Raw genomic sequence first — 72,089 nt, forward strand, 5'->3', positions numbered from 1 at the left:
TCAGGTGCTGCCAGGCAGGAGGGGGCAGACCCCCCTCCCTCCCCAGTTTTAAATTCATTGGTGGCCAGTGCGGCCCCCCCTCCCTCCCCTGTATTACTGTACATTCATTGGTGGCCAGTGGCCCCCCCCCCTCCCTCCCCTGTATTACTGTACATTCATTGGTGGCCAGTGGGCCCCCCCTCCCTCCCCTGTATTACTGTACATATATTGGTGGCCAGTGGGCCCCCCCTCCCTCCCCTGTATTACTGTACATTTATTGGTGGCCAGTGCGGCCCCCCCTCCCTCCCCCTACTAATTAAAATCCCCCCCCTATCATTGGTGGCAGCGGAGAGTTCCGATCAGAGTCCCAGTTTAATCGCTGGGGCTCCGATCGGTAACCATGGCAACCAGGACGCTAGTGCAGTATTTTTAGAAGCATTATACTTACCTGCGGTGTCTGTGACCGGTCGGACGCTCCTCCTACTGGTAAGTGACAGGTCTGTGCTATAAGCAATGCGCCGCACAGACCTTTCACTTACCAGTAGGAGGAGAGCCCGGCTGGTCACAGGCAGCGAAGGTAAGTATAATGCTTCTAAAAATTGCTAAGTTACCGATCGGAGTCCCAGCGATTAAACTGGGACTCCGATCGGAACTCTCCGCTGCCACCATTGATGGGGGGGGGGGGGGATTTTAATTAGGAGGGGGAGGGAGGGGGGGGCCCACTGGCCACCAATTAATGTACAGTAATACAGGGGAGGGAGGGGGGGCCGGACTGGCCACCAATGAATGTACAGTAATACAGGGGAGGGAGGGGGGGGGCCGCACTGGCCACCAATGAATGTACAGTAATACAGGGGAGGGAGGGGGGCCGCACTGGCCACCAATGAATGTAATACAAGGGAGGGAGGGAGGGGGGCACACTGGCCACTAATGAATGTACAGTAATACAGGGGAGGGATGGGGGCCGCACTGGCCACCAATGAATGTAATACAGGGGAGGGAGGGGGGGCACACTGGCCACCAATGAATTTAAAACTGGGGAGGGAGGGGGGTCTGCCCCCTCCTGCCTGGCAGCACCTGATCTCTTACAGGGGCCTATGATACACACAATTAACCCCTTAGGTGCGGCACCTGAGGGGTTAATTGTGCGTATCATAGCCCCCTGTAAGAGATCGGGTGCTGCCAGGCAGCAGGGGGCAGTCATGTACACAGTTCTTAGTATATTCTAACTTGAAGCGTCCCCATCACTATGGTTACGCCTCTGTGTTAGAATATACTGTCGGATATGAGTTTTCACGATCTAACTCAAATCCGATGGTATATTCTAACATAGAGGTGTTCCCATGGTGATGGGGACGCTTCAAGTTAAAATATACCATCGGATTGGAGAAAACTCCGATCCGATGGTATAAAGGGACTCCTGACTTTACATTGAAAGTCAATGGGGGACGGATCCGTTTGCAATTGCACCATATTGTGTCAACGTCAAACGGATCCGTCCCTATTGACTTGCATTGTAAATCAGGACAGATCCGTTTGGCTCCACACGGCCAGGCGGACACCAAAACGACTTTTTCCTTCATGCATTTTGCGGAACGGAATTGCGGACCCATTCCCAGAATTCTGGACGCAGATCCGGAATTGCGGATCCACACTTCCGGGTGCGCAATTCCGATCCCGAAAAAAATAGAACATGTCCTATTGTCCGCAATCGCGGACAAGAATAGGCATTTTCTATTAAGTTCCGGCGATATGTGGTCCGCAAAATGCGGAACACACATTGCCGATGTCCGTGTTTTGCGGATCCACGGATCCTTGGATCCGCAAAACACACATGGACGTGTGAATGGACCCTTAAAGAGAACCTTTCACCTGTATAAACTATATGAACCGAGTATGCTGCCATATAGAGCGGCGCCGGGGATCTCACTGCACTTACTATTATCCCCGGGCGCCGCTCCGTTCTCCCGTTATAGGCTCCGGTACCTTTGCTTTTTAAGTTATAGTAGGCGGGTCTTCCCTTGTCCTGTGGGCGTCTCCTTCTCCTAGGCTGCAGCGCTGGCCAATCGCAGCGCACAGATCACAGCCTGGGAGGTTTTTTCTCCCAGGGATAATAGTAAGTGCAGTGAGATCCCCGTGCGCCGCTCTATATGGCAGCATACTATAGTTTATACAGGTGAAAGGTCCTCTTTAAGCCTCATTCACACATTTGTGTTTATGCTCAAATCCATGAGCAGGTGGTCAGTGATGCATCCGTGAAGCTGTCCGTGAAGGATCCGTGTTGGGTCCATGTGTCCGTTTTTTGCTGTCCGTGTTGCATCCGTGTTTCACTGACACTGAACAGCTGAAAAATAATTTTCAAAGCATCTTTTCTTAATGATCCGTGAAACACAGATGCAACACGGATGGCATCCGTGTTGCATCCGTGGTTTTCACGGACCCATAGACTATAATGGACGTGATGGATCCGTGACCATGGACAAAATAGAGCATGCTTCCGTGCTAAAAATGCTGACCCACGGACCGTGCTAAAACACTGATGTCTGACTACACACATTAGAATGAATGGGGGACGTGTGCTGTCCGTAGAGAACATGAACGTGAAACACTGACGTGTGAATGAGCCTTTAAAGTTTAAACCAAGGTGCAAATTAAAGACAAGTGTTGCCAATACACCTGTTTGTTTTTTTACTCAAAAAAAAAAAAGGTAAGCTTGATAAATGTGCCCCAGCATGCATTAAAAAGTAAAAAAACGGGGTGTTTTTTTTTTTACCCTAGTTTTGTGTTGACCCCCAGTGAGTCCTGTAGCTGTATATACACATTAGGAAGCAGCAACGCAGCCATTTCCTGCTCCTGGAAGGAATAATGCGAATTAGGGCTCATGCACACAAGCGTAAGGGCCCCGTGCTGTAGACCGCAAATAGAGATCCGCAATGCACAGGCATTGGCCTTCTGCACTCCATTTGCAGATGTGGACCCATTGACTTTAATGGGTCTGCGATCTGCAAGATACGGCCAAAAATAGAACATGTTCTATCTTTTTGCGTTGCAGAGGCACAGACCCTAAAGCCCACGGAAGCGCTTCAAAGGGCTTCCGTGGTCTGCCGATCCATGCCTCAGCTCCGAAAAACATAGGCGACGTCCTGTCTTCACTAGTTGTATCTTGCAGATTGTGGACCCATTTAAGTCAATGGGTCCGCATCCGCACCATGCCGTGCACAGTGACACGGCCAATGCCTGTATTTTGCGGACTGGTCGTTTACGGTCCTCAGCAGGGGCACGGGGTCCTTACGCTTGTGTCCATACATACTAAATGGTAAAACACTGGGTAACCCTGAAATGGAAAAGGATTTAGGAATTTTAGTGGACAGCAAACTAAACTGTAGAAACCAGTGTCAGGCAGCTGCTGCCAAGGCCAATAAGATAATGGGTTACATCAAAAGGGGCATAGATGAGGGTTATTCAGTTTAGAAAAAAGACGACTGAGGGGAGATCTAATTACTATGTATAAATATATCAGGGGTCAGTACAGAGATCTCTCCCATCATCTATTTATCCCCAGGACTGTGACTGTGACGAGGGGACATCCTCTGCGTCTGGAGGAAAGAAGGTTTGTACACAAACATAGAAGAGGATTCTTTACGGTAAGAGCAGTGAGACTATGGAACTCTCTGCCTGAGGAGGTGGTGATGGTGAAGTCACTAAAAGAGTTCAAGAGGGGCCTGGATGCTTCATCTGAAGTCGATTCGCATAAAATTTTGTTAGAATACTGTACAGAGCGAGCGCTCCGTACAGTATTAGAATGTATTGGCTCCGATGAGCTGAAGTTATTACTTCGCAATGTCTCGCAAGACTTCGGGTAATAACATTGTAAATTAATTTGTACTGTAAAAAACCTTTGTACCAAACTCAGGTTCGGTTCCAAGGTACCACCTGGAACCGAACCCAAGTTCGGTACAAAGGTTTTTTACAGTAGAAATAAATTTACAAAGTTACTACCTGAAATAATAACTTCGGCTCATCAGAGGCAATACATTCTAAGGGCTCGTTCACACAAATTGCTGTAAAAAACGGACGTAAAAAAATAGAACATGTTATATCTTGTCCGTTTTTCACTGACAGACTTCCCCCATACAATTGAATGGGTCCATTTTTAATGTCTGTTTCTCAGAAAGGCATCAGTGGAATTAACCTCCGTTAAAAATGTCTGTTGCATGAGGCCTAAAGCTATGGCTACATGACAATATTTGTTGTAGTAATGACACATGACATATTTTTTAATGCTAGTCTATGGTGTTGCACTGCAACTGTCGCAAAAAAATATCCAAGATGACACATGTTGCAGTGTAGTTGTACAATATATGTCGCACAATACATTTCGCCATGTAGCTCTAGCCTAACAGGCTGAACTGGATGTATGGATGTCTTTTTTCAGCCTTACAAATTATCTTGCTATGATCTTAGTGATCTTGCGATTGCTGATGGCTGGGTATCTGCACAAGCTGCTGGGTCCTGGCAGACCCAGATCAGCTCCGCAGTGAGGCTTCAGGCAAGGGTTACATGGCGACACCTGTGGCAGCCATGATCACCCAGCAGAGGTGATCCCATAGAAATGAATGGGATCGCCACAGCAGTCGCAAGAAATCCAGCCATTTTGGCGATCCCATTGATTTCTATGGGACCATGGCTGCAACCAGTGTCGCCGTGTAGCCCTTGCCTTAGGGTGCCTTCACATGCTGCAGATTTTATTGCAGAAATTTCTGTAACTGAAAATCGATTCTATTCACCTGAATGGAGCTTGTAAAAATCCACGTGCTTCCTGCCAAAGCAACCCCAGATGAACGGAACTGATTTTCAGGGCCCTTGCACACGACCGTATGCCCTCCGAGACATACGGTCCTTGAGCGGGCCATATGTCCTGGAGCAGCATTGATCGTGCGCACGGGAGCACACAGCATCATAGATTACAATGATGCTGTGCACGTCGGGCCGCCTGCGGTGCTATTGTCCTGCACTCATAAGATCATACGAGTGCGGGACAATAGTCCCGTGGGCGGCCTGACGTGCACAGCATCATTGTAATCTATGATGCTGTGCGCTCCCGTGTGCATGATCGATGCCGCTCCGGGACATATGGCCCACTCACGGAGTGTATGTCTCGGAGGGCATACGGCCGTGTGCAAGGGCCCTCAGTCACAGAAATTTCTGCAACAAAATCTGCCGTATATGAAGGCACCTTTACAGCATTGTAACGGCCTGTTCAGACGGCGGATTGTGCCTCCGGAATTTGGGCTTGGACACTGTGCCAAAACCCTACCGGCGGCCACATAGTGTGCCTCCCATTGTTGTCGATGGGAGGTAGCGCTGAATTTAACTGGCCAGCAGTTTAACCCCTTCAAGACCAAGCCAGTTTTTACCTTCAGGACCAAGCCACATTTTGCAAATCTGACATGGTTTCACTTTATGTGGTAATAACTTTGGAACACTTTTACTTATCCAAGCCATTCTGAGATTGTTTTCTCGTGACACATTGTACTTTATGTTAGTGATAAATTAGAGTCAATATGTTTTACCTTTATTTATAAAAAAATAAAAAATGTACAGAAATTTTAGAAAAATTAGCAATTTTCTAAATTAGAATTTCTCTGGTTTTCTGACAGATAGTAGTACCTCACAAAATATTTATTACTTTACATTTACCATATGTCTACTTCATGTTTGCATAATTTTGTAAATGTTATTTAACCTTTTTAGGATGTTAGGTTTATTTTAGGAAGCAAATTTTCAAATGTTTCTGAACATTTCCAAAACCCACTTTTTAAGGACCAGTTCAGGTCTGAAGTCACTTTGTGAGGCTTTTATAATAGAAACCACCCAAAAATGACCCTATTTTAGAAACTACACCCCTCAAGGTATTCAAAACTTATTTTACAAACGTTGTTAACCCTTTAAGGCCTGTAATGGATCACCTGGCACCCCGACTGAGTACCTCCATTGATGGATGCTCCTAGCGTTTCCTGAGGTTTCCAAGCACTCTGGCAGACACCATAATCACCGAACCGAAGAAGCATATAAATCCTCTCAAGCATATGAATGCTGTAGACAGTTGAATAGGAAACCATACGAATAGGTTTACGCTCCAAGCAGTCAAACTGGAACAGCATACCATAAATCCTCCCCCAAGAATGAGACGACACTTCACTTTGAGGGTTAAAACAGGAAATCTTTATTGAGGGCTACCCGCCCGTATTTATGCAGGTCCCCATCTGGTGTACACGCCCCTAGGGGACCAGAAGGAAGACTGTGACACAGGACAGATACGTAGCAACTCAGGATACACAGACACAACACATCCCCACAATGCATCATGGTTTCCTCCTCTCTGCCCTGGAGACACCCGAGGAGCAATTCAATTATCTCTCAGGACAAAGGGAAATCGCCAATACACATGTGGAGACAACAGGACAGAAATCACCAGTTAAACATACAATGTCACAACCCTTACAGTAAACACAGACATTTAACATATCCCCAGATAGCTCAAGTCTGAGTGCATATCATTAGGTGAATGGCACTCAGAATACACGAATACAATAAAATTAGCTATCTGGGTACCCTCACATAACATACAACAAAATTCCAAAGACAGAAAAATACATGAACTTATATAACTATGCCCAAATATTGCATTCAAACGTACAAATTTACCAGGGGCCATAGTCAGCAGGTAGGAGGCGGGTAGCCAGGCCTCTCCAATGCCCAGTGGCGAGGCGGGTTCCGCCACATTTCTCCCCTTTCCCATTGAGACTATCCAGACTCCAGACCTCCAGTCGGTCTGGGGCTCTGATAGTCAGCCGGCCTTTCTCCAAGGGTGTAGTTGTCCCTATGGCCCCCTGCCACTTGTGCCCAGTTGTAGATCCATGGCTTGGGGGGAAGGTAACCAGGGTGCCCTCTCCCCTGGTTGAACAAAGCTGTTGCTGGGGGGAAGGGGTAACAGGCTCCTCTCTCTGCGACACCCTCCCTTGTTGTAGGGGAAAACAGACTGCCTCTCCTTCCAATACATTGTCCTGTTGTTATGGACCAGGACAGACTGTCCATATCTCCAGTGGTGCAGGTACAGAGACTACGGTCCCATCTGCACTGTTGTGGGGCTTACTGTCTCCCCTTGCTGTGCTAGGCTGCCGCTGGGGAGAAGGGGTAACAAACTCCTCTCCCTTACACACTTTCAGCCGCTGGGGAGAGGGGGTAACAGGCTCCTCTCCCTGCGACACCCTCTCTTGTTGTAGGGGAAAAACGACTGTCTCCCCTTCCAATACTTTGTCTTGCTGTTGAGGACCAGGACAGACTTTCCCTATCCCCAGTGGTGTAGGTGCAGAGACTACGGTCCCATCTGTACTGTTGTGGGGCTTACTGTCTCCCCTTGGTGGGCTAGGCTGCCGCTGGGGAGGGGGAACGAGATTCTTCCCTCCCGGTGAAATATTCTGCCGCTGGGGATCTGGGCCAACTGCCCAGCATCCCTGTAGGGCTGGTAGAGAGACCGCAGTCCCATCTACACCTGCCATCTGTGGGTCTTCCCCGGACCAGTCGATAAGGTCCCTCATTTCTGGGGCTGGTTGGGGAGTAGGAGGTACCGAATGCAGGTCTCCTGATGACGGGCTTAGTTGTTGGGGAGGGGGAACGAAACTCAACGCTCCCAATGGTGTACAGTCCATAAGCCCCATCAGGTTAGAGACAGGCGGTGTCACTTGATCATATAAGTCTGCATAAGTCTGTTCGATCTCCCACTGCTCTAGTGGTACTTGCAGGGTATAGGGTGACTGACTGGAGCTGAACAGGTGCTGGTAATCCTGCTCCAGTTCCCATTCCTGGACAGCCAGTTCAATCAGGTCTGGCCTTAGGTCTTCGGCCATATGGAGATCCAGCACGGCCTCTATGTAGTCAAATATGTCCCAAAGCCGTGACTCTGCCGCACTCCCAAATTCTGGTTCTGCAAAGGTCCCCCATAATAAGCCAGGGCCATTATAATCCTTGCCCTCGGGTTTGTCAAATTTGGCCATTCCGGGAACCCGCTGAACCGCGTACCAACGTAGCGCTTGGTATGCATCATCGAGACCCAGTTCCCTCCATGCCAGTGAATTAAGTTGCATCACCAATTCCTCCTGGGCCTGTTCTCCCAGCATAGGTATCCGTAGGGCCACTCTGGCTTGTAATCGCTGCTCCTTGTTGGGAAGACGCTCACCTCGCCAACGCTGGACACCTTCTAAGGTTTCTTCCCACATCTCTTGTCGGGCACTCCGTCTGCAGTCCAACCTGGTTGCCTCTGCTATTGGCTTGACCAGTGGTGCCCAGAGGTTCTGTAACCTCCGGTTAAATTAATTTTCTACCTCGAGCGTTGTCCAGGGACTCGCTGGTTCTATGCCGCTCCATAATAATTCCTGTGTCTCCAGGGTGTTGTTCCTCTCACACCAGGACGCCATCCCACTGCTTACCACCAATGTAACGGATCACCTGGCACCCCGACTGAGTACCTCCGTTGATGGATGCTCCTAGCGTTTCCTGAGGTTTCCAAGCACTCTGGCAGACACCACAATCACCGAACCGAAGAAGCATATAAATCCACTCAAGCATATTGTCACGAGGGTATCAAGAGCCACGTCTGACTCCGTTATACCCGGGGTCAGGAAGTCGCAGCCGGTGGCTGCGCGCTCTATATCTGCAGAGACCTATTCCCGTATTCGCTATAGATTCTGCTCCTCTGTCTCAGAGAAACCTCACCCACATTGTTCGTAATTTACACCTTCGGGTAGGGGACCACCATAATGAGTGTCTTTCATGTTACGTTCTGGAGGGCCTTCCCTCTCCGGTGGTATTGGGTCTTCCCTGGTTGGTAGTGCACAATCCAGTGGTGGATTGGCAGGCCAGGGAGATATTGGAGTGGAGTGAGCATTGCAGAGAGAATTGCTTAAAAAACAATTGCTTAATCGCCTCCATAGCTTCCCTACCTACATTTATTTCGGACTTTGAGGACGTTTTTTCTGAAAAGGGTTGTCAGAAACTACCACCTCATCGTCCTTATGATTGCCCGGTTAACCTGATTCCCGGGGCAAAATTACCCAAGTCCAGGTTGTATAATCTTTCGGGTCCCGAGAGACAAGCCATGAAAGATTATATCTCCGAGAGTCTGGCTAAGGGACACATCAGACCCTCTTCTTCACCCGTGGCTGCAGGGTTTTTCTTTGTTAAAAAGAAAGATGGGGGCCTGCGTCCTTGCTTAGATTTCCGTGAGTTAAACCAGATAACCATCCGTGACCCATACCCTCTTCCTCTCATTCCTGACCTTTTTAATCAGATTGCGGGTGCTAAGTGGTTCTCCAAACTTGATCTTAGGGGGGCCTACAATCTGATTCGTATCAGGGAAGGGGATGAGTGGAAGACAGCTTTTAACACCCCTGAGGGGCATTATGAAAATCTAGTTATGCCTTTCGGTCTGACCAATGCCCCTGCTGTCTTCCAACATTTCGTTAATGATATTTTTAGTCATCTCATCGGCAGGTTTGTAGTCATATACCTAGATGATATCTTAATTTATTCGGCTGATCTGAAAACACATGAGGTGCATGTCAGGCAAGTACTGCAGGTCCTACGGACGAATAAATTATATGCGAAAATTGAAAAATGTGTCTTCGCTGTTCAGGAATTACAGTTCCTGGGATATCTATTATCTGCTTCAGGTTTCCGCATGGATCCTGGGAAGGTCCAGGCAATTTTAGATTGGGATCTTCCTGAGAACCTTAAAGCCCTACAACGGTTTTTGGGTTTCGCTAATTTCTATAGAAAGTTCATTAAAAATTATTCAGTGATCGTTAAACCCCTTACCGACATGACTAGGAAGGGGATGGATTTTTCCAAATGGTCTGACGCCGCTAAAGATGCATTTTCCTCTCTAAAGGAGAGGTTTACCTTGGCACCTGTTCTAATTCAACCTGATGTCTCCCAGCCTTTTATTGTCGAGGTAGATGCGTCAGAGGTGGGAGTGGGAGCTGTATTGTCTCAGGGTCCGTCTCCTGGCAAATGGCGTCCTTGCACTTTCTTTTCCAAAAAATTATCTTCTGCGGAGAAGAATTATGATATTGGAAATAGGGAACTGTTGGCGATTAAACTGGCGCTTGAAGAGTGGCGTCACTTCTTAGAGGGAGCAATCCACCCCGTCACGGTGATTACGGATCACAAGAACCTTCTGTACCTAGAATCGGCTAAGCGTCTCACCCCTAGACAAGCTAGGTGGTCGCTATTCTTTACCAGATTTAACTTTGTAATCACCTATCGTCCTGGGGCAAAAAATACCAAGGCAGACGCATTATCTCGTAGTTTCCCTGGAGGGGGTAATGTTTGTGATCCGGTACCTATTTTACAAAGAGGAGTGGTTGTCTCTGCTGTACACTCTGTTCTAGAGGGAAAGGTGTTAGAGGCTCAGGGGGACGCCCCGGCCTCTTGCCCCTCAGAGAAATTGTTTGTACCGTTAAACCTGCGTCTTGAATTATTAAAAGAACATCATAATTCGGCACTTGCTGGACACCCGGGTAGTAAAGCAACCTTGGAGCTTTTATCTCGTCGTTTTTGGTGGCCAAGGTTGCGTCAGGATGTAATGGATTTCGTGTCTACTTGTTCTACTTGTGCACGCGCGAAAGTCTCTCATACACGTCCAGCAGGGTCTTTATTGCCACTTTTCATCCCCAATAGGCCATGGACACATCTGTCAATGGATTTCAACACTGACTTACCGTTGTCGGCGGGTAAAACAGTTATCTTGGTAGTAGTAGACAGGTTTAGCAAAATGGTACACTTTATTGCGCTACCCGCACTTCCTAATGCTAAAACTCTCGCTCAGGTGTTTATCAGTGAAATCGTGAAGCTTCACGGGGTCCCTTCCGATGTGGTTTCGGATCGGGGAACCCAGTTTATTTCTAAGTTTTGGAAAGCTTTTTGTTCCCGTTTGGGGGTTCACTTGTCCTTTTCCTCAGCTTTCCATCCTCAGTCGAATGGACAGACTTAGCGTACCAACCAAAACCTAGAAACATATTTAAGGTGTTTTGTGTCTGAAAACCAAGAGTTGTGGTCATCATATTTACCGTTAGCTGAGTTTGCCATAAATAATCATTATTAGGAGTCCACTGGCAAGTCACCATTCCTTGGTGCATACGGTTTTCATCCCCAATTTTGTACTTTCAAAGAGGGGGGGTCTTCTGGGGTTCCCGAAGAGGAAAGGTTTTCTTCATCTCTTTCATCGGTATGGCAGAAGGTGCAAGTTAACTTGAAAAAGATGAGTGGTAAATATAAATGCATGGCCGATAAGAAACGGTCGCCAGGTCCGGACCTAGGAGTGAATGACTATGTGTGGTTGTCTACTAGGAATATTAAGTTGAAGGTTCCTTCTTGGAAACTGGGTCCTAGGTTCATTGGTCCCTATAAAATAGTAGCCGTCATTAACTCTGTGGCTTTTCGCCTGGAGCTACCTCAGACTTTTAAGATCCATAACGTCTTCCATAAATCGTTACTCAAGAAGTATGTTCCACCTCTAGAACCATCGCCGCTGCCACCTCCTCCTGTTATTGTGGATGGTAATCTGGAGTTTCAAATAGCCAGAATTGTTGATTCTCGTCGGGTCCGCCGCTCTCTTCAGTATCTGGTGCATTGGATGGGTTACGGTCCCGAGGAAAGAATGTGGGTTCCAGCGTCAGAGGTAAACGCCAACAGGTTAATTCAGACTTTCCATGCCTCTCATCCGGAGAGACCTGGTCCTGAGTGTCCGGAGGCCCCTCGTGAAAGGGGGGGTACTGTCACGAGGGTATCAAGAGCCACGTCTGACTCCGTTATACCCGGGGTCAGGAAGTCGCAGCGGGTGGCTGCGCGCTCTATATCTAAAGATCACGGTGTTTCTTAATGATTGTTTTCTGTGTTTGCCTTGCTATCCTTTTTGTCTCTCTCAGGGATCCGTAGCTTCTCCTCCTCAGCTGTTTCTTGTCTGCCACTCCCTACCTCCTTATATTCTCCCCTCACACTTCTCTAGTTGCCAGTTATAGAGCTTCCTGCCTGGACATCTATACTGACCCACTGGAGTGGTTAATCCTGGTTGTCGTTCCTGTGTGCTACCCTCCGGATCCCTGTTTGGCTTATTGTTGTCTCCTGTTGTCGCCCACCTGGGAATATATGTTAAGTCTGTGTTGTCTGTCCTCCCCTTGGTGTTTTCCCTTAGAGTTAGTGGTGCGGACTAGTGTTCCCATCGCCCTGTTCACTACCTAGGGCTCAGCTCAGGGAAAGCCAGGGCTTTAGGCACGTGATTGGCGTACGGGTGAGGAACCCGTCTAGGGACGTCAGGGCAGCCAGGTGCCAGCCGCCAGGTGAGTCAGGGGTCACCATCTTCCCTCTCACTTGGGCAGGGCCTTCCTCGTTCCCTCCCTCTGTGTCACGTATGTGATAGCCACGCCGACCGTGATACATATGAATGCTATAGACAGTTGAATAGGAAACCATACGAATAGGTTTATGCTCCTAGCAGTCAAACTGGAACAGCATACCATAAATCCTCCCCCAAGAATGAGACGACACTTCACTTTGAGGGTTAAAACAGGAAATCTTTATTGAGGGCTACCCGCCCGTATTTATGCAGGTCCCCATCTGGTGAACACGCCCCTAGGGGACCAGAAGGAAGACTGTAACACAGGACAGATACGTAGCAACTCAGGATACACAGACACAACACATCCCCACAATGCATCATGGTTTCCTCCTCTCTGCCCTGGAGACACCCGAGGAGCAATTCAATTATCTCTCAGGACAAAGGGAAATCGCCAATACACATGTGGGGACAACAGGACAGAAATCACCAGTTAAACATACAATGTCACAACCCTTACAGTAAACACAGACATTTAACATATCCCCAGATAGCTCAAGTCTGAGTGCATATCATTAGGTGTATGGCACTCAGAATACACGAATACAATAAAATTAGCTATCTGGGTACCCTCACATAACAAAATACAATTCCAAAGACAGAAAAATACATGAACTTATATAACTATGCCCAAATATTGCATTCAAACATACAAATTTACCAGGGGCCATAGTCAGCAGGTAGGAGGCAGGTAGCCAGGCCTCTCCAATGGCCAGTGGCGAGCCGGGTTCCGCCACAAGGCCCCTTTCACACGGGCGAGTATTCCGCGCGGATGCGATGCGTGAGGTGAACGCATTGCACCCGCACTGAATACCGACCCATTCATTTCTATGGGGCTGTTCACATGAGCGGTGATTTTCACGCATCACTTGTGCGTTGCGTGAAAATCTCAGCATGCTCTATATTCTGCGTTTTTCACGCAACGCAGGCCCCATAGAAGTGAATGGGGTTGCGTGAAAATCGCAAGCATCCGCAAGCAAGTGCGGATGCGGTGCGATTTTCACGCACGGTTGCTAGGAGACGATCGGGATGGAGACCCGATCATTATTATTTTCCCTTATAACATGGTTATAAGGGAAAATAATAGCATTCTGAATACAGAATGCATAGTAAAATAGCGCTGGAGGGGTTAAAAAAAATAAATATATAATTTAACTCACCTTAGTCCACTTGATCGCGATGCCTGGCATCTCCTTCTGTCTCCTTTACTGAACAGGACCTGTGGTGAGCATTCATTACAGGTCAAGGACCTGTGGTGAGGTCACTCCGGTCATCACATGATCCATCACATGATCTTTTACCATGGTGATGGATCATGTGATGACCGGAGTGACGTCACCACAGGTCCTTGACCTGTAATGAATGCTCACCACAGGTCCTGTTCAGTAAAGGAGACAGAAGGAGATGCCGGGCATCGCGATCAAGTGGACTAAGGTGAGTTAAATTATTATTATTTTTTTTTTAACCCCTCCAGCGCTATTTTACTATGCATTCTGTATTCAGAATGCTATTATTTTCCCTTATAACTATGTTATAAGAGGAAATAATACAATCTACAGAACACCGATCCCAAGCTGGTTTGGGTACCAAACATGCGCGATTTTTCTCACGCGAGTGCAAAACACATTACAATGTTTTGTAACACCCGCACATTTTCCCGCAACGCCCGTCTGAAAGAGGCCTAAGTGTTCCACCAGAATTAATAGAAAATGGAGGTGAATTTTTAAAATGTTGCTTTTTTTGCCAATTTTTCCATTTAGATCCATTTTTTCTGCAACCCAGCATGGGTTAACAGCAAAATAAACCTCAATATTTGTTACCCTGATTCTTAAGTTTACAGAAACACCCCATATGTGGTCATAAAGTGCTATATGGGTGCACAGCGGGGCTCAGAATGAGAGGAACACCGTGTGGCTTTTGGAAGGCAGATTTCAGTAGAATAATTTTCAGGCACCATGTCACATTTGAAGACACCCTGAGGCACCCCGACAGTGAAAACCACAAAAACGAGGCTCTAGGGGTGCCAGAAGATAAAAGGAAATTGAAGAACTGCCTTATTTAATAAAATGACACCTTTCAATGTATTCATCTAGGAGTATAATGGGAATTTTTAAGGTTTTTATTAAATTTTTTTGGGGGAGCTATTATTGGATTGCCAAATGGCAAAATGCTGAACTGAAAATGTCTTCCCATGGATTATTTAACAAATTAATGAAATGGACTTAATGGATATCAGTGGAGGTGTGATAAACTTGAAAGCACTCTCCAATGCAGAGGCCCGGTTTAGAGGGGCAGGTCTGACAGAAGTGAGTGGTGTCTTTCCTAATCCCTTTAACCGAGCAAACTCGACACCTTTTTTGGGGTCGCCTTTTTTTTTCTGTGGGGGGAAGTACTCCAGGTATATGCTGTCCATGTATTATTCTTGAGACCCCAGAAGCACTGCTGGCTGAAAAACTGCCCTCTCCTTCCTGAACGCCAAAAATCATTTTTTAAAAAAATACTTTCACAGGCCTTATACAACTTTACGCCATACCTAGCCCTTTTATTGGGCAGGTACTGGCGGAAATGTAATCGGCCTTTGAAGTGGACCAATGATTCATTCACTGAGAGGCATTTTTGGTGGGTATATACTTGACCAAATTTGGAATTGTAGTGGTCAACCACTGGCCTAATTTTAAAGAGTCTGTCATAACTGGGGTCGCTTAGGGGTGGGCATTTATTATTATTGCTGAAGTGTAGAAATCTTAGAAGAGCTTCGAAACGGGCCCGGGGCAGGCAAGACAGTGAAGAGGGGTGTGATAAAAAATGCCCATGCTTAGGAGAAGTCCCCAAAACCTTTGCATTTCAGTCGTGTTAGTAGGGGTCCATTTGCGGGGCCTTGAGAGATAACTGTCTGGATGGGAGGCAAAACATTGCTCTGCATATATATTTGTTTGTTCCACCATCAAGTTAATTAGGTCATTAGTGAAGAATAATTGGAAAAAATTAATTTCACTGAAACCTGTGGTATCTACATTGATGCCTGGAGTGGCTGTAAATTCAGGCACCTGGGGCACATAGTTATCTGCGGGGATCCATGAAGAGTCACTTGTACGGGGCTGCGACTGCGCACTACCCCTAGGACGCCTACGAGGGGGTTCATCATTAGATGAATCATCTGAGGAAGATGAAACAAAAAATTTCACTTCATCTCCACTGTTCACCGCTCAAAAAGCATGGCATTTGCCTCTTCGGCAGTGAAAAGCCATTTAGTCATTTTAAACTGTAAACTAACGTAGATTTTTTTTAATCTTTTTTTTTTTTAAATAGAACAGCAAACTAAAATACTGTATATTCTTTAGGATAGGATAAAAACTTCCGAGTCACTTGGCAGTTATTGACAGGTGTCACAGGTAGCACAGATGGCTGGCGATGAGCCAGGGGTCTAGTATGGGGCACAGAGTAGTGCCAGTATCCTTACTGGGGCAGAAAAGGGGTTAATTAATGTATTATTTTACAGTTATAGGTGTCACAAATCCACATGGGGCATAAGAGACTTATATTTTACAGAATGGTGCCACTCAAGCACAGGACACGAGTATGTACACACAGGAGGATGGCACACATAGTGACAGGGTTATTTTTTTATGTAATGTGTGTGACGGGAGTCTTGACGGACGGACAGGCTAGTGTGACAGGTGACTTGACGGATGGACAGGATAGTGTAACAGGTGACTTGATGGACGGACAGACAAGTGTCTTGACGGACGGACAGGCTGGAGTGACAGGTGTCTTGACGGACGGACAGGCTGGACTGACAGGTGTTTTGATGGACGGACAGGCTGGTGTGACAGGTGACTTGACAGACAGGCTGCTGTGACAGGTGACTTGACAGACAGGCTGCTGTGACAGGTGACTTGACAGACAGGCTGCTGTGACAGGTGACTTGACGGACGGACAGGATAGTGTAACAGGTGACTTGATGGACGGACAGACTAGAGTGACAAGTGTCTTGACGGACAGGCAAGTGTCTTGACGGACGGACAGGCTGGAGTGACAGGTGCCTTGATGGACGGACGGGCTGGAGTGACAGGTGTCTTGATGGACAGACAGACTGGAGTCACAGGTGTCTTGATGGACGGACAGACTGGAGTCACAGGTTTCTTGATGGACGGACAGACTGAACTGACAGGTGTCTTTATGGACGGACAGGTGTCTTGACGGACAGACAGGCTTGAATGACAGGTGTCTTGACAGACGGACAGGCTGGAATGACAGGTGTCTTGATGGATGGACAAGCTGGAGTGACAGGTGTCTTGACGGATGGACAGGCTGGAGTGACAAGTGTCTTGACGGAAGGACAGGTGTTTTGACGGACGGACAGTTGTCTTGATGGAGGGACATGTGGAAGTGACAGGTGTCTTGACCGACGGACAGGTGGAAGTGACAGATGTCTTGACGGACAAACAGGCTGTAGTGACAGGTGTCTGGATGAGGTGATGATGACAGGACTGGACAGGACAGATCTGTCACTGACTGGGGCAAATCAGGCACAGAAGAATGGCAAATCGGCACTGAAGGGGTTAATTAGGGGTTAATTATGTACGAGGCTGTTGATGAGGTACAGAACTGATCTGTGTCCCTGATTGGGGCACAGACGCAGCTTTTCGGCACACAAGGGGTTAATTCTCTCTGGTAAGTAATACTACTGCAGCGTTTCACACTCTCTCCTTCTCCGGTTCCCTGACAGGAATTGGGACGATCAGAGAAGGAGAAGCACATAGTCCCTCCCTAACCCCCCCTTACCTGCCCCGATGCGCTGCGATTGGTCCTTCTGCAGTAATGGACCAATCACAGCGATCGCAGGCAGGTCAGCGCTCCAATTACGTTCCCGCCAGCGTCACTGGTTGCCTAGCAACCCCAGCACGCCGGCTTCACTGAACTGTCAGCACATCGCTCCGTGCGCTGACAGTGAAACCCGCTCACGTACATGTACGTGATATTGCCGGAAGGGGTAAAAGCCAAGACCGTGTCAGACCGATCCCTTCTTGGTGCGGTGTGTGGACATACAATGGAGCTAAGCTGCGAGAGGGTTAAATAAACCGCGGCAGAAACCGCTGCGGTATACGTAGCAGATTTTCACAACCTGCAAATCTACTGATTGAATGGGCCCTAAAGCCTCTGGGGGCTGAATCCCCCCCGGGGCTAATATGTCAGCCCCAACTACAGGAGAAATTACCAATGTAAGAAAACGTAGGGGGTGATTTATTATCCAGAACTATGCCTATATTAGGGCGGGTTCACACTAGCGTTAGGGATTCCGTTATGGCTTTCTGTTATAACATGGTTATAACGGAAAATAACGGAATACCCAGACAGAATGCAAAACGGAAGCCTTTAAAAGGCATTCTGTTTGCTTTCCGTCCTAATAGAAATCTATGGGAAAGCATAACGGATCCGTCTGGGTCCCGTTATGCAAGACGGAAAACAAAGTCCTTTCGACAGGACTTTGTTTTCCGTCTTCCATAACAGGACCCAGACGGATCCGTTTTGATTCCCATAGACTTCTATTAGGACGGAAAGCAAACAGAATGCCTTTTTAAGGCTTCCGTTTTGCATTCCGTCATAATACAAGTCTATAGGCAGAAGAACGGATTCTGTTATTTTCCGTTATATCCCTGTTATAACGGAAAGCCATAATGGAATCCCTAACGCTAGTGTGAACCCACCCTTAATAGCGGTAAAAAATTGTGAGAAGGTGGCGGTCCAGCCTAAGGCCCCTTAGTGACCACCATAAAAAGGTGCATGGGTGGTCACTAAGGGGTTAACCAATCTAAAAAAAACGGCAACAGACATAATAGACAAATAGAATCACATGATAAACTGAAGAAAATGATACTTGCTAACGATAGAAAAACAGGCGCACAATTAGGCCTATTGCACACGACCGTATGGCTTTTTCAGTATTTTGCGGTCCACAAAAAACAGATGCACAAAAAATACGGATGACGTCCGTGTGCATTCTGTATTTTGCGGAACGGAACAGCTGGCCCCTGATAGAACAGTCCTATCCTTGTCCGTAATGCAGACAATAATAGGACATGTTCTATTTTTTTCCGGAACGGACATGCGGACATACGGAAATGAAATGCACACGGAGGACCTTTATGGTTTTGCATACAGTCTGCAAAAAAAACTAAAAAACGGAACGGACACAGAAAGAAAATACATTGCACTGTGGAAAAAAGAAGCGTCCCCTCCATTGTTGACGTGGAATCTGCATCCAGAATTCCACTGAAAATGGGCAGGAATGAAGATTCTCACTGAAACTGTAGAGTTCATAAAAAAAAATTAGGGGAAAACCCCCCACATGGATTCTGCATCAGGTTTTTTTTCAATGTGAACGTAGCCTGACAGAAGCAGGAAGCCGGAGCCCTCCTCCGGGTGACCGCCGATCAGCCCCGCAGGCCCCGCCCCCACGCTCCAGCTGTGCTGGGATGGATTGGGCGGGGTATAAGAGCAGCGGCACGTGCAGGAGGCGGGATTCTAACCTGCGCACAGGAGGCCTGGTGGGTGACATAGCCACCTGTAGCTGGTTACTGCCTCTGCTCAGGTCAGTGGGCGCGCTGCACGGTGTGTTCCTCAGATTGTATGGCATAGTGATGGGGGGGCACTCTGCTCGGTGGTCACGTGCGGTAGGTCAGGGCTCTAGACCCGCGCTGGGAGGTATAGTTTGTGAGGCTCCTGTCATGTGACCCCAAAGACTGTAGGCGGGAAGCTAGGACGCGGAGGCCCCGCCCCCACGTGCTGCTGCAGTATAAATGTGAGCCGCCAGGTGACTTGTGGGTTCTGTGAGCGGCGTGTGGAGGATGTGGTCACTCACAGCTGTAAGCTCCACCATATTGGTGCCCTGTACACAAACCTACTGGTGGTTCTTGTCTGAGATGGTGGTCATGCAAGGTCCTCCAGTATGCTAGGTGCAGGGGCTGAGCTGTGTGGTGCTGTATGTAGTGTCCAGTCATGTAGCTGCCATGTCTCGGCCTGCACCTTCTATACTCCCTTAGATGTTCCTTCATGAGGCACCTCCATAGAAAGTGACTACAGCTGAAGTGCTAGGATAGTGTCGGCTGTTCTGTGTGGGGTTTGTGAACTTCTCCATCACCTTATTTTTCAGATCAACCCTTAGTCTCGTCCCACTTTCCCTCCCACAATGAGGCACATGCAGATTGCCCCCCGGGCCGCGGGAACTGGCGGCAGCGTGGTGAAGCAAGGCATTGTGAGGGGACCGCAGTACGCCAGGGTTGTTGGAGCGCGCAAGACGCGAATCCCTGAGAGAGAGGCTGCAGTAACCAGATCTAAGGTGGCAAGTGCGCTTCATCTCCAACCTCAAGAGCGCCAGGCCTTCTACAGGCTCCTAGGTAAGAACCGCCTCTGGACTGGGTTCAGTGCTGGTGGAGAGCCCTAAAAATGGAGGCAGACATGGGATTACGTACACTGTGGGGAGCAGATCTTAGAGTGCTCTAAAGCTGGCCGCATGTACCCCGCCTCTGCTATACACATGCATGCTTGGATTGGCCGGGCATGTAAGTTTATCCTGGAGGCCACTTATCTGAAAAAGGGGCCCTTACCGTATTAGATCTGCTACCCTTATCTGACTTATGCCTATTTTAACCACCTCAGCCCCCAGTGCTTAAACACCCTGAAAGACCAGGCCACTTTTTACACTTCTGACCTACACTACTTTCACCGTTTATTGCTCGGTCATGCAACTTACCACCCAAATGAATTTTACCTCCTTTTCTTCTCACTAATAGAGCTTTCATTTGGTGGTATTTCTTTGCTGCTGACATTTTTACTTTTTTTGTTATTAATCGAAATTTAACGATTTTTTTTGCAAAAAAAATGACATTTTTCACTTTCAGTTGTCAAATTTTGCAAAAAAAACTACATCCATATATAAATTTTGCTCTAAATTTATTGTTCTACATGTCTTTGATAAAAAAAAAATGTTTGGGTAAAAAAAAATGGTTTGGGTAAAAGTTATAGCGTTTACAAACTATGGTACAAAAATGTGAATTTCCGCTTTTTGAAGCAGCTCTGACTTTCTGAGCACCTGTCATGTTTCCTGAGGTTCTGCAATGGCTAGACAGTACAAACACCCCACAAATGACCCCATTTCGGAAAGTACACACCCTAAGGTATTCGCTGATGGGCATAGTGAGTTCATAGAACTTTTTCTTTTTTGTCACAAGTTAGCGGAAAATGATTTTTTTTTTTTTCTTACAAAGTCTCATATTCCACTAACTTGTGACAAAAAATAAAAACTTCTATGAACTCACTATGCCCATCACGAAATACCTTGGGGTCTCTTCTTTCCAAGATGGGGTCACTTGTGGGGTAGTTATACTGCCCTGGCATTCTAGGGGCCCAAATGTGTGGTAAGGAGTTTGAAATCAAATTCTGTAAAAAATGACCTGTGAAATCCGAAAGGTGCTCTTTGGAATATGGGCCCCTTTGCCCACCTAGGCTGCAAAAAAGTGTCACACATCTGGTATCTCCGTACTCAGGAGAAGGTGGGGAATGTGTTTTGGGGTGTCTTTTTACATATACCCATGCTGGGTGAGATAAATATCTTGGTCAAATGCCAACTTTGTATAAAAAAATAGGAAAAGTTGTCTTTTGCCAAGATATTTCTCTCACCCAGCATGGGTATATGTAAAATGACACCCCAAAACACATTCCCCACCTTCTCCTGAGTACGGCAATACCAGATGTGTGACACTTTTTTGCAGCCTAGGTGGGCAAAGGGGCCCATATTCCAAAGAGCACCTTTCGGATTTCACAGGTCATTTTTTACAGAATTTGATTTCAAACTCCTTACCACACATTTGGGCCCCTAGAATGCCAGGGCAGTATAACTACCCCACAAGTGACCCCATTTTGGAAAGAAGAGACCCCAAGGTATTCGCTGATGGGCATAGTGAGTTCATGGAAGTTTTTATTTTTTGTCACAAGTTAGTGGAATATGAGACTTTGTATGAAAAAAAAAAAAAAATCTGCATTTTCCACTAACTTGTGACAAAAAATTAAAATTCTAGGAACTCGCCATGCCCCTCACGGAATACCTTGGGGTGTCTTTCCAAAATGGGGTCACTTGTGGGGTAGTTATACTGCCCTGGCATTTTCCAGGGGCCCTAATGTGTGGTAAGTAGGTAAATGACCTGTGAAATCCTAAAGGTGCTCTTTGGAATATGGGCCCCTTTGCCCACCTAGGCTGCAAAAAAGTGTCACACATGTGGTATCGCCGTATTCAGGAGAAGTTGGGGAATGTGTTTTGGGGTGTCATTTTACATATACCCTTGCTGGGTGAGAGAAATATCTTGGCAAAAGACAACTTTTCCCATTTTTTTTTATACAAAGTTGGCATTTGACCAAGATATTTATCTCACCCAGCATGGGTATATGTAAAATGACACCCCAAAACACATTCCCCAACTTCTCCTGAGTACGGCGATACTAGATGTGTGACACTTTTTTGCAGCCTAGATGCGCAAAGGTGCCCAAATTCCTTTTAGAGGGCATTTTTAGATATTTGGATACCAGACTTCTTCTCACGCTTTGGGGCCCCTAGAATGCCAGGGCAGTATAAATACCCCACATGTGACCCCATTTTGGAAAGAAGACACCCCAAGGTATTCAATGAGGGGCATGGCGAGTTCATAGAAATTTTTATTTTTTTGGCACAAGTTAGCGGAAATTGATATTTTTAATTTTTTTTCTCACAAAGTCTCCCGTTCCGCTAACTTGGACAAAAATTTCAATCTTTCATGGACTCAATATGCCCCTCACGGAATACCTGGGGGTGTCTTCTTTCCGAAATGGGGTCACATGTGGGGTATTTATACTGCCCTGGCATTCTAGGGGCCCTAAAGCGTGAGAAGAAGTCTGGAATATAAATGTCTAAAAAATTTTACGCATTTGTTTCCGTGAGGGGTATGGTGAGTTCATGTGAGATTTTATTTTTTGACACAAGTTAGTGGAATATGAGACTTTGTAAGAAAAAAAATAAATAATTCCGCTAACTTGGCCAAAAAAATGTCTGAATGGAGCCTTACAGGGGGGTGATCAATGACAGGGGGGTGATCAGGGAGTCTATATGGGGTGATCACCACAGTCATTGATCATGCCCCTGTAAGGCTTCATTCAGACGTCCGGATGCGTTTTGCGGATCGGATCCATCTATCAGTGCATCCGTAAAAATCATGCGGACATCTGAATGGAGCTTTACAGGGGTGGATCAATTACAGGGGGGGTGATCAGGGAGTCTATATGGGGTGATCAAGGGCTAATAAGGGGTTAATAAGTGACCGGGGGGGGGGGGGGGGGTTGTAGTGTAGTGGTGCTTGGTGGGACTTTACTGAGCTACCTGTGTCCTCTGGTGGTCGATCCAAACAAAGGGGACCACCAGAGGACCAGGTAGCAGGTATATTAGACGCTGTTTATCAAAACAGAACAGCGTCTAATATACCTGTTAGGGGTTAAAAAAAACACATCTCCAGCCTGCCAGTGAACGATCGCCGCTGGCAGGCTGGAGAATCAACTCTCTTACCTTCCGTTCCTGTGTGCTGCGCGTTCACAGGAAATCTCGGCCATCGCGAGATGACGCATATATGCGTGACTCTGCGCAGGCTGCCACCTCCGGAACGCGATCCTGCGTTAGGCGGTCCGGAGGTGGTTAAAGAGAACCATTCACAGGTTTTTTTTTTTATTGTAGATGAATACCTTTACTTGTGGGGTACCCCTGCTGATGCTGCCACCCTTTTTTTTTTTTTTTGTTTATCTCTCTCCTGCCAGCGTAAGTACCCCGCAAGTAAAGCTATTTATCTACAATAAAAAAAAACTGAGGGTCCTCTTTAAAGGGGTTGGCCACTGTTTGTGAGATGATTATGACGCTTACTAATATAGACTTTGATTTTTCTGCACCATTTTCTATGTTTCATTAGGTATGCCCCCCTTGTTGGCCAAGGTCCTCTGTGCTGGTCCATAAAATGGCTGCTGCTGGAGGGTTTATGTGACCAGGCAGATCACCTCCATGTGATGTCTTGCCATTGAACACACTGCGCCTGCACTAAACTCCCAACAGAACAGGTGTATGGCAGGTAGGGATTGACCGATTATCGGTTTTACTGAACGATCGGCCGATATTCAGGATTTGACCGGTATCGGCATCTATTTGCCGATATTCCGATAGCGTATGGGGAACACAGATCGCGCTGCTGTCAGCGCTCTCCGTGTTCCCTCAGCAGCACAGGGGAGAAGGAAGCAGTGTCTCCCTCCCCCTGTGCTGCTGCTGTCGCCAATGAAGAGACAGATGGGTAGGGGAGGGGGGAGGGGCTTTGGCCACTGCGCCACCAATGATATTACCTTACTCATTCATTTTAAATTTGAACAGGAGGCAGGAGCTGGCTGCAGAATCACATAGCCGGCTCCCGAACTCTATGAGCGGTAGCTGCCATCGCGGTAGTTAACCCCTCAGGTGCCGCGGATCGCAGCCAGCTCCCGCCTCCTGTATATGAGTAAATGAGAGATTTATGTTCATTGGTGGCGCAGTGTGCCCCCAAGTATTAATAATTCGTGGCGCAGTGCGCTCCCCACCCCCGTATTAAAAACATTGGTGGCGCAGTGCGCCCCCCCCCAGTTTTAATCATTGGTGGCAGTGGCCACAGGGTCCCCTCTCCCCTCCCTACACTAACAATAAAATATTCATTTTCAGCAGATTTGTGTAGTGTTTTTTTTTTTTTTTCAAAAATGAAATTTCACAGAAATCGGTATAAATTATCAGTATCGGCCCTAAAAAATCAATATTGGTCGATCCCTAATGGCAGGAGCAGTGTATTTGAGTGGGGAAGGCTGAGTGATGGGTCTCAAGTTCTTTGCCTGGTCACATGACTGTCAGCAGCCATCTTATGGACGGGGACCCCTTTGTAGACAGCGCAGAGATTTGCTTAACAAGGGGCATTGCTTTTGAAATATACCAAATGGCACAATCAACCAAAGGCCAGATTGGTGCAATAGGCATCTTGCCCGTTGGTCAAAAGAAGCCAGAAAGTGGTCAACCCCTTTAAAGTGTAACTGTCACTTTTTTTCCTTTTTATTTTATTTTTTTCATTATATTCTAGCTCCTCTATGGCTGAAGAAAGCCTGGTCTCCCCTCCTGAAGCTGCTTTTGGTTCGGAGTCCATGGCTTCTTCCCTGGCAGGCAGATCTCCTAACGTTGACCAGTTTCTCATCCCCAAGTGGAAAAAAGGAAAGGCACTGACTTTAATATCCAAAGGCCTTTCAGAGTCTGCGACTAATACAATGGTAGCCAATAGAAGGGAATGTCAGATTTCTTCAATGTGGAAGAAATGCCATTCATGATAAGATTCCCATCTGTCTACGGAAGTTTTTCCATTCAGTTCCTCCACACAGGATTCATGAATGGTCTTTGGCCAAATACCGTAAGAGTTCATATTTCCGCCTTCAGCTTAGTTTTTGATAAATTGATAACCTTTTATAACTTTGAGATCTAAACTTAGTTTTGTCTGGTCTCACGAGGCCACCATTTTAACCCTTGGCAAAAGTTTTTCTTAGATTCCTAACCCTTAACCACCTCAGCTCCCCTATTGACCAGACCACTTTTTACAATTCTGCACTACACTACTTTCACGGTTTATTGCTCGGTCATACAACTTACCACGCAAATGACTTTTACCTCCTTTTCTTCTCACAAATACAGCTTTCTTTTGGTGGTATTTGATTGCTGCTAAGATTTTTCGTTTTTCCGATATTAATCAAAATAGGCCGCAACTTTCTCAGTGTATTTTTAACTTCCTCTGGTTAAATTGTTCAAATATTTCTGTACAAGTTTGTGTCAGAATTTATTGTGCTACATGTCTTTGATAAAAAAAAATTCAATAAGTGTATATTTATTGGTTTGCGCAAAAGTTATAGCATTTACAAACTATGGTACAAAAATGTGAATTTCCGCATTTTGAAGCAGCTCTGACTTTCTGAACACCTGTCATGTTTCTTGAGATGCTAGAATGCCAGGATAGTATAAAATACCCCACAAGTGACCCCATTTTAGAAAGAAGACACCCCAAAGTATTCACAGAAGGGCATGTTGAGTTCATGTATGATTAAAAGAAAATTGCCACAAGTTAGCAGAATGATTTTTATTTTTTTCTTTCTCTTACAAGTCTCATATTCCACTAACTTGTGACCCAAAAAATGGACTCTCCATGCCCCTCACGAAATACCTTGGTGTTTTCTTTCCAAAATGGGGTCACTTGTGGGGTATTTATACTGCCCTTGCATTTTAGGGGCCCTAAAGCGTGCGAAGTAGTTTGGAATCCAAATGCGTAAAAAATGCCCTGTAAAAATCGTAAAGATTCTCATTGGAATTTGGGCCCCTTTACCCACCTAGGCTGCATAAAATTTGTCACACATGTGGGGTGTATTGTTACATATACCCATGCTGGGTGAGATAAATATCTCTGTAAAAGACAACTTTTCCCTTTTTTTTTTTTTTTTTCTATTTTAATACAAAGTTGTCATTTTACAGAGATTTCTCACACACAGGATGGGTATATGTAAAAATACACCCCAAAACACATTGCCCTACTTCTCCCGAGTACGGCGATACCACATGTGACACTTTTCTGCAGCCTAGGTGCGCAAAGGGGCTGAAAGCCCAACGAGTACCTTTTTAGGAGGGCATTTTTAGGCATTTGGCTTCCAGACTTCTTCTCACGCTTTAGGGCCCCTAAAATGCCAGGGCAGTATAAATACCCCACAAGTGACCCCATTTTAGAAAGAAGACAACCCAATGTATTCCTTGAGGGGCATGGCGAGTTTATAGAATTTTTTTTATTTTTTTGGGCACAAGTTAGTGGAAATTATTATATATATTTTTTTTCTGTCTCCCTTTCTGCTAACTTGTGACAAAGTTCAATCTTTCATGGACTCAATATGCCCCTCAGCGAATACCTTGGGGTGTCTTCTTTCCAAAATGGGTCATTTGTGGGGTGTTGTACTGCCCTGGCATTTGAGGGTCTCCGCAATCATTACATGTATGGCCAGCATTAGGAGTTTCTGCTATTCTCCTTAGGCTCATGCACACGACCGTGTTTGGGTCTGCATCCGAGCTGCCGTTTTGGCGGCTCGGATGCGGGACCCATTCATTTCAATGGGGCCGCAAAAGATGCGGACAGCACTCCGTGGCTCCGCTAAAAAATATAACATGTCCTATTGTCTGCGCTTGCGGACAAGAATAGGTATTTATATTGCCGGCTCCCGTTCCGTTCCGCAAATTGCAGAAGTCAACACGGGCGCCTTCTGTTTTTTTGCGGACCGCAAAAAAGCACGGTCGTGTGCATGAGGCCTTATATTGAGCATATGGGTAATGAGATTTTTTTTTTTTTTTTTTTTTCGTTCAGCCTCTGGGCTATAAGGAAAGATGAACGGCACAGATTTCTTCATTCGCTTCGATCAATGTGGATGAAAAAATCTCTGCCAAAAAAGTGCAAAAAAAAAAGCTGCGGTCGCTAATTAAAATCCAAAAAGCTCAAAAGTGATCTTTATAGCGCCGCAGCGATTTTACGATATTTTTGCAGTGATCAGAAAAAACATTTCTTTTACTGCAGTGGGGCGGACTGAACGCAAGTGTGCGCACAAGATCAGGCCTGATCGGGCGAACACTGCGTTTTTTGTAGAGCCTAAGGTGACCCTAATGTAATGATATAGATCTGATTGCGATCAGTCTTGATCACTTACAGATACTATATAGTACTAGTGCTGATTAGCGACAGCGATGACGCTAATCGGTGACTGCGGTGCGGTGGGCGCTAACTACCTAGCAAGTGGCTAACTAACTGGCGGTGATAAGGGACCCTTAGGCCCCATTCACACGTTCGCAATTCTGTTCCGCATTTTGCAGAACGTAATTGCGGACCCATTCATTTCTATGGGGACAGACTTTGTCCCGTTCGGATCCGGAATTGCAGATCTGCACTTCCGGGTCCGCACTTCCGTTCCGCAAAAAATATAGAAACTTGTCCTATTCTTGTCCGCAATTGCGGACAAGAAAATGCATTTTCTATATAGTTCTGGCAATGTGCGTATCCGCAAAATGCCTGTGTCCTCTGGTGGTCGATCCAAGCAAAAGGGACCACGAGAGGACCAGGTAGCAGGTATATCAGACGCTGTTAACAAAACAGTGTCTAATATACCTTTCTGATGTATGATTGCCGCTGGCAGGCTATAGATCAACTTGTTTACCGCGCGCTCCTGTGAGCACGTGTTCACAGGAAATCTCGCGAGATGACGCATAGATGCATCGAGGAGGAATAACCCGGCCGCCCGCAGGACACATCCCTGCGTTAGGCGGTCGGGAGGTGGTTAAAGAGGACCTTTCACTGATCCTGACATTGTGAACTAAGTATCATGACATATACAGTGGCGCCCAGGGATCTCACTGCACTTACTGGGCGCCGCTCCGTTCTCCTGTTATATACTCTGGTATGTTCGGGGACTTGGTTATAGTAGGCGGAGTCTTAGTGGACTTGGTTATAGTAGGCGGAGTCTTAGTGGACTTGGTTATAGTAGGCGGAGTCTGCCCTTGTTCTGCTGGGCGTCTCCTTCTCCTAGGCCATAGCGCTGGCCAAGCGCAGAGCTCACAGCCTGGGAGGTTTTTTCTCCCAGGCTGTAAGCTCTGCGATGCGATTGGCCAGTGCTACAGCCTAGGAGAAGGAGACGCCCAGCAGAACAAGGGCAGACTCCGCCTACTATAACCAAGTGACCCAACATACCGGAGGACATAACGGGAGAACGGAGCGGCGCCCAGGGATAATAGTAAGTGCAGTGAGATCCCTGGGCGCCACTATATATGTCATGATACTTAGTTCACAATGTCAGGATCGGTGAAAGGTCCTCTTTAAGGCAGTTTTTCTGGTCACTGTTTCACACTAGCGGCACGGATCTCCGTCAGGCTGTTCCGTCTGATGAACAGCCTGTCGGATCTGTCCTGCCGCTAGTGACAGTGTGCCCCCGGACTGCTGCTCCGTCCCCATTGACTATAATGGGGGCGGAGGCACGGCGAGAGGCTGCAGGAATAAATGTCGGATATGTCTTCGTTTTATTCCGGCAGCCTCTCGCCGTGCCTCCGCCCCCATTATAGTCAATGGGGATGGAGTGGCAGTCCAGGGGCACACGGTCACTAGCGGCTGGATGGATCAGACAGGCTGTTCACCTGACAGAACAGCCTGCCAGAGGTCCATGCCGCTAGCGTGACAGTAATGTAAGCACACAGGGTGAGCGAGATTCAGGATTTGACAAATCATTTCTAACTTAACTAGTAACAATTTCTGAAAAGGTCGTTGTTCCTTGCTTCCCCCCCCCCAAAAAAATATATATATATATATACCGGTACTTGTACTTTAGGAGGCTACAATTTTTTTAAAAATTTTTTTTTTAACTACAGTGTAAGGAGCAGACAGCAAAGGGCCCCTGTGCATGCCAAATTATCAAACTTAACGGTTCTCTCCTAACATTACAAATCATACAGGGTAAGGCTGCTTTCATCCCTGTGGCACTACGATCCGGCCCCCTGATCCGGCAGAGAATGCTAGGAATCCGCTGGACACAAACTGCAGATGCAGTGGTTTGTCCTTCTGATTCTCTGCATTTTTGCCAGATTGTGGCATCTCTATAGTTAATAGGGCCAACGGGCACTCCATCTGCATCCAGCAGTGCTGAATCCAGTGGATTCAAGCAGACTGGTCTCTGCTGATCTGGAACAGCCTGCTGGAATCGCCTACACAGATGTGAAAGTACCCTCATACAGGGCCTCGTACATCCAGTGAAGTCGTCTTTGATGTAGATGTTCTTTCCTCAAATTCTCCTTTCAGACCAGACCACTGATGGTTTCTTCTTTAAGCCATCTCTTGTCTCTGCAGAGTTTGACAGACATCTTAGTTTCCTACCATTCCATCATCCTCTCCCCACTTTCTCAACAGCCCACTGTGCTCCCCAATACTATACTGCAGAAATGGATAAACCCCCTGAAAATACTAGTACCACACAGATGGTGCTACCTTCAGTAATTGGCAGTGCCCTAAAAAACTGCACCCAGTAAATGGTGTCCCTGACACTAATGTAATGTCCCCAAAATAATTATTCTAAGCGGATAGTGTGCGCCCCACAGTAATGGTGCTCCCCAAAGCCGCATTAATAGTAACTGTCGGTGCACTTAGTAGTAATAGTGCACCAACAGTAACAATGTCCCCACTGTGCCCCAGATGTAGTAATGCTCCCAATAGTGCCCATGCTAGGGTTCATGTTCCCCATTAGTCCCCCAGTTGTAATAAAAGGCATAATGCCCCTGGTAGTAGTAACTTTGTAATGTGACGGTAGAAAAATGGCTACTTGTAATGTTAGCCAGTACAAAAAATGCCCATGTGTGCCAGTGCAAAATGCCTCATTGTTGCAGTAAAAAACCCTCATACTAGTGACCCCAGTAGAGCCAATGTCCCCATAGTGCCCCATAATTTGTACCAGTATAAAGTACTTCTGTATAGTTCCCCATAATGTGGCAATATAAAATGTTCCTATAGTGTCCCAAGTAGATGCCACATAGTGCTCCCCTTCCCCATAATTTATGCAGTATAAAATGCCCCTGTAGTGCCCATCCCCATAGTGCACAGTGTGGCAGTATAACTGCTGGGTAGTACAGTACCAGAAAAGTGTATAAGATTGCACAAATCCCATCTACAGTTAGTGGATTGTTTCCGTGCAGAAATTGACCTGCTGTTGGTACATTTTTATATACAACGTGTGCCTTTTAAATGTCTGCCCAAAACCTTCTGAAGTAATTTGACTTAAACGTTTCATAAATTTGTGACAAATCCGCTTTCAGAGTTCTACAGTATTTCAACACTTCTAAGCCGCTAATTGTTTCACAATGTTGTAAAAATTACCAAAGTAGGCCTCAAATGTTGCATGCTGTTTCCCTTCTGAGCCCTCCTATGTGCTCAGACAGGAGATGATGACCACACAGTGCTCCAGACTAAAAGAAATACCTAGTAGCCATTGGCTCCTGAACTGAAAAATTTAGGAGCCAAATCGAAACCGATCAGATCGGCGTAGGGTTGTTTCGATACCAAAATTTTGTTTCGCTTTCATCACCATAAAGTATTGCGATACTCAATACCGCGCAAAAAAAACACCAAAAAAAGCCGTGTGCATTTCACATTTTATGAAACGTTCGGCCCAAAATAGAACAGTCCTATCCTATTTTTTGGGGTGGGTGACAAGGTGACTAGAAAATGGCGAATCGCATGTTTTTATTTATTTCTGTTACGGCGCTCACCGTATAGGAGATTTTTTATTTTATTTAATAGTTTGGACTTTTTGGACGCAGCGCTATGTAATATGTTTATTTATTGTTTTATATATTTTATATGTAAAATTTGGAAAGGGGGGGATTTTAAACTTAATATTTTAGGGTACTTTCACACTAGCGTTTTTTCTTTTCCGGCATTAGAGTTCTGTCACAGGGGCTTTATACCGAAAATAAACTGATCAGTTTTATCCCCCTGCATTCTGAATGGAGAGTAATCCGTTCAGGATGTCTTCAGTTCAGTCTTTTTGACTGATCAGGCAAAAGATAAAACCGTAGCATGCTGCGGTTTTATCTCCGGCGAAAAAAAAACACTGAGACTTGCCGGATCCGTCATTTTTCCCCCATAGGAATGTATTAGTGCCGGATCCGTCATTCAAAATACCGGAATGCCGGATCCGGTCTGCGGATGCGCATGTGTAAAAAGATACAAGACGGATCAGTCTGTCCGCATGACAAGCAATTCATTTGTGAGATGGATCCGGATGCGTCTCACAAATGCTTTGTCACATCCAGATCGGCGGATCCGGCAGGCAGTTCCGACGACGGAATTGCTTGCCGGATCACACTGCCGCAAGTGTGAAAGTAGCCTGTGGTTTTTTTTTTTTTTGTTTTTTTTTTTCTTCTTATTAGACCCCTAAGGGGCTGGAACCTTTGTCCTATTCACCCTTAAGCCCCCTAAATAACAGTGAATAGACTTTCATCCTAGCAACCATGCGTGAAAATCGCACCGCATCCACACTTGCTTGCGATTTTCATGCAGCCCCATTAACTTCTATGGGGGCTGCGTTGCATGAAAATCACTGCTCATGTGCACAGCCCCATAGAAGTGAATGGGTCCGGATGCAATGCGTTCACCTCACGCATTGCACCCCGCGCAGAATCTCACCCAACGCAGCCCCTCATAGAAGTTAATGGGGCTGCATGAAATCGCAAGCAAGTGTGGATTGCGGTGCGATTTTCACGCATGGTTGCTAGGATGAAAGTCTATTCACTGTTATTTTCCCTTATAACATGGTTTTAAGGGAAAATAGCATTCTTTAATACAGAATGCTTAGTAGGTCAATTGAGGGGTAAAAAAAATATAAAAATGAACTCCACCTCCTCCAATTGATCGCGTAGCTGCCGGTATCCTGTTTTCTTCAGGACCTGTCAAAGGACCTCTGGTGACATCACTGTGCTCTTCACATGGTACATCACATGATCCATCACCGTGGTAATGGACCATGTGATGAGCTCAGTGACTTCACCACATGTCCTTTGACAGGTCCTGAAAGAACAGGAGATCGGCAGCTACATGCTCAATTGGAGGAGGTGAGTTAATAATTTTATTATTTTTTAACCCTCATTGGCACTGCGCCACCAATGTTTATTATAGTGGGGGGGGTGCACTAATGAGATAACTGACCTGTTAATACAAATATAGGAGGTGGGTGCCGGAATCAAATAGCCGGCACCCGACCTCTATGACACGGATCTGCGATCAGCGGCAGTTAACCCCTCAGGTGTGGTACCCGAGGGCTTAACTGCGCTGATCGCAGATCCGTGTCATAGAGGTCAGGTGCCAGCTATTTGATTCCGGCACCCACCTCCTATATTTGTATTAACAGGTCAGTTATCTTCATTAGTGGCGCAGTGCGTGCGCCCCCCCCCACTATAAAACATTGGTGGCGCAGGGGCTGCAGCCCCTCCTCCTCCTGTCTCTTCTTATTGGCGGCGGCAGCACAGGGGGGGAGAGACTCCTCCACTGCGCTGCTGAGAAGTACATCGCCGGCGGGACAGAACGATCATCTCCTGTGCCCGCCGCTGTATTCAACTGCAGAGCTGCGGCGGGTCTAGTCTCAAATGGCGACAAGACTAAAGTCTTGTCGCCATTTGTAAATTCTAAGTCACATTGGCAACCATTTTGGTCGCCATCTGGAGCTCTGCCACATGTGGAATTATGCCGTACCCAGTAGAAACTGCATGACATTTTAGGGGCTGAATGTCTCTGGTAACAAACATTGTGCACTGAAACAGCCCTGGAAATTGTGGAAAATTGTATAATTTTCAGTCTATAAAATTCAGAAAAACTATTTTCTTGCCACACTGAAGGAAACCCAATTGTTAGGACTTCAGACAAGCGTATCCTGTGTGGAAATCGCACTCCATGTGTGAGTGATTTTCTGTTATGGACACTACTGGTTTCTCAGGAGTGTATGCCATTATACTGAATTGTAATGCTGTCACTGTATGATTTTACTGCATACTGACATAATGCTGTTAGTATAATACAGTAAGAGTAATGCAGAGACACTCGGCATTATAATGCAGTGTCCAGAACAGGGAATCGCACTCACACGAAGCATGACTTCCGCACTGGAAACACTTGTCTTAAGGAGCCCTTACTCGGACAACTTCTACCACTGGCTACATCACAGCAGATCCCTGGACCAGGTATTTGCCTGTTTGATCAACTGTGCATAGCCAAATATTTGCTCTCCTGCAGAGACCCTGCACTGTACAGTCAGCTGCCTGGTCACTTAGTACTGGAGCCAGCAGAAGACTTTCACAATGTGACCACGGGCTACTTTTCAGCCAGTTTTAGAGTTTTCTGCACAGTGATGCCCTCTTTTAGGCAACTTCTGTTCATACGTTTAAGTCCTTCGTGCACTCCTCAAAATCAACCATCAGCTTCATGTCCCCAGCCTGGAGCTATGTGAGGTATGAACAGGCTAGGCAAAGCTGGACAGGAAGAAGGCAATGGCAGTTGCTGTGTGGAGCTGCACAAGTTCTGTTTCCTACAATCCACACAGCAGCTTCCCTCCTCTCCAGTACAGTCGGATCTCCAGATTCTCCCTGTCAACTGCAATCTAGTGCCTGTCTCCACTGTAACTCCAGTGGCCCTGGTATCCAATGATCCACAACCCAGTGGTTGGGAATCACTTGTGTAGATTGAAAACTGTAGTTTTTGTAATGTTATAAAAGTTCTGTTTTGGGGGGATAGATGAGTCGAGAGATGTTTAGGGCAAAGAATTTTAAGACTTCACAAACCAAAGACATCAAAATGTTCAGATTTGTTCTGACAACAGGACTGTGGTTTCTTGTATAAACCATCAAGGAGAAACATGGTAACCTAGTTTTATAAGGCTGAAAAAGACATCTGTCCATCCAGTTCAGCCTGTTATCTTGCAGGTTGATCCAGAGGAAGGCAAAAAAAAATTCCTTTCTGTCTCTAATCGGGCAATCCGAATAACTCCCTGGATCAGTGACCCATCTCTAGGAACTATAACCAGAAACAACTTTTTCCTAGTGTTTTAAATCAATATTTAATATATTAAACACATTAAAGCATTTGATATTTTAAGTCCACTTGTGGAAGCCCCCCATTTTTGAATTTGCATGTCCGAAGAATGCAAAGCTTCCCAAGTACTTCTCTCTTGATTCAAAGGACAAGTTTAGTTCAGGGATGGATGCGTTGTCTATACCCTGGGAACTCCAACTGGATGTGCCTTCCCCCTCTTCCCCCAGTTCCAAGGGCTCTGAGAAATTCAGGAAGTTGAGGTGAAGCCCCAAACAGACCCAGAAAGACCTGGTATCTCCTCCTTTTGGCTGCAATGGAAGAATCTTGGAGTCGGGGTCCAGTTTGTTATCCTAAAAATAGAATACATGACATCTGATGGTGTGGATCTTAAATGATACTCCATACAAAAGCGTTGTCAGATAAAATAATTGACACCATGATAGCTAGTTGAAAGGTGGTAACATGCAAAAGTTATCAATTTGGAGGAGGTATCTCTTAGAATCGTAGGCATATGACAGCTAACCTTGAAGCATTGCAGCAAGGTTTCAATAAGTGTCTTAAGCCTAGTACACTAGTACAATCAGGGTGGTTCAAGTGTTTTTTTTTTTTTTTTTAAATGGAAAAATTAGCAGAACATTCATGGATGAGGTTCTTGAAATGATCAGGGCAGCTTAGATCCACGATTAGGTTTGTTCCTACTTGGAATTGAAATCTCGTTTTTATCAGACTTACCTGTTGAACCATTAGAAGAAATTGGGATAAATATTTAACCTTTTTTTTAAAAAAATTCTTGTTGCAATCTCCTCAGCCAGGAGGGTAAAAGAAATTTAGGCATTTTCGTTTAAAGGGCCTTTTTAACTATTGGGTAGGATAGTGTGGTTTTGACATTTGACCATTTGATTTCAAGGAAACCTGGAAAGGGATGGAGGCTTCAAAATCTTCTATTGCCAGGTGGAGAAAGTCGCCCATATGTGAATCCTATAAAAACCATGGGGGGGGGGGGAGAAGAACTGCTAGACTGAGAGCTCAACTAGAGCAGCATCAACCTCATGGGCAGGGAGGGGTCTTCAGCCTCTATGGAGCAAATTTGTAGGGCTGCAACATTGACCAGTCCTCACATTTGTTAGATGTATCCCAGTTAGGTTATCCCCTATGCACAGGATGGGAGATAACCGATTGGGAGTCTTACCGCTGGGACAGCTGTACTTGAATGTGTGGAGCTAATGAATGGACCAGTGATGTGCTTTTCTATTCTGCCCTCCATCCATTTCATGGAGGGGGGTCCAAGTTGAGGGTAAGGCATCTTGTTCATAATGTGGCCCTGTTAGTGGGATCTGCATGCTGTTCATGGCTAAATATCAAGCTGCACAAAAGGAATTGATGTGTATGTAATTCCCCTTACGTAAAAGTGTAACTTGGTGTTCTTGGCTTATGTAGCTAATTTTTATTGGGTCATCCCTTTTTGATTTAAGGCCATATCACCCAGCACTAAATCTGTTAAATACAAACTTTTTTTTTTTTTTTTGCAGAAAATGAACTGATTCAACAATTCCTGTCTATGGATGCCTGTTTAAGAATCTCAGACAAGGTAAGTACCGGGTGCTGTAATGCTGTCCTACTGCGACACTCGTCAATAGTCGCTCTGTCTCAGTGGCTGGCAGCACGCTTGGTGCACTTGTATTGTGGTTGGCTTCTGTTTTCCAGTGGTAACTTTATTATGGTGGTGGCCCCGCTCACATAAACGTATTAAAGCTGAACTGGAAGTTCCGTTACAGACTAGCAAGTTGACTGAAGGAAACCCGTGTGGGAGCGTGACTCCTGTCCTGGACTCTGCTCTTGTAATGGGACCTCACGACAAATTATAATTCTGTCCCTATGTGACATCAGCTCTTATGTATTGTACTGGCGGCATTATGTGAGTACAAATCATTAGATGTCGGGCAGGAAAACTGCTCTATAAGCACCCGTTACAAGAACAGTCCAGGACGGGCAAGTCCTGCTTCCATGTGGAGTGCCTGTCTGACCATGGCCAATGAAGCGCAGCCTTTATCACCTCTAGCTGTATATTTTTAGGACACTTGCTCAGATTTTCTCAGATTTGGTTCGGTCTTGGCTCTTGTATCTAAGTTTGAGTATGTCAGGTAAGTCTTGTAGATTTACTTACATAATTTGGTGCTAGTTCTGCTTCAAAACATCAAACTAAAGCTCAGATTTTTGTAATCCGCAGTATCTTCTTGCAATGGTCTTGGTGTACTTCAAACGTGCAGGCATCTACGCCAATGAATACTCCACCATGAACTTCTTTGTTGCTCTGTAAGTTATGAGGTGCTCATTAGTTTTTGTCTGGTCTCCATTCATCATTCAGTAACGTCTTAGTCTACAAACCTACAGGACTCGTTCTGTAAATTCTCAGCCCATGTGCCTTAATAGATGATCTGTGTAACCATTTCTGCAATGTGATACTTTGTAGTATAAAATACCTGGTATTCATGTCTGAACCCCGATTTCCCTCATTCACACCATAACAAGACTAGGGTTAAGCAATATACCAGGGTTTTAAGAAACAGCGATATTGCGAGTTCCTAATAACCATTGTATTTTGTGACATCACATGTGCGCCGAGCCGACAACTTCTAAATCTACGTCTGCTCGCGCCCCTGCATTGTGCATACCAGTACAATTACCTCCCGCAGCGGCCGCCCCGGACTCCTCCTCACTCCCATAGTCAAGTCTCTGCCCTCTGACATTGGAATCGCATAGAACCAGGAGTATAAGGTCTCCTTGTGGCTGCCCCATACAGTTTATTTGTCTTTATCGTGATGTATATCATCGATACATTTTCTTAATGTTGTGGTGGTATTTTTCTCACCCAACCCTATGTCAGACCCTCCTATAACTGAGAAGAGCCTTGCTTGCGTTGTTGGGCCATGTTCCAACATGACTGAGGAGTCTACAGCTAATTAGTTATGCATATAACAGATTCCTGTGGGCTTTCAAATGTTCAGCACATCTATAGGGGTGCAGCCGCATGTCATACATCCGGGGAATTGTGTGCAGGATTGATTGCAGCAGTGAAATGGATGCATTTTTGAAAAGGTTATCCACACGCAAACTGACTTGTACTTTTGTACTTCTGTTTTTTAATCTGTAAAATGTCACCCCCGACCCCCCCCCCCCCCCCCCCCAAGAGGCTCCTACATGGCTCTGCCCTCGCAGTTTTTGTTTGCTAGATGTCATAGAAACAACTTGTATTCCGTTATGAATATAGAGTTCAGACCGCGCATATCAAGGCCAGTATGCAAACAATTTTTCCTTCCTCCCTTTTGAAAGAGAACCGAGGGCTGCAAATATCCTATATATGGATATCCTGCAACTGATAAAAGTTAAGATAGTGTAAGTCTGTACGGTTAGTTAACCTGCACTGCACAGATTATACTTACACAGCGCTATGTCAACCAAGGCGTGTATATGATACCCGACGTAAAAATTTTATTTGCACATACTCACAAACATGCTCTTTAAAATTGGCATTTAAAATCCCAGCGTCTTAAACTTCTGCCCAAGACGCTGGGATTTTAAATGCCAATTTTAAAGAGCATGTTTGAGTATGTGCAAGTTTTTTTTAACCAAACATCATCGGAGCTTCACTATTGCAGAAGCCACTTGTATTCACAGAAACCTCTAGGAAAAGAAATCTAAGAAAAAAACAGTAGATTCACCTGGAGTATATCTGAACTAAGTCCGTGGGTAGATCCTGCGTGATTGCACGGGAACGTGGATCTCCATCAGAACAAAAACTAGCTACAGAGGGTATCATATACACGCCTTGGTTGACATAGCGCTGTGTAAGTATAATCTGTGCAGTGCAGGTTAACTAACCGTACGGACTTGCACTATCTTAACTTTTATCAGTTGCAGGATATCCATATATAGGATATTTGCAGCCCTCGGTTCTCTTTCAAAAGGGAGAAGGAAGAAGGAAAAATTGTTTGCATACTGGCCTTGATGATATGTGCGGTCCGAACTCTATATTCATACCTGTTTAAAGCGTGACTGACCCCACAACACTTTTCGGACCTGCAGCACAGCATTGTTGCGGACTGGTGATTAATTTCTTTTAACTTGTATTCCGTGCCACATGCATTTTATGGCTCTTTAAAAATATAGCAAAAAAAGCCAGTGTCCTACATTTTTGTATTTTCTATGGAGTTTCAGTTTATAACTGCAGCTTCTAAAACGCTCGTGCCCAAAAGCCCATCCTAAAACTTCTCTGCAGCACTTCCTTAAGAATTGTAGAGGTGGATTTGCCAGGGGGTTTGACTTGCAGACAAAAGGTGAACTCGGGAGAATATAAAAGTGCCCCACAAGGCAATTTCCATGCTCTAAATCTGCCACTAGTCCCACAGATTTCAGGCAGAAAATGAAATTTAAGTCAATGGGGACTTTCTGCATGAAATCTGCTCTGGATCAGTGATATAAATGACATGCCATGGATGTGAAAATTCACTCTGCAGGTAGGTTATCTTGCACACTGATTTCTGCAGTGTAGATATTCTGAAAATCTCATCTGTGGCTGGTACTGTAAAGCACTGCAGATTTTCTGTATGTACTATATGTAGGGTTACTTTCACACTGGCGTTTTGGCTTTCTGTTTGAGATTCGTTCAGGGCTCTTACAGGCGGTCCAAAACAGATCAGTTTTGCCCTAATGCATTCTGAATGGAAAAGGATCCGCTCAGAATGCACCAGTTTGGCTCCGTTCTGTCTCCATTTCGCTCTGGAGGCGGACACCAACGCTGCTTGCATCTGACAAAACTGAGCCAAACAGATCTGTCCTGACACACCATGTAAGTCAATGGAGACAGATCCGTTTTCACTGGCACATTAGAAAACTGATCCGTACTCCATTGACTTTCAATGGTTTTCAAGACAGATCCTTCTTAGCTATGTTGAAGATAATACAAACGATCTGTTCTGAACAGATGCAGACGGTTGTATTATCTGAACGGATCCATCCATGACGGTTCTGCACAAAACGTGAGTGAAAGTAGCCTAACTTGTGATGTATGGATCAGATTACACAAGTGCTTGACCAAAAAACTGCATTACAAAGCCATGGTAATGCTCACTTTGGCACAATGACCCATCTATTTTTGAGAATATACTTTATCCAAGAAGGGGTTGTACATTGGGCCTAAGGGCTGTATTACACCAACAGATCTTCTGACAGATTTTCTGACCATCATTGGTCAGATGGCCATTTGCACACTGTCTGGACAGAAATTGGTCAGATAGGGTTGTTACACCAACATATTAACAGATGGAACGACCTAGTTTCTAATTGTGTTCAGAACTGTGATTAATGAAATAGTGGATGTATAGATGTAACTGCTCAACCGGTGTAGAAGGGACTGGTAGACCTTCTCCTTTCCGAAGACATGGAGTTTCATGTGCTTTTGATGGCTGTAACCTCTTGACTTTGTGCACACCAGTGACCAGTTTTCATACCGGCCTCTAGGGCACATCTAGTAAAGACGAGGAACTAAATTCCAGGCCAGAGTCATCCCTGCTCGTGTTTCAGTGGATTTGCTTTGTTTTCTAGTTACTTGGCTAATGACATGGAAGAGGATGAGGAGGATTATAAATATGAAATATTCCCATGGGCCTTGGGGGACTCTTGGAGGGAGTTGTATCCTCAGTTTCTGCAGCTACGGGACAGGTTTTGGGCAAAGATGAACTACAGAGCAGTTGTGAGTCGGAGACTCTGCGATGAGGTAAATCCTGGAGTGTAGGAATTTTAAGGTGTGCACCTAATTTATGTACTTGATATGTATTTTATATTTAGGTGATGTCTAAGGATCCCACTCACTGGGCCTGGTTCCGAGACCGTCCAATGCACCATAGTGGGGCGCTAAGAAGTTACCTAAGGAACGAGGATGATCTGTTTCCACGTGGGCCAGGCTTCACCCCTGCCAGCTGTGCACTTTGCTGCAGGACCTGCAGCAGTGAATCTGAAATGGGGACAGACGGCAGCTCCTCACCAGAGCAAGAGCTGAATTTTTCTAATGGACAGTGGCCCCAAGACCTTGTGTTGTCTTCAGAACTGTTACTAGACCCAGAGTCCACGTATGACCTTCACAGTAAGTTTTATGTTCTAACATTCAGATTTGTAGATGCAAAGTTCTCTCGTCATGTTTGTAAGACTGGCCATTCCTCCATGTGCCTTAAAAGTAGATAATCTGTGTAACCATTTCTGCAATGTGATAGTTTGTAGTATAAAATACCTGGTATTCATGTTTGAATAAACCCAGATTTCCTTCATTCACACCCATAACCAATGTCAGACTAGGGTTGCGTGATATACCAGAGTTTTAAGAAACAGCAATATGTCAATATCGCGGTTTCCTAATAACCATGGTATTTTGTGACTTCATGGGAGCAGTCACATGTGTGCCAACCATTTCTAAATCTACGTCTGCCCGCCCCTGCATTGTGCATAGCAGTACAATTGCCGCCCCGGACTCCTCCTCGCTCCCATATTCGTCTCCGCCCTCTGACATTGGAATCTGATAACGGCCGAGGCCGCTGAGCATGTTACTCAAGGTGGGGAATAAAGTCCGACTTGGTTTGCTCGACTGCTGGCCTGCGAGTGTCCAAGGCGGAGGAAGAAGAGACCTTAAAAGATTAGCATAGAACCCCCCTCACCCCTAAATATGAATATTTGAACAGTCAACAACTCCTGTTTCAGTCTTTCAGGAACCATTGGTTGGACTAGAGCCCGGGGGAGCAGCGTTGGACTGGCATCTCTAACACCTTGTCTGCACTGTTCATGAAGTACACTTGAGAAGTAATATCGGAGGCAGAAAGCACTTATCACATGGTTTTTCATCAGTCTCATAAGGGACATGTATTGGTTGGATTGGTGTAAATTGGTAACGATCTCTGTATAAAGCTACCTAATTTATTAAGCTATGCTATCAATTCTCTATGTAAATACAATGTATGATATATGTAATCTAGGGTGGTCACTAATAAAGGTCACCAGATACACATCTGTATATTTTTATTTTCCTGTAAATTCTGTAGTTAAAAACTCCATGATCACACTTGAATCAAAATGCAAGCTTCAAAGCAACACCTCATATGAATGATCCACCTTAAAGTATTAAAGTGTCCTTGTGCACAAGATGGCAGCTTTTGTTTCTGATCTGAATGTGTTCTGTGGGAGACCTTAATCAAACCAGATTATGGCACGTTTATCTGCGAGACTTGGAAATATTGTCGCAGCACCTGTGTTTTTTTTTTCTTGTTTTATATATATATATATATATTGGTAAGCAGTCATTGGACACAAAGGTGCTTTGTCTGAAGCATCACATTAGTATTGGAGCATGTGGCAGTAGAAATGCAGACACTGTCTATACAAGCCACTGTGGTTTTCTAATAGATCATTTAAAAAGTTTAAAGGGGTTGTCCGGGTTCAGAGCAGAACCCGGACATACCCTTATTTTCACCCAGACAGCCCCCCTGAGGCTAGCATCGGAGCATCTCATGCTCCGATGTGCTCCTGTGCCCTGCGCTAAATTGTGCAGGGCACAGGCTCTTTTGTTTTCAATAACACACCGCCAGGCGGTAACTTCCGCCCGGCAGTGTGTTCGATGATGTCACCGACTCTGAGGGGCAGGCCGTTTTACTGGCTAGGGCAGAGCTAAATCCCGCCCATCAGTGCAGGTGACGTCACTGGGGTTCCTGTCAGCCCCATGGAGAGCCCCGATACGTCACCAGAACTCCTAAAAATGCCTTTGCGCAGGGCAATTTAGTGCAGGGCAAAGGAGAGCATCAGAGCATGAACTGCTCCGATGCTCATGTCGGGGGCTGCCGGGGTGAAAATGGAGGATTGTCTGGGTTCATCTCTGAACCTGGACAACCCCTTTAATAATGGCAGCACAGTTTTGCAGGCTTACCTACAACCATGTGGCTGTGAACAACCAGTGAGTTACTGAGAAGCTTTGCATCTCTACTGGCTGCCACATGTTCTATTTAGGGTTGTTGCAGGTATTGAAATTTCGATACAGGACAAAACGATTGGGTATCGATACTGGGATTTCCTTTTTATTTATTTTTTCTTCGATGCTGGGCTGTGCTGCTGCAGTCTAATATCTCAGAACATGAGCGTGCTGCTGTCAGCGCACTCATGTTCCCTCATCAGCACAGGGGAGAAGGAAGCACTGCCAATAGAGGCGGGCACTCTGTGCCACCAATGATAGGGGGACCTTTCATGGGTCCAGACTTTAAGTAGTAGGCTACATAGAGCAGCACCCAGGGATCTCTCTGCACTTACTATTCCTCTGTGCTGCTCCGTTTGCCTGCTGTGCCCCATTACTGTCTATGCTAATTACTATTGGCACAATGGGCAGGAGACATCAGCTTCTGTCCTGGGTATTTCTTCTCCCTGGCTGTAGCACTTTCCAATAGAAGCACAGAGAAGAAACGACCGGGAGAGAATCTGATGTCTCCTCCTCATTGCTCCGATAGTAGTAGTTAGCATATTGAGCAGGAGACGGTAACTGTGCCACAGCGGGTGAACGGCGCAGCGCCCAGGAATAATGGTAAGTGCAGGGAGATCCCTGGGCGCTGCTCTATGTAGCCTGCTAACTTAAAGTCTGGACCCATTCTTGGATGTCTGCATCTCTAGGGGGAGAATCAGAGGAATTGCAGACCACTATATACAGGAAGCCTACATCCACAAACTCAATACTCCACTGGTCAAGTGAACACCCCACACCACTGAAAAGGGGTATCTCAGGTGGACAGTATTTGCGCCTGTGTCGCAACTGCTCTGACCATAAAGAATTTGTGAGGCAGGCCAAGGACCTCAGACAGAGGTTTCTTTCCAGAGGCTACCCGGACAAAGTGCTGCAACAGGGCTATCAAAAAGCTATGGCAGTACCCTGTACTAACCTCCTGTCACCAAAGGTAAAAACAGTTGGAGATCATAATTCGCCTAATTGCGACTTTTGACAAGATGTCATACAGTGTCAGAAGTCCTACAAAAACATTGGCCCATTTTTCTTATGGACCCGGACATCCGAGACAGTGTACACGAGTATCCGCAGATCACGTTTAGGTTCACAGCCACCTCCAGCCTGTACCAGCAAAGGGCACCTGGCTAGACCGTAGGCCTTTGGGTTGCTTCAGTTGTGGTTTGTGTGGCATGTGGCACCCTCAGACCCAGTGAGACCTTTGAAAGCACAAATCTACAATGCTCCTTTGAAATACGTGACTTCATTAATTGCCGCAATATATGTTAACATGTATATGTAAAATGGAGTACATAGGGAAAACCAAAAGGGAGCTGCGTAGACGCATAGGCGAACAGCTGGGAGACATAGCGAAAAAGAGACACAGCAGTCTCTAGGCATATACATGAAGCCCATAATGGGAATCCCAAATGCCTGAGTGCCATAGGGATGGAACTGGTTAAACCTCAATTAAGAGGAGGTGATTTGGATTGCATGCTGTTGCAGCGTGAGACCCGATGGATCTTCAGACTGCGGACAGGATCACCAACTGGCTTAAACGAGCAACTTAATTTCAGTTGCTTCGTCTGAACACCCCAATCATGCCTCTAAATCATGAACCCCTAAGCAGGTGTCATTGACCAATTTTGTCTGACAGTAGAACCTAAACGGATAAGTGAATTACCCCCTAATTACGTGTCATAATCTCATGGAAGCACGTACTATCACTGTTTTATATCCATTATTATAGTACACTTGCCCAGTCACGACTGGACAGTACTGAGGTTACTGGGTCAGCATGACTAATATTGTGTAGTGATATTTGTCTGTACCCATCATTTGGCTCGATTCTCCCAGGATCTGAGTTCTGAACCCCAGTTCCTTTAACCTTGTGTCACTTACTATTGACAAATGCCTTCTCTTTTATTAAGGTCTATATCACTAGACCTAATAGCGATTGATTGCTAGGGACGCGCCCGGCCTCTTGGCAACCAATTCCAGCTGACCGCCCTGTGAATAGAGGACGAAAGGACGCGCTCACGTCATATAGTTTGAGCGGCGTCCCACGTGATCACTGCCGAGCGGGACCAGAGCGCATGCGCGGCCAGGATGACGCACAAGTTCGATTCCCTAGCCTATGCGCATAGGTCCGAGCAACGTCATACGCATCGGATTGATGACGCGGCACGCCGGACAGGTGAGAGCCGTACCTGGCATTTAAATACTGGCGGGAACAGAGCGCGGGCGCGATTTACTGCCCGTGGCTTATCTAAGGATGCCCGATTTAAGGTGGAGCATTATCTAGCACTCCATACAAAAGTCCACTTACGACCAGTTGATGGGATTATATTTGCCATCACTGGATCGTTAGAAGTCTTTAGAGTCCTACACATCTCCCCTGATGATATCTTGCTGAAACGTGCATGTAGGGAGCGGGACTAGAATAGGGCCATTCAGGGCAAGGTTCCGGATGGGGTCGCCCTTTTAAGGACGAGTGCCCTGTGGTTAGGCTGCTACCCCCCAATAGTATCAGGGCAAGCCACAGACCACTTTATAGGGCCAATCAGGGCCTCAGTTGTACCCCGCCGTCCCTACAGCAGATGAGCGTCTACTTAGGAGTCCATCATCGTGGCATCATTTGGACGCATTCTGCACCGTGGACGCAGACTACAGAGCGGTAGGAGTACGGGTTTCTTTTGGGTGCCGCCGAGTACCCTCTTTAATTTAACTTTGGGTGCACGATTACCTGTTACACTGTCGCTTTGATCACCAATTGTTTGTATATATCTATGTATTTTTGGGCCTATTTTTCTTAAATTCCAAAGTAAAAGTTATGTTTTAATGCAACTAAGAAATCACTAACCCTGCAATTTATGACCCATGAAAGGTTGTCTTTAACTTTTCATACAGGAGGCAGGCACCAACACCCTGCCTCTGAGGGAGCGACGGTTAACCCCTCAGGTGCCACACCTGCATCCTGTATTAAAGGTGAATGATCAATGGTGCAGTGCCCCCCCCCCCCCCTCCCCTGTATTAAAATCATGGAATCATGGGTTGCAATGGCCACAGGGTCCCCTCACCTTCTCATGGGTGGCAGCTTCTGATCAGGCCCCCAGCAGTGTAATCCTGGGGCCCCGATCGGTTACCATGGCAGCCAAGATGCTACTGAAGCCTTGACTGCCATGGTAATCTCCATGCTGCTGTGTGTACTATCCACAGAGCAGCAGGGAGAGTGTGAAGTCTTATCCACCCTAATAGAGATCTATCAGGGTGAATAGAACAAGGGATGAAAAGATCCCAGGTTCTAGCCCCTAAGGGGGGGCAATGGTTATTAAATAAAGGTTAAAAAAAAACACAAATATTAAGTATAAATCACACCCTTTCCCAATTTTACATATAAAATATAAACAATAAATAAAAATATTACATATCGCCACGTCTGAAAAGTCCAAGCTATTAAAATATAAAAAAAAAAAATCTATGCAGTGAACGCTGGAACAGAAAAATTTGCCATGGCTTTTTTGGTTAATTTTTTTGTGATATTGAGTATCGCAATACTTTTTTGTATTGAAATCGACTCAAAATTTTGGTATCGTAACAACCCTACTACCATTAACTAAGGACCCTATAAGACAGCACAATGTTTGAGCCATTGGGATAATTTCTGATTGGTCCATATCAGCTGATGAATAATAGGGTTCACCCCAAGCGCCCCACACATTAGACTGTCGGATGAACCTGCTGTTCTTCCTGCATTTAGACCACAGTATCCTTGTGTGTGAGAGGGCCTTGAAGGTTACTACAGAAACATTGCAAATTATTAGCATGGCATGTTAAAGGAATCAAGGTCCAGGTGCTTCTGACAGTGAAGTGCTCATAAACCAGTGGACTTGTCCTGTCTATCCCATTGAAAAATTTTCTGACCATGGCTTAATACAGGAGTCTTCTCTGATATTCAAATGAAGCTGTTAAAGGTTCCATGTGGAAGCACTGGGGCTGACCTCAGTTCCCAGTATAGCCTGGGAATGCTACTGCGCGAAGGAAATGTAAGCGTTCATGTGTCATTCTCAAACATGGGGTCCAAGAGTGCAGAGACTAAATGATCATAAAGATGGCATCTCCTAGAAATATGCCATCACTTTTTGATGACTACCCCCTAAACAACTTGTATGGTTTCTAAGTATATCATTGCCACATCCCAGTGTGGTCTACTTCAGACTTGAGTGTTTTGCGGTGTATAAATTCCTTCCATGAACTTGTACCAGTGATTACAATATGAGGGAAGGGATACAGATGGGGGGGGGGGGGGGGATTGTACGTTTGAAAGGATGCTCTAGGACCTGTTGGGACACTTCTAGCCTGAAGAGATGTGGTGGCATACAGGTTCCATATGGTATGTTACTGCTAAGCCTGTGGATCCTTACCGCTCATAGGTTTCCGGCGTCCCACAAATGCTTGATTTGCAATAAATTGGGCAACCAGGCAGGCCAAGGAAGGGAGCAACCTTGCTGTGTGTGGGCGAGCATTATCCTGCTGAATGCTATTTTGGAAGCCCTGCCATGACACTATTCTATCTGGGTGTAGGTTTTTGTCAGTGTAGTTGGCACTCGCTAATGTGGTGTACAGTATAGTCTGGATGTGCATGTCATCACAATCTTAGAAAAATGTACCCCCTTGTTTGTGTCAGAGGATGGAGGAGTTGCCACCCTGTAGCATGGGTAACTCCTCCACCCCTGCATGGACACTGAAGTGTTTGGGTTTACTTGTGCGGTAGGTTTGTAGCAGTTAAAAAAAAATTGTACCCAATTTATCTGAATGGGCTTGTGGAAATCCCAGTTCTTAGTTGAGATACAACACCATTCAGAAGTATGAACTGAGTTTCACATGTTTACAGCAAATCTACAATTTGTGAACATACTCTTTTCTTTACCTATGCAAATGAAATATTGTAGCCTGAAATATAATCTTCTTGCCACTAGAGGGCAGCACAGCATTGAGGTTTGTCTTGATGAACTGCAGTTTTCAGGGCTGGTCCCACATTTATTCTATCATTTATTCAGCAACTACCTCCGGCGGTGAAAAAGGAATTGGTTCTCATATTGTACGGAGCTCCCGCTCTGTACAGTATCACAACAAAGTTTTATGAAGCATCTGAAGTTGATTCGCTCATCCCTAATTAACACATTGTGCAGAAACCCTTCACCAAACGTGTTCTGTAGAGTGTGTAGCTGAGCGCTGTACTGGCAGCACACGGTAGCTGACCAGAGCAAGCAGAGGTTGGAGCTAGAGATGAGCGAATTTCATGTTATGAAATTCGTTCATGCTTTGTTTGGTGATAAAAGCAGAATTGCGTTATGGATTTCGTTACCACGGATCATAACGCAATTCTATGACTGAATGCCTTTAGAGGCATTCTGTCAGAATAAGTCTATGGCCTGCATGACGGATCCGTCCGGAGAGGACTCCCATGCGTAACGGAAATGGGATGGATCCGTTTTGCAGCCCATAGACTTCTATTATGACTGAATGAATAACAGAATGTTTCTAAAGGCATTTTGTCATAGAATTGCGTTATGGTCCGTGGTAACGAAATCCATAAGTCAATTCTGCTTTTACCACCAAACGAAGCGTGAACGGATTTCATAACATGAAATTTGCTCATCTCTAGTTGGAGCATTAAAGTCTGACATTGCTGCTTCTGCCTTATGTTCTGCAAAAGCCTGGCAAGTGGGTGAAGGGTTTCTGCACAAGTGTGTTTATGTGGCACTTTTATCTGAGCGCTGTACTGGCAGTTGCACACATTTAGCTGACCAGAGCAAGCACAGTGAAGTCTGGCATTGCACATTGCTGCTCCTGCCTGTGCTTGCACTGCATAACACGTCTGTGCAGGAAACCCTTCACTGGTGTGCTCTGCCAGGCCTTAGTGGAGCAGGCAGAAGCAGCAATGTGTGCTTCTGCCAACACTGAGCTTGCTGTCCCCTATCCCTGCAGGACTGGGATCTGTACCATCCACCAGTCAAGAAATGGAAAAATGCATCTTTGAAGAGTGTGCATTGACACTTAATTCTCATAAGTCATAACTACTACTAATACTAATTTAAAAGTAAGGCTACTTTCACATTAGCATTTTCAATTCCGCTATTGAGATCCATCATAGGATCTCAATAGCGAAAGAAAACGCTTCAGTTCTGTCCCCATTCATTGTCAATGGGGACAAAATTGATCTGAACGAAACGGAATGCACCAAAATGCATTCCGTTCCATTTGGTTGCGTCCCCATCGCAGACAGAAAAATGCTGCAAGCAGTGTTTTTCTGTCTGTGATGTGGTGCGGAGCAAGACGGATCTGTCCTGACTAGTGTTGAGCGAACTTGCGTCTAAAGTTCGGGTTATCGAAGAATCGCGTTATGGATTTCGCTACCACGGACCATAACTGAATTTAGAATCCATAATGCGATTCTTCGATAACCTGAACTTTAGACTCCGAACTTAAAACGCAAGTTCGCTCAACGCTAGTCCTGACACACAATGCAAGTCAATGGGGACGGATCTGTTTTCTCTGACACAATAGAAAACTGATCCATCCCCCATTGATTTTTTTTTAATGGTGTTCATGACTGATTCACTGTCATCTTAGCAGTGTATGGATCCCTAACAGTGAAAAGTGCCATTGACACCCTGATCTTGGGATGCCTATTTTGGAAGCAACTAACCCCTTAGTGACCAAGCCTGTTTGGGCCTTTATGACCAAGCGTTTTTCTTCCTTTTTTTTTTTTTTTTTATGGTCTCGTTCCAAGAGCTATAACTTTATTTTTTTATTTTTTCATCTATATAGCTTTATGAGGGCTTGTTTTTTACGGGACAAGTTGTAGTTTTTAATGGTGCCATTTTGGGGTACACAACTTTCTGATTAACTTTTATTAACTTTCTGGGAGGGAGATGGGGAAAATAGCAATACTGCCACTGCGTTTTTACATTATACATTTTATGGCGTTCATTTTTCGGTACAAATAACATAATATCTTTCTTCTCTGGGTCAGTACGATTACAGTGATACTAAATACTTATAATTTTATTTACGTTTTACAACTTTTTTTGCAATAAAACACCTTTTATTAACCAAAAAAATGATTTTGCATTGCCACTTCACAAGACCCATAACTTTTTTTTTTTTTTTTTTTAAATGGAATTGTGTGAGGGCTTGATTTATGAAAGACGACTTGTATTTTTCATTGGTATGATTTTGGAGTAAATGCCGCTTTTTGATCGCTTGTTATTACGTTTTTTTTCAGTGGAAACCTAAGAATAAATTCGAAATTCTGTTTTGTTTTTTTTTGGTTTTTTTTATGGCGTTCACCATAGGGGATAATTTATGTAATATTTATGTAGTCCCGGTCATTACGGACGCGGCAATACCAAACATATGGGGGATATTTTCTTTTTGCAATTTTTTTTCATTGAAAAGCGTATTTTCAATGGAAAAAAGCATTTTTTTTTTATTTTATGGAATTTTTTTAATTTAATAAATGTGTATTTTTTTCAATTTTTTTTTTACTACTTAATAGTCCCACAAGGGGACTATAATATACAGTATTTTGATTGCTTTTAAAATGTAATGCATTATCTCTATAATGCATTGCATTTCAATAGCAATGCTATTCAAACATTGACCAGCAGGCTGCGCCGGAGAGGCACAGCCTGCTGGAGGTAACGGAAGACAGGCTCGGGGCCCTGATCAGAAGCAAGGTAAGCTTCCCAACACATCAGCACCCTGCGATCGCATTTTCGGGGTGCTGATGGGAGACAGAGGGAGTCCGCTTCCTCTGTCACCACTTTACATGCAGCGGGCGCCATTGTGCCCGGCATGTAAAGGGTTAAACAGCCCGGATCGGCACTCCTGCCGGTCCAGGCTGTTAGAGCAGGGACCCGGCTCTCATGTGAGAGCCAGGTCCCCGCTGCACGGGGGAGCCGTGCAGCGCTTAAACTGGGCCGCCGTAAAAACGCGGCAGCACAGCCTAAGGCCCCTTAGTGACCGCCGTAAAAACACGTATGGGTGGTCACTAAGGGGTTAAGTACACTTGTAAATGGCCTAAAACTCATTTTTGTATTGTTTCAAATTAAGTTAGTTATATAAAAGGTTACTTACCCTTTAATGGGGTTGTCTGGGTTCAGCACTAGGCTTTAGCCTGCCCATCGAGCACTGGGTACACTGCTGGGTGGAAGCTTCTGCCTAATTTACTCTATGGAGAGCCTGATACGTCACTGGATCTTCATAATAAGTCTTTGCCCTGCGCGATTCAGCGCAATACAAAAGAGAGCATTGGAGCATGAAATGCTCCGATGCTCATATTGGGAGCTGCCTGGGTGAAAATGGGATCATACGGACAGTTTTATGTCAGTATCATCTTGTAGCAGTAAGGTCAAGCAGAGGCCCATAGCATTATAAATCATGATAATTCCGTGCACTCCTGCAAGTCCAGAACAGAGGCTCAATCTCTCACATGGAGCGTGATTCCTGCAATGGACTCGCTCATGTGAAACCGCCCTAACTGCATTGAAACTGCGCTGTGGGGCAGCACCCTAAGGCCACCTGCACATGTTATACGGGTTTGTGGACTAGGTCCTAAAGGTAAACATCACTGTGTATCAAATATCAAAAACTATAGGGTTAGTGATTTCTTAGTTGTGTTAAAACATAACTTTTACTATAGAATTTAAGAAAAATGGGTCCAAAATACATTTATACATACAAATAAATTATAATCAGAGCGACGGTATGACAGGTAATCGTGCACAGCGGCACCCGATGATAAATTAAAGAGGGTACTCGGCGGCACCCATAAAGAACCCGTACTCCTACCGCTCTGTCGTCTGCGTCCAGGGTGCAGAATGCGTCCAAATGATGCCACGATAATGGACTCCTAAGTAGACGCTCACCTGCTATAGGGACGGCGGGGTACAACTGAGGCCCTGATTTGGCCCTGTAAAGTGGGTTACCCAGATAAGGTGCTGTGATAGGGCTATCAAAAAGCTTTGGCAGTACCCCGTGCTAACCTCCTGTCACCAAAGGCAAAAACAGTTGGAGACCACAAAATTCGCCTTATTGCGACTTTTGACAAGATGTCGTACAGTGTCAGAGAAGTCCTACAAAAACATTGGTTCATTCTCCTTATGGACCTGGACATCAGAGATAGTGTACACAAGTACCCGCAGATCATGTTTAGGAGAGGACAGAGCCTGAGGGATGCTTTGGTCCACAGTCACCTCCAGCCTGTACCAGCAACAGGCACCTGGCTAGACCGAAGGCCATTAGGTTGCTTCAGGTGTGGTGGTTATGTGGCACCCTCAGACCTTTGAAAGCACAAATCTACAACGCTCCTTTGAAATACGCGACTTCATCAATTGCCGCAGCAGTGGCGTAATATACAAACTGACATGTATATGCAAAATGGAGTACATAGGGAAAACCAAAAGGGAGCTGCGTAGACGCATAGGCGAACACCTGGGAGACATAGCGAATAAGAGAGACACAGTAGTCTCTAGGCATATACACGAAGCCCATAATGGGAATCCCAAATGCCTGAGTGCCATAGGGATCGAACTGGTAAAACAACCAATAAGAGGAGGCGATTGGGATCGCATACTGTTGCAGCATGAGACCCGATGGATCTTTAGGCTGCGGACAGTATCACCAACTGGCTTGAACGAGCAACTTAATTTCAGTTGCTTCGTTTGAACATCCCAATCATGCCTCTAAATTGAGGCTCTACTGAACAAGGAATCCTCAAGCAGGTGTCATTGACTGATCATTGTTTCACTGACACTAGAATTGCCTCTAGGCCACTCGCCTAAACCGATAAGTGAATTACTCTCCCTAATCACGCGTCCTAATCTAATGGAAGCACGCACTGTTCAATATCAATTGTTATAGTATACGTGCCCAGTTACGACTGGCCTATACTGAGGATATTGTGTCAGTATAACCAATATTGTGTAGTGATATTTGGCTGTACCCACACTTTGGCTTGATCCTTCCAGGACCTGAGTTCTGAACCCCAGTTCTTTAATCCTTGTGTCACTTACTATTGATCAAAATGCCGTAAATGCCTTTTCTCCTGTTAAGGTCTATATCACTAGACCTATCAGCGATTGGTTGCTAGGGACGCGCCCGGCCTCTTGGCAACCAATTCTAGCTGACCGGCCTGTGAATACAGGACGAAAGGACGCGCTCACGTCATCCAGTTTGAGCGGCGTCCCACGTGATCACTGCCGAGCGGGACCAAAGCGCATGCGCGGCCGGGATGATACGCGAGATCAAGTACCTAGCCTTTGCGCATGCGCACAAGCCCCAGCCACGTCATACGCATCGGACTGATGATGCGGCACGCCGGACAGGTGAGAGCTGTACCTGGCACTTAAATACTGGCGGGAAACAGAGCGCGGGCGCGATCTACTGCCCGTGGCTTATTTACTGCCCGAATTAAGGTGGAGCATTATCTAGTACTCCATACAATAGTCCACTTACGATCAGCTGGTGGTATTACATTTGCCATCACCGGATCGTTAGAAGTTTTTAGAGTCCTATACATCTCCCCTGATGATGTTATTTTGCTGAAACGTGCATGTAGGGAGCGGGACTAGAATAGGGCCAGGCGACAGGGCAAGGTTCCGGACGGGGTCGCCCTTGTACGGACGAGTGCCCTGTGGTTAGGCTGCTATCCCACAATAGTATCAGGGCAAGCCGTAGACCACTTTACAAGGCCAAATCAGGGCCTCAGTTGTACCCCGCCATCCCTATAGCAGGTGAGCGTCTACTTAGGAGTCCATTATCGTGGCATCATTTGGACGCATTCTGCACCCTGGACGCAGACGACAGAGCGGTAGGAGTACGGGTTCTTTATGGGTTTCGCCGAGTACCCTCTTTAATTTATCATCGGGTGCCGCCGTGCACGATTACCTGTCATACCGTCGCTCTGATTATAATTTATTTGTATGTATAAATGTATTTTGGGCCTATTTTTGTTAAATTCTATAGTAAAAGTTATGTTTTAACACAACTAAGAAATCACTAACCCTATAGTTTTTGACACCTGCACATGTTGCTGAACATGTGCAGTTTTTCCGCACACATAAACCGCAGGGTATTACATATTACCAGCAAAGTGTATAAGATTACAAAGTACACTTTACGGATTTCAAAATAAATATTATGTCAATTAGGGATTGCGGATTTTGGTGCAGAAATGCACGGAAATTCGTGTGGATCTTATATGCGTTCACTTGCCCCAATGTGCATGTTGCAGATTGTATGCAGAAAATCTTTACCAAAACCGCATTTTTAAAAAATCGCAGCTTTTCTTGTGGATTTTCGGTTTACGCTAAAGGGGTTATTGATGACCTACCCTCAGCTGTTTGAAGAGAATGCAGCACTCGTGTCAGCGCTCTGTTCTCTTCTCAGTTTACCTGCTCGCTGTCACCATTGCAGCAGTTAGCTGTGTAATTACAACTCTGCCTTCACTTGAATAGGAAGCAGCCGCCCCTCCGATCTGATATCGATGACCTATCCTGAGGGCAGGTCGTCAATATAACAGAAGCAGACAACCCCATTGAAGTCAACGGGGAAAACCACTCTACATAAGTTGCGGAAGTGCACAAAAAATTGACATACTGTGAATTTGAAAATTTGCACAACAGGTTAATATCTACATAGAAAATATATGCAAAGTGTATCAAATCTCATTCATTTTGCTAGTATTGTATTAGGGCTCTTTCACACTAGCGGATCCCGTGCGTGGAATCCACTGTGTGAAAGAGAGCCAAGCCCCGTTCCGGACAGCAGAGACACGGAGTATTAGCATGATTGATAATGCTCTGTGCCTCTCTGACCATTTTACTACAAAATTACTGACCACTTTATCTCACTGTGGGGCCTCCTGCACACGAACATGTGCGCCACGTTGCAGTATTGTGGACCGCATTTGCGGATCCACAATACACGGGTGCTGTTCCGTGGGCATTCTGCATCATGGATGCGGACCCATTTACTTGAATGGGTCCGCAAATCCGGAGATGCGGAAGGGAACCCCACGGGAGTGCTTCCGTGGGGTTTCGTCCCGTACTTTCGTTCCGCAAAAAGATAGAAAGTGTCCTATCTTTTTGCGGATCGGCCGGATCGCGGACCCATTAAAGTGAATAAGTCTGCAATCCGCTGCGACTGCCCCACGGACGGTGTTCGTGCATTGCGGGCTGCAGCACGACCACGGGGCACACATGTTCGTGTGCAGGAGGCCTGATTTTGTAGTAAAAAGATCAGAGAGGCATGGAGCATTATTAATCATGTTAATGATCCGTGTCTCTGCTGTCCGGAACGGGGCTTGGCTCTCTCTTCACGCAGATTACCCGCATGGCATCCGCTCATGTGAAAGAGCCTATACTCTGCCAGTTTGTCATGTAGAAAAAAATGCACATAATCCTCATAGTGTGCAGGTACTCTTAATGCAAGACTGCCTTTGAGTACTGATGATGCACTGTACAAGTTAAAATGTTATGGTACTTTCACACTTGTGATTTTCTTTTCTGGCATAGCGTTTCGTCCTAGGGGCTCTATACCGGAAAAGAACGGATCAGTTTTATCCCCATGCATTCTGAATGGAGCGTCATCGCATCAGGATGTCTTCAGTTCAGTCTTTTTGACTGATCAGGCAAAAGATAAAACCGCAGCATGCTACGGTTTTAACTCCGGCCAAAAAAACTGAAGAGTTGCCTGAATGCCAGATATACCAGAATGCCAGATCCGTCCTTCTGGTCTGCGCATGCGCAGACCGGTAAAAATGTGAAAAAAAACTAAACAGATCTGATTGTCTGTATGACAAACGGACAGACGGATCCGTTTTTGCAATGCATTTTTAAGACTGCTCAGGATCCTGATCAGTCTTACAAATGCCATCAGTTGGCATACGTTTTGCCGGATCTGCCTGCCGGATTCCTCTGCTGCAAGTGTGAAAGTGGCCTTAGGCTCCATTCACATGTACGTGGTGTGTTGCAGACCCACAACACACCCGCCCGGCAACCCTATAGAAATGCCTATTCTTGTCCGCAAGCTGCGGACAAGAATAGGACATGTTCTATCTTTTGCGGAGCTGAAGATCGGGGCCGCGCTCCGCAAATGCCTTAGGCTCCTTTCACATCACCGTTTCTCCTTTCCGGCTCCGTCGATTAGCAGGAGAACGAAAAGGATGGATTCTGCAGATTAATTGGGTGACATTTTCCAAAATACAGTTGCAAGAAAAAGTATGTGAACCCTTTGGAATGATATGGATTTCTGCACAAATTGGTCATAAAATGTGATCTGATCTTCATCTAAGTCACAACAATAGACAATCACAGTCTGCTTAAACTAATAACACACAAAGAATTAAATGTTACCATGTTTTTTATTGAACACACCATGTAAACATTCACAATGCAGGTGGAAAAAGTATGTGAACCCCTAGACTAATGACATCTCCAAGAGCTAATTGGAGTGAGGTGTCAGCCAACTGGAGTCCAATAAATGAGATGAGATTGGAGGTGTTGGTTACAGCTGCCCTGCCCCATAAAAAACACACACCAGTTCTGGGTTTGCTTTTCGGTCTCGGTCAAATGCCAACTTTGTATAAAGAAATTGGAAAAGTTGTCTTTTGCCGAGATATTTCTCTCACCCAGCATGGGTATATGTAAAAAGACACCCCAAAACACATTGCCCTACTTCTCCTGAGTACGGCGATACCAGATGTGTGACACTTTTTTGCAGCCTAGGTGGGCAAATAGGCCCACATTCCAAAGAGCACCTTTCGGATTTCACAGGGCATTTTTTACACATTTTGATTTCAAACTACTTCCCACACATTAGGGCCCCTAAAATGCCAGGGCAGTATAACTACCCCACAAGTGACCCCATTTTGGAAAGAAGACACCCCAAGGTATTTCGTGATGGGCATAGTGAGTTCATGGAAGTTTTTATTTTTTGTCACAAGTTAGTGGAATATGAGACTTTGTAAGGAAAAAAAAATAAATCATAATTTTCCACTAACTTGTGACAAAAAATAAAAAGTTTTATGAACTCACCATGCCCATCAGCGAATACCTTAGAGTGTCTACTTTTCGAAATGGGGTCATTTGTGGGGTTTTTCTACTGTCTGGGCATTGTAGAACCTCAGGAAACATGACAGGAGCTCAGAAAGTCAGAGCTGCTCCAAAAAGTGGAAATTCACATTTTGTACCATAGTTTGTAAACGCTATAACTTTTACCCAAACCATTTTTTTTTATCAAAGACATGTAGAACAATAAATTTAGAGAAAAATGTATATATGTCTTTTTTTTTAAAAAAATTTACAACTGAAAGTAAAAAATTTCATTTTTTTGCAAAAATTTTGTTAAATTTCGATTAATAACAAAAAAAGTAAAAATGTCAGCAGCAATGAAATACCACCAAATGAAATCTCTATTAGTGAGAAGAAAAGGAGGTAAAATTCATTTGGGTGGTAAGTTGCATGACCGAGCAATAAACGGTGAAAGTAGTGTAGTGCAGAAGTGTAAAAAGTGGTTTGATCATTAAGGGTGTTTAAGCTAGGGGGGCTGAGGTGGTTAAGGACCAGACTGATTTTTGCAAATCTGACCTGTCACTTTATGTGGTGATAACTTTAAAATGTTTTTACTTATTCAGGCCATTCTGAGAGTGTTTTCTCATCACATATTGTACTTCATGACAGTGGTAAATTTGAATCAAAATATTTAATTTTTATTTATAATAAAAAAATACCAAATTTACCAAAAATGTGGAAAAATTTGCAACTTTCCAAATGTCAATTTCTCTGCTTTTAAAACAGATAGTGATTCCTCATATAATAGTTATTACTTTACATTTCCCATATGTCTACTTCATGTTAGGATCATTTTGTGAATGCCATTTTATTTTTTGGGGACGTTAGAAGTTTAGAAGCAAATATTGAAATTTTTCAGAAAATTTCCAAAACCCACTTTTTAAGGACCAGTTCAGGTCTGAAGTCACTTTGTGAGGCTTACATAATAGAAACCACCCAACAAACGTTGTTAACTCTTTAGGTGTTCCACAAGAATTAATGGGAAAAGGAGATGGAATTTCAGAATTTCACTTTTTTTGCAGATTTTCCATTTCAATCATTTTTTTCTGCTAACAAAGCAAGGGTTAACAGCCAAACAAAACTCAATATTTATTGTCCTCATTCTGTAGTTTACAGGAACACCCCATATGTGGTTGTAAACTGCTGTACGGGCACACAGCAGGGCGCAGAAGGAAAGGAACGCCATACGGTTTTTGGAGGGCAGATTTCACTGGGATAATTTTAACTTGCCATGTCACATTTGAAGAATCCCTGATGCACCCCTAGAGTAAAAACTCCAAAAAAGTGACCCCATTTTGGAAACTACGGGATAAGGTGGCAGTTTTGTTGGTACTATTTTAGGGTACAGATTATTTTTGGTTGCTCTATATTACACTTTTTGTGAGGCAAGGTAACCAAAAAAATTGCTGTTTTGGCACTGTTTTTAATTTTTGTTATTTACAATGTTCATCTTACAGGTTAGATCATAAGCTATTTTTATAGAGCAGGTTTTTACGGACGCGACAATACCAAATATTATTTTAGTTTGTTTCAGTTTTACATAATAAAGCATTTTTGAAAAAAATTATTTTTTAGTGTCTCCATATTCTGAAAGCCAGTTTATTTTTTGGGCGACTGTCTTATGTTGGGGCTAATTTTTTTCGGTATGAGATGACTGTTTGATTGGTACTATTTTAGGGTGCATTTGACTTTTTGATCGCTTGGTATTACACTTTTTGTGATGTAAGGTGACAAAAAAATTGCTTTTTTGACACTTTTTTTTTTTTTTTTTTACGTTGTTCACCTGAGGGGTTAGGTCATGTGATATTTTTATATAGCAGGTTGTTACGGACATGGCAATACCTAATATGTATACTTTATTTATTAAAGTTTTACACAATAACAATATTTTTGAAAAAAATATATCATGTTTTAGTGTCTCCATATTCTGAGAGCCATAGTTTTTTTTTTGGGGCAATTGTCTTAGGTAGGGGCTCATTTTTTGCGGGATGAGATGGCTGTTTGATTGGTACAATTTTGGGGTGCTTCTGACTTTTTTTATCGCTTGGTATTACACTTTTATGTGATGTAAGGTGACAAAAAAATGGCTTTTTTAGTAACATAGTACATAACATAGTACATAAGGCCGAAAAAATACTTTTGTCCATCCAGTTTGGCCTGTCATCCTGTAAGTTGATCCAGAGGAAGGCAAAAGAAAAACTGTGAGGTAGGAGCCAATTTTCCCCACTTTAGGGGAATAAAAAATTCCTTCCCGACTCCAATCAGGCAATCAGAATAACTCCCTGGATCAACGACCCCTCTCAAGTAGCTATAGCCTGTAATATTACACTCCAGAAATACATCCAGGCCCCTCTTGAATTCCTTTATTGTACTCACCATCACCACCTCCTCAGGCAGAGAGTTCCATAGTCTCACTGCTCTTACCGTAAAGAATCCTCTTCTATGTTTGTGTACAAACCTTCTTGCCTCCAGACGCAGAGGACGTCCCCTCATCACAGTCACAGTCCTGGGGATAAATAGATGATGAGATAGATCTCTGTACTGACCCCTGATATATTTTTACATAGTAATTAGATCTCTCCTCAGTCGTCTTTTTTCTAAAGTGAATAACCCTAATTTTGATAATCTTTCAGGGTACTGTAGTTGCTCCATTCCAGTTATTACTTTAGTTCCCCTCCTGTGGACCCTCTCCAGCTCTGCTATGTCTGCCTTGTTTACAGGAGCCCAGAACTGTACACAGTACTCCATGTGTAACAGTCCTACAGGCTCACCTGAGTCAGAGGACCACTTGCTGGAGGTAGGAGTGGAGCCCAGTGGCAAGGACCGCAGGCAGGTAGTAGGTGCAGGAAGTCTGGCAGAGGCGTAGTCGGTAGGCAGGCGGTGGGTCAGGGCAGGCGGCAGTAAGCGTGGTCAGACAATCCAGATGGCAACGGTGGTAGCAGTTCAGTAGGTAGGGACAAGCAGAAGAGTAGTCAGCAGGCAGGCGGTGGGTCAGGGCAGGCGGCAGTAAGCGTGGTCAGACAATCCGGATGGCAACGGTGATAGCAATTCAGTAGGTAGGGACAAGCAGAAGAGTAGTCGGTAGGCAATTCCTGGTCAGCAGTGGACTTCCAGCAGTAGCAAGAGCAGCAGATGAGGAGAAGCTTGATCAAGGCTCAGGAGCTCAATAATCAGCAAACTGGAGTGCAAGGGGCTGGACTTATATAGGGAAGTACCAGATGTGGGGAATCAAGGGTAATGAGCAAGGCTTGGCAAGACTGAGGTTAACTAATAGGCTTCAGGGAGGAATGTCCAGAGAGGACGGTAGCCTAGTAAGCAGGGCTACCGCCTGGGATGTGGCTGGTCACGGGTTCGAATCCCGACAGTACTCCCCCCCCCCCCCCCCCTTCCAAGGTGACCTCCGGGCACCGCAGGGGCAGGCTTACCGGGGTGCCGTTGGTGGAACTCTTTTACCAGTCTGGGGGCGTGGACATTTTCTTCTCGCTCCCAGGAGTTATCCTCGGGAGGGTAACCCTCCCACCCAATTAGGTATTGTAGTCTTCCCCGGTGGATCCTGGAGTCGAGAATCTTTGCGACAATGTATTCTTCTTCACCCTGTACCCTCACGGGTGGTGGAGGGGGCGAGTGGCGGCCTTAGAAGGTGTTCTCCACGTATGGCTTGAGGAGAGAGCAATGGAAGACAGGGTGCACCCTAATGGAGTCCGGAAGGTCGAGCCGGAACGTGACCTCGTTGATTTGTGCGGTGATCCGGAACGGACCCATGTATCTTTGGCCAATTTTTTGGAGGGGACCTTCAATCTGAGGTTCCTGGTGGACAGCCACACCTTGTCTCCCACATGGAAGCCCGGGGTGGGTTTGCGACGTCTGTCTGCTCCCTGTTTAAAGCGCCTCTGGGCAAGCTGGAGGTTGTCTATAATGTTCTTTTGTGCCTCCTGTAGGGTTGTTAGGCGTTCGGCCACTGCTGGGAGGGTGGAGGCGACGGGTAGGTGGGGAATGAACACCGGGTGCGAGCCTGTGTTGGCAAAGAAGGGGCTGTGCTTGGTTGAGCTGTGCTCAGCATTGTTGTAGGCGAACTCGGCCGTGGGGAGATGATCAAGCCAGTCATCCTGCAGGTGGGAGCTGAAACAGCGTAGGTATTGCTCTAGGGTCTGATTAGTTCTCTCCGTCTGCCCGTTTGACTGAGGGTGGAAAGCAGAGGACAGGTTCACTTTAACCCCGAGCGCCAGGCAGAAGTTCTTCCAGAACTTTGAGGCAAATTGTACGCCTCGGTCGGAGACCACGTCGTCTGGGATCCCATGCAGCCTGAAGACCTCTCTGAGAATAAGATCGGCCGTCTGTTTGGCGGTGGGTAGGCCTTTGTAGGGGATGAAATGGGCCATCTTGGTGAGACGGTCGACCACGACCAGGATGGTGTTCATCCCTTTTGAAGGAGGAAGGTCTACCACAAAGTCCATGGAGATCGAGCCCCAGGGGCGGGAGGGAATCGGGAGGGGTTGTAACAGACCCACGGGAGAGGAACGAGGAGTCTTATTGCGGGCACAGACCGTGCACGAGGAGATGTACCTCTTGATGTCCTCCTTGTATGTTGGCCACCAGAAGGAGCGAGAGAGAAGCTCCTGGGTCTTTCTTGTGCCAAAATGGCCGGCCACCTTGGAGTCATGGTTGAGTTTGAGCACTTCGAGCCGTGCGATTTCTGGTACATATAGTTGTAGGTCCTGATGAAACCAATGACCGTTCTTAAACGTAAGGCTGACATTCCCTGTGGGGTGGGAGAGGAAGGGGTCATTTTCATATCCTTCTTTGATTGTGCCCAGGAGTTCTTTAGAGTAGGTGGCCCCTACGACCCTTCTCTCGGGTAGGATGTTATTTTGGCCCTTGTTACTCTGTGAGGGCTCGGAAAACATTCTGGAGAGGGTGTCAGCCTTGCCGTTTTTTGATTCGGGGCGATAGGTGATGAGAAAGTTGAAGCGGGAAAAGAATAGGCTCCATCTGGCCTGTCTGGCTGAGAGTCTCTTAGCACTGCGGATGAACTCGAGGTTCTTGTGGTCAGTTAGTACGATTATGGGGTTGGTGGCTCCCTCCAGCAGGTGTCTCCACTCGGAGAAGGCATCCTTGATCGCCAGTAGTTCTTTGTTCCCGATGTCATAGTTCTTCTCGGAGGGGGACATCTGGCGGGAGAAATATGCGCACGGGTGTAATAGCATCCTCTCCCCTGTCCGTTGTGACAAAACTGCCCCCACCGCGGAGTCTGATGCATCCACTTCGACTGTAAATGGCAGCTCGGGGTTCGGGTGGATTAGGATTGGAGCAGAAGTGAAGAGGAGTTTCAACTTGGTGAAGGCCTCCTGGGCCTTGAGTGTCCAGGAGAAGGGGACTGCCTTCTTGGTGAGTTGGGTGATTGGTGCTATGACCTTGGAGAAGTTCCGGATAAACTTCCGATAGAAGTTGGCGAAGCCAATGAATCTTTGTATCTCCTTCTCGTTTCTCGGAACGGGCCAGTTCATCACAGCTTGGACCTTCCCCGGATCCATACTTAGGCCCTCAGGGGAGATGATGTATCCGAGGAACTGAGTGGTGGTTCGCTCAAACTCGCATTTCTCTAGCTTGATATAGAGAGAGTTCTGTTGGAGTCTCTGCAGTACCCTGCGGACGTGTTCACGGTGCTGCTCGAGGTCTTCAGAGAAGATCAAGATGTCGTCCAGGTAAACGACTACAAACAGATCCAGCATGTCCCTGAGGACGTCGTTAATGAGTCCGAAAGGCATGACCAGGTACTCGAAATGACCATAACGTGTCCGGAAGGCGGTCTTCCATTCGTCCCCAGGGCGGATTCGGACGAGGTTGTAGGCCCCTCGAAGGTCGAGTTTAGTGAAGATCTTCGCTGCCCGGAGTCTCTCGAGGAGTTCTGAAATTAGTGGGAGCGGGTACTGGTTTTTTACGGTTATGTTGTTAAGCTTTCTGTAGTCTATGCAGGGAGGAGTCTTTTTTCTCTACAAAGAAAAAGGGGGCTCCTGCTGGGGAGGTAGAGGGCCGGATGAACCCCTTCCTCAGGTCCTCATCCAGGTACTCTTTCAGAGCCTTGAGTTCAGGCTCTGAGAGAGGGTAGATACTGCCAAAGGGTATTTCGGCCCCGGGCAACAGTTCTATAGGGCAGTCGTAGGGTCGGTGTGGTGGCAGCTTGTCTGCGTTTTTCTTGTCGCAGACATCCTGGAACTCACTGTATTGAGGGGGTAGCAGATCCTTGATGGAGAGTTTTGAGATGGTGGTGTCTTTGGGTGGAAGGACGGGTTTGTGGGAGCAATTTAGTGAGCAGAACTCGGACGGGAATCGTATGCAGCGGGTTTCCCAGTCCACCGAGGGGTTGTGGGTGGCCAACCATGGGATGCCCAAGATCACCGGGAACTTCGGGGAAGCGATCAGCGAGAAGTGGATCTTTTCGCGGTGATCGGGTTCTATGAGGAGTTGTAGTTCGGTGGTCTCGTGAGTGGCCGGCCCTGAGGAGAGTGGGGATCCGTCGACGGTTTCCAGGTCAACGGGGGCTGCCTTGATTGTCAGTGGAATGTTCTTTTCGCGGGCGAAGGTTAGGTCCATGAAGTTGCCTCCCGCCCCGGAGTCTAACATCGCTGAACAGGGGAGTTGTCGCACATCAATGTCGATGAGGATGGGAACGATGAAGTGGGATCCATGAGCCGCTGTGTTGTTATTTTCCGGGGCTGCTGGCGGGGTTGGAGTCTGTGGTTGCTCCTTTAGTTCCGTGACGGCAATAGTCTTTCGGATCTTATGAGGACATTTGATGGCAAAATGACCCGGCTCCCCACAGTAGAGGCAGAGGTTTTCGGCCAGCCGTCTCTCCTTCTCAGCTGTGGATAGAGACCTACGTAGAGCGTCGACCTGCATAGGTTCAGTTGCTGATTGGGGGTCGCGCTGGAAGAGAAGAAGTAAGTGCGTCTGTGGTCCGAGGACCAGAGTCTTTCTTTCTTCCTCTCGGAGAGTCTTTGATCTATCCGGATGCATAACTGAATGAAGTCATCCAGATCGTCCGGGGCCTCAACTCTGGCGAGTTCGTCCTTTATTAATTCTGACAGGCCTCGCCGGAATTGGCTCCTCTGTGCCGCTGGGTTCCAGGTGGTGTCCGTGACCCAACGGCGAAACTCGGCGGTGTATTCGGCGACGGAGCGTCTCCCTTGCCGCAGACCATGTAGTCGCGCCTCAGCTGTCGCACAGCGGTTGGGGTCGTCGAAGACTTGGCTCATGGCGGTGATGAAGTTGTTTAGGTTGTCCAGGAGCTGACTGTTAGTCTCCACGTAAGGTGATGCCCATGCTAATGCTTCTTCCGTCAGGAGATTGACCATGAATAGCACCTTCTTTTTCTCGGTGGTGAAGGGGGCCGGGTACATCTGAAAATAGATGCGGCATTGGTTTAGAAACCCCCGATACTGGCGTCTGTCGCCGCCGAATCTTGATGGGAGTGGCATGCGGGTGTCTGCGGCCGCACCGCGGACGTCCAGGTGTTGCCTCTGTAGTTCAATAATCTCCCTTTGCTGGCTTTGGACTACGCCTTGGAGCTGGGCAAATTTCTCCTGATATGTAGTACCAAATTCTTGAAGTTCGGAGACCTGCTTACGCAGAGTGGCCATTGCGGACTCCATAGTGTGGCTGATTATTCTGTAACAGTCCTACAGGCTCACCTGAGTCAGAGGCAGTGGCGTCTCTAGCTTTCAAATTTTGGGGGGGCACACTGGGGGCCAGGACAAAAGTAGGAGGGGCAGCTATAACAATGATACATTTACACAAGTACGCTTAGAAATGCTACAATACTTTACCCAATACCTAAAACCGCAACAGGGAAGAAAAGTCCAGCTGTCTGTGGATGACACTTTTATAGAGAGGGGGATCTGTGGATGACACTGCTATGGGGGGGAACTGTGGATGCCACATACCGTATATAGCATCTTATGCTATATGTGTCATCCACAGATCCACCCCATGACAGTGTCATCCCCATTTCCCCCTCCATAACAGTGTCATCCACAGAGCTCCCTCCCTATAACAGTGTCATCCACAGATCTCCCTCCCTATAACAGTGTCATCCACAGATCTCCCTCCCCGCCTCTCACAGGAGTGTACATATATAAAATAAACATATTTCACATGAACACTTACAGTTACTTGGCTTGGCCCTTGGGGATCTCGGACGCCACTTCAACACTTTGGCTGGGGGGCTCGGTGGAGCTGATGTTGTGTTTTATCCTAATGAGAAAGATTTCATAATAAGGATTTGGAGAATGGGCAGAGGGATAGTAGAGCAGGGAGAGGCTGGTGCTGCTACTAGGGGGTCATACCATGGGGGAGTAATAAAACCCACCATAATGCCCCCCAGTAGAAATAATTCTCTTTATAATGTGCAAAACATACCCCCTTATGCCCCCAGTTGAGCTAATGTCCCCCATAATGTGCCAGTATAAAATACCCCTATATAGTGCCCCAGTAAATGCCTCCATAGTGCTCCTCTCCCCCCTTCCTGCTAGTGCCCCCAATAATGTACCAGTATAAAATGCCCCATATATATCGTGCCCCAGTAGGTGCCCTCAGTGTCCCCCATAATTTGCAAGTATAAAATACCCCTTCTTAGTGCCCCCCGTAGATGACTCCATAGTACTCCTGTCTCCCCTTCTCCATAGTACCCACCATAATGTGTCCCAGTATAAAATGCTACTGTACAGAGCCCCCCATATAAAACACCCCTTCTTTGTGGCCTCAGTAGATGCCCCTATAGTGCCCACCAATAATGTGCCAGTAATAAGTGCCCTCAATAACGTGCCACTGCCAGTAACAAGAGCCCCCCAATGTGCCAGTAATAAGCCCCCATAACGTGCCAGTAACAAGAGCCCCCATCACGTGCCAGTAATAAGCCCCCCATCACGTGCCAGTAATAAGCCCCCCATCACGTGCCAGTAATAAGCCCCCCATCACGTGCCAGTAATAAGCCCCCCCATTACGTGCCAGTAATAAGCCCCCATTACGTGCCAGTAATAAGCCCCCCATTACGTGCCAGTAATAAGCCCCCCATTACGTGCCAGTAATAAGCCCCCCATTACGTGCCAGTAATAAGCCCCCCATCACTTGCCAGTATTAAGCCCCCCCTTTATGTGCCAGTATTAAGCCCCCCCTTTATGTGCCAGTATTAAGCCCCCCATCATGTGCCAGTATTAAGTCCCCCCCATCATGTGCCAGTATTAAGTCCCCCCCATCATCATGTGCCAGTATTAAGTCCCCCCCATCATCATGTGCCAGTATTAAGTCCCCCCCATCATGTGCCAGTATTAAGTCCCCCCCATCATCATGTGCCAGTATTAAGTCCCCCCCATCATCATGTGCCAGTATTAAGTCCCCCCCATCATCATGTGCCAGTATTAAGTCCCCCCATCATGTGCCGATATTAAGTCCCCCCCATCATCATGTGCCAGTAATAAGCCCCCCCCATTGTAATAAGCCCCCCTCATTGTAATAAGCCCCCCCCCATTGTAATAAGCCCCCACAATGTGCCAGTAACACTATTGTAAAAACAAAACAAAAACAAAAAAAACACTTATACTTACCTCAGTGTCAGCGATGCGATGCAGACTCTTCCTGTGTCCCGCGCTGTAAGGCTCAGGCGGCGCAATGACGTCATCGCCCCGCCTGCGCCGGCCTCTGATAGGCTGCCGGCCTAGTGCCTGCAGCCTATCAGAGGAAGGGGAAGGGACACGCCTCCCCCTCCCCTGCACCTCCGCTGGCACAGGCAGGCAGATTACTAAGGAGATGAGCGCAATGGAAGCGCTCATCTCCCTGTGCCCGGCGGCGGCTCACTTGGGGGGGCATTTTAGTTGGGGGGGCACAGCATGATGTAGGGGGGGCCGTGGCCCCCTCTGGCCCCCCCCCCCCCCTGGCGACGCCACTGGTCAGAGGACCACTTGCTGGAGGTAGGAGTGGAGCCCAGTGGCAAGGACCGCAGGCAGGTAGTAGGTGCAGGAAGTCTGGCAGAGGCGTAGTCGGTAGGCAGGCGGTGGGTCAGGGCAGGCGGCAGTAAGCGTGGTCAGACAATCCGGATGGCAACGGTGGTAGCAGTTCAGTAGGTAGGGACAAGCACAAGAGTAGTCAGCAGGCAGGCGGTGGGTCAGGGCAGGCGGCAGTAAGCGTGGTCAGACAATCCGGATGGCAACGGTGGTAGCAGTTTCAGTAGGTAGGGACAAGCAGAAGAGTAGTCGGTAGGCAATTCCTGGTCAGCAGTGGACTTCCAGCAGTAGCAAGAGCAGCAGATGAGGAGAAGCTTGATCAAGGCTCAGGAGCTCAATAATCAGCAAACTGGAGTGCAAGGGGCTGGACTTATATAGGGAAGTACCAGATGTGGGGAATCAAGGGTAATGAGCAAGGCTTGGCAAGACTGAGGTTAACTAATAGGCTTCAGGGAGGAATGTCCAGAGAGGACGGTAGCCTAGTAAGCAGGGCTACCGCCTGGGATGTGGCTGGTCACGGGTTCGAATCCCGACACCATGTGTGGTCTGACAAGCGATTTGTAAAGTGGTAGGACTATGTTCTTATCACGGTCATATATGCCCCTTTTGATGCAACCCATTATCTTATTGGCCTTGGCAGCAGCTGACTGACACTGGTTTTTGCAGCTTAGTTAGCATCTCTTAGAAAACCTTCAAACAGTTTACCCACAACAGATGTTAAACTTACCGGCCTATAGTTTCCAGGCTCTGTTTTTGGACCCTTTTTGAATATTGGCACCACATTTGCCATGTGCCAATCCTGTGGGACATTCCCTGTCAGTATAGAGTCAGCAAATAACAGAAATAAGGGTCTGGCTATGACATTACTTAATTCCCTTAGGATACAGGGGTGTATGCCATCCGATCCTGGCGATTTGTCTATTTTAATCTTTTCAAGTCGCTGTTGTACTTTTTCCTGGGTCAGAAGGACACTTTTAATGGGGAATTTATTTTTACATTCTGCATGTCATCTGACAGTTTATTTTCCTCAGTGAATACATTGGAGAAAAAAATATTTAACAACTTTTGCTTTCTCCTTGTCGCTCTCTGCGACTCCCCCCTCATAACTCTTTTAAGGGCCGACACCTTCAGATTTATACTTTTTAACATTTATATAATTGAAGAACATTTTAGGGTTAGTTTTACTCTCTTTGGCAATTAATCTCTCGGTCTCCAGTTTGGCCGCTTTTATTTTTTATTTTTTCAGTGCTTCCGTGCCACCCTCCTGTTTTAGTGATTTAAATGCTTTCTTTTTGTCATTTATTGCTTTCTTTACAGTTCTATTTATCCACATTGTTTTTTTTTTTTTTTGTTCCTTAACCTTTTATTCCCATACGATATGTACCTCTCACAATGAGATTTTAGGAGGTTTTTAAAGATATCCCATTTTGTGTCTGTATTTTTATTTTTGAGGACTTTGTCCCAGTTAGTTAGGCCTATGGCCTCTCTTAGTTGGCTAAATTTAGCTTTTTTGAAGTTTGGTATTTTTGTTCCTCCCTGTAGAAACGCTCTTTTGAATGATAATTGGAAGGTTATTACTTTATGGTCACTATTTCACAGGTGTCCCCCAACCTGCACATCTGTTGTTCTGTCAGGCCTATTGGTTCATACTAAGTCCAGTATGGCCGCCCCTCTAGTCGGGTCCTGAACCAGTTGGGAGAAGTGTTTGTCTTTGGTTATTGCCAAGAACCTGTTTCCTTTATGAGATATACAAGTTTCAGTTTCCCAGTCTATATCTGGGTAGTTGAAGTCCCCCATAATAACCACCTCATTACGATTTGCCGCCTTGTCTATCTCGTTTAGTAGAAGATTTTCTGTGGACTCTGGTATATTAGGTGGTTTATAGTAAACTATTAGTAATTTATTATTGTTTTTAGCTCCATGTATCTCTACCCACAGTGACTCCACATGTTCATGTCCCTCACCTATATCTTCACGGAGTGTGGGCTTTAGACAAGACTTTACATAAAAGCAGATCCCTCCCCTTCTCCGGTTTTGACGATCCTTTCTAAACAGACTGTAACCTATTAACTGCCCAGTCATAGCTATCATCCAGCCATGTCTCAGTTATTCCCACTATGTCATAGTTCTCCTCACACATCACTAATTCCAGCTCCCCAGTCTTATTAGTCAGGCTTCTGGCATTAGTATACATACATTTGAGAGGTTTATGTTCATAGTATTCAGTATATTGGGCAGACTAGATGGGCCAAATGGTTCTTATCTGCCGACACATTCTATGTTTCTACGTTATGTATATTTTTTTACCCTACACCTTTCCTTATGAACTGTTCTAGTCCCTCCTTCCATTCCTCCCCCACAGTTTTATATTTATTTTTTTACAGTGTTCACCTGAGGGGTTAGGTCATGTAAAATTTTTATAGAGAAGGTCGTTACGGATGTGACAATACCTAATATGTATACTTTTTTCTATTAATTTAAGTTCTACACAATATCTTTTTTAAAACAAACAAATCATGTTTTAGTGTCTCCATAGTCTGAGAGCCATATATTTTTTATTTTTTGAGCGATTGTCTGTGGTAGGGTATTATTTTTTGCGGGATGAGGTGACGGTTTGAATGGTGCGATTTTGAGGTTTTTATGACTTTTTGATCGCTTGGTATTACACTTTATGTGATGTAAGATGACAAAATGGCTTTTTGACACCGTTTATTTTTTTATTTTTACGGTGTTCACCTGAGGGGTTAAATCATGTGATATTGTTATAGAGAAGGTTGTTACGGACGTGGCGATACCTAATATGTATACTTTTTTTTTTTTTTTTTACATTTAACACATTAAAAGCATTTTTTAAACAAAAAAAATCATGTTTTAGTGTCTCAATAGTCTGAGAGTGATATTTATTTTTATTTTTTTGGCGATTGTCCTATGTAAGGGCTCATTTGTTGCAGGATGAGGTGACGGTTAGATTAGTACCATTTTGGGAGGTATATGCCTTTTTGATCGCTTGGTGTTGCACTTTTAGTGATGTAAGGTGACAAAAATGGCTTTATTTGACACAGTTTTTATTTAAAAATTTTTATGGTGTCTATCGGACGGGGTGGTTCATGTGATGTATTTATAGAGCCGGTCGTTACGGATGCGGCGATACCTAATATGTGTGTTTTTTATTTTATTTTTTCTATTTTTTATTATTATTTTATTTTTATTATAAAATCAGGGGAAAGGGGCGTTTGTTTCTTTTTTTTAACTTGAAACATAATTTTTTTTTATTGAAAACACTTTTTTTACTTTTTTTTAAAACTTTATTTCTGTCCCACTCTGGGACTTCAACTTTTTGGAGTCTGATCCCCTCTGCAATGCTTTACAATACATCTGTATTGTAATGCATTGCCTGTTAGTGTATGACACTGAGTCATACACTAAGGCCTCATGCACACGACCGTATTTTTTCATGGTCCGCAAAACGGGGTTCCGTTGGTCCGTGATTCGTGACCGTTTTTTCGTCCGTGGGGACGCTTCAAGTTAGAATATACTACGAACTGTGTACATGACTGCCCCCTGCTGCCTGGCAGCCCCTGATCTCTTACAGGGGGCTGTGATCAGCACAATTAACCCCTCAGGTGCCACACCTGAAGGGGTTAATTGTGCGTATCATAGCCCTCTGTAAGAGATCAGGGGCTGCCAGGCAGCAGGGGGCAGACCCCCCTCCCTCCCCAGTTTGAATATCATTGGTGGCCAGTGTGCGTCCCCACCCCCCGGCCCCCCCTCCCTCCCTCCCTCTATTGTATTATCATTGGTGGCCAGTGTGCGGCCCCCCCGGCCCCCCCTCCCTCCCTCTATTGTATTATCATTGGTGATGGGCGGGCTTATCGGACGAGCGGGGCGGCATACAATGTGAGTAGACCGAGCCTCTAGGTGCTGAAAAGACACCCCCATAGCATATTAATAAAAGTTCGTTTTTTTGTGAAACGGATCCACACACAGGTCTGAGAATAGCATTGTTAGGTAGATCAGACACTAGCAGATCGCTAGTGTCTGAGAGCTAATTAGGTCAAAATGAGGTGGTAGAAACCCTTTAATACAGAATGCTTAGTAGGTGGTCAATTGAGGGTTAAAAAATTAACTCACCTTCTCCTCTTGATCGCGTAGCTGCCGGTCTCTTCTTACTTCTTTAATCATGAGCTGCCGGCTAAAGGACCTGTGGTGACGTCATATCACATGGTCCAATCATATGATCCATCACCGTGGTGATAGACCATGTGATTGGACCATGTGATCTGACGTCACCACAGGTCCTTTAGCCGGCAGCTCATGATTAAAGAAGTAAGAAGAGACCGGCAGCTACGCCATCAAGAGGAGAAGGTGAGTTAATTATTTTTTAACCCTCAATTGACCACCTACTAAGCATTCTGTATTAAAGAATGCTATTATTTTCCCTTATAACCATGTTATAAGGGAAAATAATAACATCTACACAACACCGAACCCAAACCTGAACTTCAGTGACGAAGTTCGGGTCTGGGTACCACAGTCAGTTTTTTATCACGCGCGTGCCAAACGCATTGCACCCACGCAATAAAAACTGAACGGAACGCAATCGCAGTCAAAACTGACTGCAATTGGGTACCTACTCGCGCGGGTTTGCCGCAACGCATCCGGACCTTATCCGGACACGCTCATGTGAACTCAGCCTAACAGGTTGCCTAGGAGACCCAGCCTGAGGCTAGATCTCCTCGGCTCCCGTAGAAAGCAGGTCCCGAAGCCATGCAAGTCATTGGGCAGCCTCTGCACGACATCTGGCTGCCTTGTCACGCATCGAATCCCTGCCACAGCAGCGCGGGGACCCGATGCGCTCCTTCACCACTTTTTTGTCGCGGTTAGCGCTGACTGCGGCATAGAAGGGGTTAATCCGCCGGCATCTCTGTAAACATCGATGTCGGCGGATGCAGCAGAGGCCCGGCTACCAGGAACTTCCGGACCCCTGCAGTGATCGGGCAGGTGCAGGATCAGCCCGCCATGCATGTATGGCGGAATGCGTTCTAGCACAGGATCCCTCGCCGTTCATGCATGGCATTTTGCGTTAAGGGATTAAAGGAAATCTGTCACCAGTTTTAGGCCTCATGCACACGACCGTTGTGTGCATCCGTGGCCGTTGTGCCGTCTTCCGTTTTTTTTCGCGGACCCATTGACTTTCAATGGGTCCGTGGAAAAAGCGGAAAATGCACCGTTTGGCAGCCGCATCCGTGAGCCGTGTTTCCTGGCCGTGAAAAAAATATGACCTGTCCTATTTTTTTCACGGCCAACGGTTCACGGACCCATTCAAGTCAATGGGTCCGTGAAAGAACACGGATGCACACAAGATTGGCATCCGTGTCCGTGATCCGTGGCCGTAGGTTAGTTTTTATACAGACGGATCAGAAGATCCGTCTGCATAAAAGCTTTTTCAAAGCTGAGTTTTCACTTCGTGAAAACTCAGAACCGACAGTATATTCTAACACAGAAGCGTTCCCATGGTGATGGGGACACTTCTAGTTAGAATACACTACAAACTGTGTACAAGACTGCCCCCTGCTGCCTGGCAGCATCCGATCTCTTACAGGGGGCCATGATCAGCACAATTAACCCCTTCAGATGCGGCACCTGAAGGGGTTAATTGTGCTGATCACGGCCCCCTGTAAGAGATCAGGGCTGCCAGGCAGCAGGGGGCAGACCCTCCCCCCCTCCCCAGTTTGAATATCATTGGTGGCCAGTGCGGCCCCCCCCCTCCCTCTATTGTAATAATTCGTTGGTGGCACA

General features: G+C 45.9%; 1 protein-coding gene across 1 annotated transcript; it reads left to right on the plus strand.

The window, feature by feature from the left end:
- Positions 1 to 18,993: 18,993 nt before the first annotated feature.
- SPDYC (speedy/RINGO cell cycle regulator family member C) lies at positions 18,994 to 40,943 on the plus strand. Its single transcript, XM_040408906.1, has 7 exons — positions 18,994 to 19,025; positions 19,587 to 19,830; positions 35,664 to 35,722; positions 36,362 to 36,447; positions 39,736 to 39,907; positions 39,979 to 40,273; positions 40,882 to 40,943. Exons 2-7 carry the CDS (start codon positions 19,623 to 19,625, stop codon positions 40,941 to 40,943), a joined length of 882 nt encoding a protein of 293 aa, XP_040264840.1. The 5' UTR covers positions 18,994 to 19,025; positions 19,587 to 19,622.
- The last annotated feature ends 31,146 nt before the right edge of the window (positions 40,944 to 72,089 follow it).

The sequence above is a fragment of the Bufo bufo genome, chromosome 10 (assembly GCF_905171765.1).
Source record: "Bufo bufo chromosome 10, aBufBuf1.1, whole genome shotgun sequence".
Taxonomy (NCBI): domain Eukaryota; kingdom Metazoa; phylum Chordata; class Amphibia; order Anura; family Bufonidae; genus Bufo; species Bufo bufo.

Coding starts and splice junctions, on each gene's coding strand:
- SPDYC (XM_040408906.1), top strand. CDS start 19,623: ATGAGGCACATGCAGATTGCCCCCCGGGCCGCGGGAACTGGCGGCAGC. Junction 19,831..35,663: donor GGCCTTCTACAGGCTCCTAG/GTAAGAACCGCC, acceptor TTTTTTTTGCAG/AAAATGAACTGATTCAACAA. Junction 36,448..39,735: donor ATGAACTTCTTTGTTGCTCT/GTAAGTTATGAG, acceptor TTTGTTTTCTAG/TTACTTGGCTAATGACATGG.